The sequence below is a fragment of the Vigna unguiculata genome, chromosome 4 (genome assembly GCF_037176805.1).
Source record: "Vigna unguiculata cultivar grain cowpea cultivar isolate G323 ecotype 2 chromosome 4, ASM3717680v1, whole genome shotgun sequence".
NCBI lineage: Eukaryota > Viridiplantae > Streptophyta > Magnoliopsida > Fabales > Fabaceae > Vigna > Vigna unguiculata.
The window spans coordinates 42,006,864-42,078,952 of record NC_140795.1 but is presented as its reverse complement, the minus strand read 5'-3'; the positions used below and the strand labels follow the sequence as shown (position 1 = coordinate 42,078,952).

The window sequence follows — 72,089 nt, the reverse complement described above, 5'->3', positions numbered from 1 at the left end:
TAACCCACGTTACGATTAAGTTATATATTTGAATCATATATTTAGGTTCAAATTTAAAAATGCACTCAAATATTTTTTCTGACTTTTTATATACATATGTATTTTTTTCATCCAAAATTCTCTTTCTTCTTCACACGTGTTCATCTTTTTTATTTATATTCATTTTTTTCATCCACACACATTTATTTCATTTACATTTTTTCATCCCATTACTCTCTTCATCTCTTTCGTTCATTTTCATTTCATTTAATTTTTTAATTTGTATTATTAGAACATGAAATTACTATATAATTGTTTTTAAATTATTACTTTTAGTATCAATTCAGTCAGTACAAATTAAACTAATACTAAAGATATATTTTATTTGGTGTTAGTGAAATACCAACACTAAACTAAATAAAATTTAAAAACATTAACCAAGTCAAGTCAATGGTAAATTGTTTTAATTGGAAAATTAGTTGATGTTAGTTAAATTTGATTTTCAAATGTTCATCATTAGTGTCACATACACATTTTATGCGAAGTTAACATTCATAATAATTTAACATTGACATTTTTTCTCGAAACTAAATATATATATTTTTAGTAGTGATTTAAAGGATTTTTTTTGAAACTTTTTCTAGTTAAAAAGACTTATATTTTTAATAAAAATTTCTTAAAACATTTATATCTCGAATACACTTTTCTATCCTAAAAAATTTATAGGTCATCCATCCCCTTCTATTTCGTAACTTCTATAGAAAAATTAACCTTATCTCTGTGTCTTGCAAAAATATTTCTTATCTGTTTAGGTGTTAATTGAGCTCCTAACACATTATGTCTTTAAATAACACGTACATGAATGCCCCATCTTAGCCATAATTAAATATATAAATACATTTTTTTAATAAAAATGCATCTCTTTAAATGGTTTTGAATCGAATTATATTTTATAGAGTATTTTTTAGATTAAAGTAATCGTTCAAAATGAACTCCTTTTTTTTCTTATAATTTGATTTTTACTTTTTTTTTTCTAAAGAATATTTAGTTTAGTACTCTACTTTTTCTAATAAGTTTAATTTTATCCTTTGATGCAAGTTGAGACAAACACGTTTATAAGATTAGGAAACTTGTCTATTTTACACTCTATCAATGGTGCTGATAAAAAAAAAAAAATCAAAACTCTATCAATGGTTTAAAACTTCCAAAAAGGTGGATGCAAGGACAAATTAGGGTTGATGTATTAAAATTTATAAAATATGATGATTAGTTTGAAATGGTATAAAGAAAGATGAAAAAGTGCAAAATTGACACGTTGAATCTGGTTTATAATGCTGTTTGTTTCAATTTGGACAAAAAGGATTGCGTGATCCAAATTTTAAAATTACAGGAATTAAATTGAAAATTTATTTTATTACACTATTCAATTTGTTGAATTATATATATCTTGAAAAGTAAAGGTATTTAATTAAAAATAAATCAAATAAGCAATTATTCTTTCTCTTTCAACTTTTTGAATTAGAATATCTAGAGTTTTAAGAAAAACAAAATTATTATTTTATTTCATTTCACAAGTAAATGTAATTAAAATAAATTTAAATTTAAAATATAAACATACCTTTGTATCAGTATTTTCAAAATAAACTCGTGTCTAGCATGGGTTGACATCTACTTGTTTTTATAGTTGAAACAAGAACATAAAATATTAGGGAATTGATGTATTTGATGTGAATTATTTGTTCATTTGTTTTGTTTTCGTGTTTGACTTTGATTTTCTAAGATTTATCATCACCTTAATTAGCTCATATATAAAACTACATAATCTACTGTTAATAAACTAATTATGTTCCACTAACTGGGAGTGATGATCTCATTTAGAATATTTACAAGACGATTTAAAGCCTTTTTTTTATTTGTAAACATACTATAGATTAATTATGGTAATTAATGTTTTTTAATCACATTTTTATTACATATAAAGACTCAAATCTATTATTTAAGAAAATTATTAAATAATAAATAATTTTAGAGACAAAAGTAATTAGTCACTTTAGTGACTAATTTAGATATAAATTTATAAACTAAAAATAATTTATATTTAAAATAGTCTATATTATAAATAAAAAATTATAATTAGTTTCTAATTCAAAAATTAATTTAAACAGAAATTTTTTAGTAGCTAAAATTTTAGTGACTAATAGTAATATTCAATTTAGACTCTAATTCACAAACAACTATAAATCTTTTATTCATAAAAAAATATTTTAAATATCAATACTTTTAAATTTATATATTAATATTTAAATTAATCATTATAGAGACTAATTATTTTTTTTCTCTAACATTGTTCATTGTAATTAGATGTGTACAAACATTTTGTAAATAATGTGCATACCAACATCTTTCTCATTGCTCACAAAAAAAAAAAAAAAACTTAAAAGGATTGTTTTATTAAAAATGAAGTCCTTGCATTTAGAATATTATAAATAATTTAAATATCATGTATTTGAGTTTGTTGCAATTAAAAAACCTCTTATCTAGGTTAAAACTTGAAGTCCCTTTCCCAAATTCACCGAATATGAAAGTTGAAGCTGATAATGCCTTTGATTATGGCTGCTGGTGCTTCCTTCAATCTAACTCAATCTAACTCTTACCATAACATCTACAATATTTTCTTTACTTAAAGACGTATAATAATATATCTGGTGTTGTTGATGGTATACAACTATTTTTATGCTTTAATCCTTATCTTTCTTATATTCATGCATCTTCTGAAATTATTCTCTAAAATAAAAAGTGGCAATAAAAGTAACCCCTGTGCAGAAACATCATCATAAAATTTCCATTCCTTAACTTTAGACCTCATTTCTTGTTCATTTGTTTTGGTTTGAGAGGAGAATATGAATCACCCCTGCAAATATTGTAAATATAGTGGAGGAAGTTCCAGAAAATATCCCTTTTGGAAAATTTTCCCAACATGATTAATTTTTTTTATCAAGAATTACTTCGATACAAAAAATACATTCTAGAATTTACAATTCAGAATGCAAAATTTAAATAAATTCAAGATTATTTTGGGCCGGGAAGTACATCCCGAAATATACCCGGACCGGACTACCAAATCTGAAAAGCATACCTACAAAATCAAAAGGCCTATCTCTGCACGTCTAACCACTTTTCGTGTACATAAAAAATTTTAAAATTTTTAGTTTATTTTTCAGTTTAAAAGTAACTACACTTTTACTCTATATAATTCACATACTCTCAAATTTTTTTTAATGGATATCTAATACTTTATTTTATTTTACGGATTTCGACATTCTGAATTATACTTATTTTTAATTTTTTTTATTACGGACGTTGATATGTAATTTTATTTTTTTTCGTTTACCGACGTCGACATCTAATCAACATATATTTAAAAAATTTTATATACCGGATGTCAATATATGATACATACAAACATACAAATTTTGTTTTCTTTTTTAATTTACTTTTATGTTTTGTTATAAAATATATAAATATTTTATTTTATTTTAAAAATATTATTAATAAATTAAAAACTTAATTATATATATATATATACTTTTATATATATATATATATATATATATATATATATTATTTTTGTTCTAAAATCAATTTTTTAATTTAATTTTTTTTAAATATTATTTATGTTTCATATATTATATAAAAATAAATTAAACATATATAAATATAAATATAAATATATATTAATATTTTATTTTTAAAATATCTAATACTATATACAATTGGGAACTAACAAAAGGCAAGTTTTTCAATTGAATAATATATTTGACCTACTTCTCAATTCAAATTTTTATCTACAAAAGGTAAAAACGCTGATGTGTCAATCTCTCAGCATTTTGAAGTATGAAAAAAAAATGGAAAAGAAATTGAAAACCGAAAATTTTAATTAAAACTTCTTTCTCTCTCTTCCTCAATCTTCTCACCTTTCTCTTTCTCAATTCTTTATCTCTCTTTCTCATTCTCTCTGCGACCGCCTTCTTTCTTCTTTCTCTCTCTTTCTCATTCTCTCTGGCATCGCCTTCTCACTTCTTTCTCTCTCTTTCTCTGTCTTTGTTTCTCCGCGTTCATCATGGTTTCTCTGCCTTTCTTAGCTTCTTCTCTAACATCTTCTTCTGTTCATCTTCTTCTTTTCATCGAGTTGTTTTTAAATTGCAAAAAAACAACTATGGAGATGGTTTATATTTTCTTCTTATATTTTGTGAGATCTAACTTTTTCATGCGTTTTTTAACAGGTTTTAACCCAGAAGTTGAATTTATTTTGAGTTTTCTCAACCGAACAACTCATCTTCTTCTTATATTTTCTGATATCTAACTTTTTGATGCGTTTTTTTACAAGTTTAAAACCAGAAGTCGATTTTATTTAGAATTTTCTCAACCGAACAACTCATTTCTTCTTATTTTTTGTCAGATCTATCTTTTTCATTCGTTTTTTCAGAGGTTTAAACCCAGAAGTTGTATTTATTTTGATTTTTCTCAAGCAAGCATCTCATTTTCTTCTTATATTTTGTCAGATCTAACTTTTTCATGCGTTTTTTTATAGGTAAGAACCCAGAAGTCGATTTTATTTTGAGTTTCTCAAGCAAACAACTCATTTTCTTCTTATATTTTGTCAGATCTAACTTCTTCATGCGCTTTTTTTACAGGTAAGAACACAGAAGTCGATTTTATTTTGAGTTTTCTAAAGCGAACAACTTATTTTCTTCTTATTTTTTGTCAGATCTATCTTTTTCATGCGTTTTTTTACATGTTTAAACCCAAAAGTCGTTTTTATTTTGAGTTTTCTCAAGCGAACATCTATTTTTCTTCTTATATTTTGTCAAATCTAACTTTTTCATGCGTTTTTTTTACAGGTTTAAACCCAGAAGTCGATTTTATTTTGAGTTTTCTCAACCGAACAACTCATTTTCTTCTTATATTTTGTCAGATCCAACTATTTGTTTCGTTTTTGTACAGGACTAATATGGTTCACTGCGACATATGGTTTTATTACGCAGATTTTGTTTTCATTTTGACCTTTCTCAAGCGAACAACTCATATTCTTCTTTTATTTTCTCAGATCTAACTATTTTTTTCCGATGATGGTATTTTCTAGGGTTGCTACATGTCTAATATGGTTCACTGCGACAGATTTAACATCAGGTTTATAAAAACTTTTTATCTAACTATTTTTGGCGTTTATGTACTTTGATCTAACTATTTCTTATATTTTTCTTCTGTTTACAGGCTTCAAATCAAGATTTAAAACTAATTCAAGAGTCTTTTTCGCTGTACAACTTAACTGGTAAGTAATTTGTATCAAAATCTACCTTTTTATTTACCAATTTATCTGTATTTTTCCACCTTTTACAAGCAACACGTTCATCTTCTTCATTTTTCTACCTTCAACTCTCTTGGTGTCATTTTTTTTTTCGTTCATGGTATTTTTTTAATAATGCATTCTATCAGCATATCTCTTTATTGTTACCCGATTTACGTTTTTATTTGGACATTTTTCAAAGAGTTCATCATACACTATATTTTTTCAAAGTTCTACACCAAAAAGAGTTAATCTAACTATTTTTTCCGTTTATCTACCTTGATCTAACTGTTTTTCTTGTGGATACAGGCTTCAAATCAAGATTTCAAAGTCATGCACGAGTCTTTTTCGCTGTACAACTTAACTGGTAAGTAATTTGTATCAAAATACCTTTTTCTTTACCAATTTATCTTTATTTTTCCACCTTTTACAAGCAAACCCTTCATCTTCTTCATTTTTCTACCTTAAACTCTGTTTGTGTCATTTTTTTTCGTTAATGGTATTTTTTTAATAATGCACTGTATCACCAAATCTCTTTATTTTTACCCAATTTTTATTTTTATTCGGATATTTTTCAAAGAGTTCTTCACATTTTTCCAATCACTGTTTACTCCATCAAAACCATTTCGTTTACAAAACGTTTTGTATTCCAACCCCTTCAAATACTGCTTCGAATTTTTTTCCAAATCAATCTGTCAATCAGTATTCAAACGCATTAAATTTCGCACTGCTCGAGATAATGATGAATAAACTGCTCCATCATTTGCCACTGCTCCATCATCTGCCACACGTTATAATTATTAAACTTTATTCTATTCCAATATTAAATACCCCTTCCTGAAAAAAATCAACATTAGTAAATTACATTAAATAATTCTTCTTATACTTTTACGATGCTTCATAATTATTTTTTTTAACGTATTATCTTTTAATTCGTATTTATTAACCTGTACTTTTACCAGTTCAGACCGTCCAGTATGTACGGATACTTCCAACAGCTATGACTTCTCCTATTCTTTATATATATATATATATATATATATATATATATATATATATATATATATATATATATATATATATATATATATATATATATATATATATATATATATATATATATATATATATATATATATATTCCCTATGTTTACCAATTCAAAGTCAGACATCTGATTTTTCTACTGTTACCCATTTTCTTCTCTTACAATTTTACTTTATCACCAACCTATTCTCCTGCAATGGAATCCATGCCCACACCACAATCCATACTTTCTTCAGAAATGGTTGGCAGATTCATTTCTATGTTTTTGAAGGACCAGGTATATTTTTTGATTCAAACTCATTTATTTTTGTTATTTATATTTATTTATTTCTTTATTCTTAACTTGCTAATATTTTAAGGACTTTGGACACGTCGACCGAGTGTTCATAATACGCTATTGGAAGGACCTTGTTGCTAAATGGATTGTTGTTGATTACCAAAGTAATGTTCACCATGTTACTTACAACATGGATATTCACACTCCAATGATTACCCAAGGCTATAACCAACTAAGATCTTTCTATGGAGATCATCAACTCTTTGCAGAGGATCACCCTGAATTGTTTTCTAAAGTTGAAAGTGAAAGAACAAGCAGAGATATCAAAGTTCTTTATCTATTTTTTTGGTATTAAAGTTGAAAATTTTGTATGTAATTTTGTTTGAACTTCTTTTATATATATATATATATATATATATATATATATATATATATATATATATATATATATATATATATATATATATAAAAGAAGATTTCAATTGGACTCTTATTTTGTATGCAATTATTATATATCTCAATATAAAAGTTATATTTTATTCTCTTTTATTATATGTATTTTCCTTTTTTGTATTAGATTTTGTTCGACTTCATTTTAGTCAATATAAATTATTTTTAATTAGAAATTGAATTAATTAACATTAATTACCATTCCATATAAATTGCAAATTTAAACGTCAGTGAAATACAATAACTATTACTTATTAATTATTATTATTAAAATAATATAAGTTATAAAATAATTAAAATATTTTTCACCATTTTCATACTCAGAAGAATTTAAGATCAATTTTTATGGAAAAATAAATTTAAAATGACCGTTTAAAACACTTTTTGTATTCCAACGCCTTCAAAAAGTGGTTTGAATTATCTCCAAATCAATGTGTCAATCAGTATTCAAATGCATTAAATTTCGCATTGCTCGAGATAATGATAACGTGTCAATCAGTATTCAAATGCATTAAATTTCGCACTGCTCGAGATAATGATGACTAAACTGCTATATCATCTGCTACACGTTTTAATTATTAAATGTTTTCATATTCCAATATTAAATACTAAATCGCCAACCAAGGAGCGTTTCATTTTTTTAAATTTCTCTTCATTATGGTTTTCACTTCTCAAGATAAAATTAATTGCACTGTCTAGAGTTATCAACACCTCTCAAGACGATAATCATGATTGCTCTACGTAATATTATTATCACTAACATGCTTTGATTACCGGTACCTCTCTTCACACTCAAAGAACGCTGCTGCTACGTCTACAATTTACAACTTATCTTCTTTCAAATATACTCATATGGGTTCATATGTGTAGATCAGATTTCCAGACATGTATTGAAATATACAACATTCATTTATTATAGTAAGAGAGTGTCATGTCCCAAAAAAACATAATTGGTGGTCTTCATAATTAATGTTTTGGAGCAGTAAGTATCATAAGATGACATTTTAGGAACCTTTACAAAGTTTTTTAGAGAAAGTAACTATTGTTTTTAAAATAAATTAAACTAAAAATGGTAATACAATAAATTAATTAGGATTTGGTCTGGAATTTACAAAATATTACACGATATTTACTGAAATGTTTCGTAGTTTTGAGAGTGAATACTTTCAAATATAATTTTCATGTTATTTGATACAATAATATTTACTGTATAAGAATTATAATAGTGAAGTAAATGGAAATCATAAGTTACAATTTATTTTTAAAATAAATGCAAATCGAGGTAAAATCTAAATTTTCTAAATTTTTCAACAAATAAAATTGAAATATAGTTCATGCTTCAATAAATATTTATTAAAGTTTAATAAGTTAAATCCATGAATGAAATATATTTGTTTGCTTTCTCATTCCAGTCCCACGTCTTAAAAATTTCAGAGTACAAAAAATATTTATAATTTAAAATTAAAAGAATACATAATGATAACTACCAAATATTTTTATATAAATATTAATAGTTTCTCCTTTTTATAGACAAAATTAGTTATTTTTTTAATTTTTGTTTTAAAAATAATATTACATATTACACTTTTTTGAATCTGATTAATTAATAATTTCTTATTAATAAAAAATGCAAATAAAATTATTTACTTTAAATACATTTATTTACCAAATTAAAAATTAAAACTTTTTTTTACTTGGCTTGCTAGATATGCTTTTAATACTTTTCAAAAAATACTTTTCATCTTCCAGAAATTAAAAGATGTTTAGGAGAATAAAAACAACTTTTCAGTTTCTTTCAACACTACTTTCAAGATAAAAATTTGTCTCTTCCAACACATTTTTATAATCAATTAGCATTAATTATGAAGAAACCAACAACTTTTTTAGTGTCTCAATACAATGTTATATTTGAATTTATTGTATTATAATTTTAAATGGAAAATATTTTAGAAAATCTACATACCTTCTTGAAAAACTTTTATACGGGGTCCAAAAATTTTCTCACATTCCCATAGAGTAAAAGTCATTTTGAATGACCAAAATCTCTAATAGTATATAATCTAATATATAATTATATACAATTGCAAAGCTAACAATATTGTTTTGAGTTCTAATGTGCATTGTCCCAAAATATACATCATTGGTTGTCTTCATAATTAATATTTTGAAGTAAATATGATAAAATAACAACTTTAGAAACTTTTACAAAGTTTCTTGGAGAAGGTAGCTAATTTTTATAAAATAAATCTAATTAAAGAACTTAATATAATAAATTAATTAGGATTTTGTGTGGAATTTACGGATATTATAAGACTGAAATGTTTTGTAGAACTGAGAGTGAATACTTTAAAATATAATATTAAATCTTATTTGATAAGATAATATTTACTATTTCAAAATTTTTAGTAAAGTAAATGCAAATCATAAACTACATTTTATTTTTATAATAAATACAAATTATAAAGGTATAATCCAAGTTTTTAAATTTTTGAACAAACAAAATTAAAATAAAGTTCTGACTCCATGAATTTGTCTCATTAATGATAACATAGACTTTTAAAAAGTTCAAAGTAGAAGAAAGATTTATAACTAACAAATATTTTTTATATAAGTATTAATATTTTCTCCTCTTCTACAGAAAAATTATGTATTTTATTAATTTATTTTAAAAATAGTCATTACATATTACACTTTTCTTAAAATCTGATCAGTTAATAGTTTCTTAAAATTACTTACCTTAAATATATTTAATTACCAAATTAAAAATTAAGACTTTGTTTTTTTACCTAGCTTACTGAAAAATATATTTATATTTTTCAAAATCTACTTTTCATCTTCCAAAAATATAATAGTTTCTTAAAATTACTTACCTTAAATATATTTAATTACCAAATTAAAAATTAAGACTTTGTTTTTTTTACCTAGCTTACTGAAAAATATATTTATATTTTTCAAAATCTACTTTTCATCTTCCAAAAATATAAAGATGTTAAGAATTAAAACAATTTTCTAGTTTTTTCCAACACTACTTCCAAGCTATATTTTTTCAACCTCTTAAAGAACTTTTCAGTTTCTTCCAACCTAATTCCAAGATATATTTTTACGGCTTCTCAAAGATGAATGTCTTTGTCATTAAATAACACTAAATATTAGAAACCAACAACTTTTTGTATTTCTCATTGCAATTTTATATATGAATTTATTGTATTAAAATTTTAAATGGAAAATATTTTAAAAATCTACCTACCTTTTTAAGAGAGCTTTATACAGTTTTCAAAAATCTTCTTAAATTTGAACTAGCTTATTGAATAAACTTTATAAATCAACACTTACGTCTTTCAATATAAATGTCAAAAATATACAGAATAAATGGAAAACTTTTCGTCTTCCAAGAATTTTTCATTTTGAATTATGACTATTTATTATGAACAACAACAATCATGATTTGTGGGACTCAATGAATCATGGAGTATCAATCAAACACATAATTAGAGTTTAAGACATTCACGAAAAATATTATTTATCAATTTTAAGTATATAAAAAATATAAAAATTTTATATCATCATGTTGTTTTTTGAGATGTTATATGCTTCTTTATTTATCGCTAATGATTAATACAAAATGCAAAATCTTCTTCTATTAATGTGCTTGAAAACCGATTGATCTAATATTACTTATTATGGTTGTATTCTTAACTTTATATCAATTATAGTTTTAAAATATTGCATTGGAAACCAAAATCTTCTTCTATTAACGTGTTTGAAAACTGATTGACCTAATAATACTGATTATGGTTGTATTTTTAACTTTATATCAATTTATGATTAAATTTAAATATTAATTTAAGAATAAATTTATATTTATGTAGGATTAATTTAATATTATAATTTTATTTTTTTATATAATATTACATTACATTGAATTTACATTGGAAACTATTTTTTTTCATTTAATGTCCTTCGAAACTGAACTTTTCTTATATTTGATTTTTGTAAACATCAAGCAGTAGATAATATTAGGTAATATATTCCTTCCGTGTGTTTTTAGAATAAATTTCAAAATTAATTCATTGAAAATAATATCGTTTTTAAGTTGTGAAAAATTAATCATAATACATATAATAATATTAATAAATTTTGGATTCAAATTTGAAATCGTAACGGACAGTAAAAGAAATAGAATGTGATAAAAAAAATTAAATTTAACATTTAAAATGAAAAATATATACAAAAAGTTAATTTTTGTAATAAATACTTTAATATTTCTGATAAAAATATATAAATTCAAAAATTCAAAAAATTTGATGACCCATAATGATATAATAATATTATAAAATATAATAATATGTAACAATGTAAATATAAAATATAATAATATTAATATAATTAAAATATAAGGTAAAAATTAAAAATTAAATTTTTTTTAAACTTTTAAAGATATGGAAATAATTAACTATTTCAATTTCAATATTATTGCAAGATTAAAATTCATATATTGTGAAAATTGGAATTCGAAGTATATACAGTAACATTTTCTCTAAAAGCAATTACCAAACTGAAACTTTAGAATGAAAATGGTACTATTTGACTAATTAAACAAAAAATATACCAATAAAATTTAAATTTTAACATTAAAAAAAATTGTAAAATAGTGTAGGTTTTTCAATAGATTCTTATAATGTCTCTAAACAACTTTCAAATATTTTTAACTTATAAGAAAGGTTCGTATTTTATATATTATCAAAATCTGAAAAATGATAAATTAAAAAAATTTAATGGAAATACATTAATATTCACAATTAAAAACAATAAAAGTTAAAAATATGATATAGAAAATAAACAAGTAATATAATATTTAGGAACAAAAGATCTATGGTTCTTAATAGTATAATAATATATTAACATATTAGTCCTAATATAATAATAATAGTAAAAATAATTAAAATATAGTGTAAAATAATAAATAAATAATTGTAAAATTTAAATATGAATTTTTAAATATTTTTAAATATTTTTCACATATTTTTTGACATTTTACACAAACTTAAACAATAATTTAAAAAATAATTTTTATAACATAGACATTAGTATATCATTACAAGTTAAAATTATACATTCTTAAAATTTTTAAAGATATAAAAATCACTAATAATGTCGATTTCAATATTTTTTTTCTAAATTAGGATATATATTGTCAAATTTGAAATTCAAAATATATAGTAATAAAGTTTGAATTTAAATTCTAAATTTTAAAAGCTATGAAATATGGGAGCAAAGTTAAAATTTGAAATTCAAAATCCAAAAAAATTGTAAAAAAAGGACTCCAATAGAAGAGTCTATCAACGTCTAACCTTTGTATTTTTGCATAGTGTACTATTTATATTTGTCTACATAGTCTACATTTTGTAAGTTTTGATTGTTTACTATTTATATTTTGTTTGCAGTCTAACATTTGTATCTTTAAAGAATCTACTATTTATATTTAGGTGTAGTTAGTCGGATAATACTCACTTTTGTTTGGATATGTCAGTTTCATACCCACTTTTACAAAGGTGTCAATTGGGTCCTAACTTTGGAAAATATGTCTCAATCAGGTCCCTTTGAGAAAAAAATATTAACGCCATTAATGATATCGATATTTAAAATGACTTACAAGAGTGGAAGGAACCTAACTGAGACATTTTTTCAAAAGTTGGGATTCGATTGACACATTTTTAAAAGTGAGTATCAAACTGACACATCTCAAGAGAGTGAGTACTATCTGACTAATTAAACATTACATTTATATGCACGATCTATCATTTGTAGCTTTATATCGCTTACTCTTCACATTTTTTGTATCGTCTAATGTTTGTATCTTTATTAAGTCTACTCAACAATTTCTATATTGTACATCATTTTTATTATTAGAGAAACAACTATTATATTTTTCTACATTTTTTACTCAATATTTCACTCAAAATTAAATTTGATTTCTTAATTTTAATCATCTAAATCTTAATATATTATTTAAAATAATTATATATAATACATTTTATTAAAAATATATATAAATAACTTAAATACATTTTTATTATAAAATCAATTAAAATATTATTATTGAATTTTATAAAATAAAATTTATATTAAATTTAATTATATTTTTATAATTTCAAATTAATTTAATAAATATACTGTAATTTTTAATTTTAAAATTCGATATCCGGTGCGTTGCACGGGTAAAAATACTAGTAAATTAAATAAATTAAAAAATTAAAATAAAAGTCAATTTTAAAAAGATTAACCGTAAAAAAAAGTAAATAAAAGAAATGAATTAGAAAATGAAATAATAAAATTAGGGTTAAAATACTTTGTTGGTCCTTGTTTTGGTTCACAAATCTCAAATTGGTCTTCGTATTTTTATTGCTCTCAATTTTGTCCTCTCTTTTGTAAATCTGAATTAAATAAGGTAATTTCTTTTATTGGCAAACGGTGTTTATATGTGATAATGTGACTGTAATGTGTATTATTATGTGTCATTCACTTGTGAAAATGACCGGAAAAAGTCGTTCTTGGTTTCCCTTTTAAGAAAAGGTATAACATTTGGATGTAAGGGTTTGAAAGAAGTGGAAGTTGTCTTCTCCATTGTGATTTGTTGAGGTTTGGTAATGTCTCCTTCTCATTTTTGCTCGTCCTGCACTTGTAATGGTTGAGGGATGAAAAATCCTAGCGTTTCTTCTCATGGGGGTGGGGTGGGGTGAGGAGGTTGGATGTAACACCCGTTTGCTATTGCGGTGAGAAAGCAATCACAAGAACTGCCAAGAACAAGGGATGTCGATATTTGGTAAAAAAAAATGAAAGTCCGAATGTTGACATCCTAGATAAAAAAAATTTATAACACTAGATGTCAACATCCGTAACGGGTAAAAACTGGAAAAGAATAAAGTACCGGATATTAACATTTGTAGAACAAATAAGGTATCAGATGTCGATATCCGTTGGAAAAAAAAAATTTGGGAATGGATCAATGAGAAAGAGAAAAAATAGTTACTTTTACAGAGGGATAAAGTGAAAATTTTTAAAAAAAATTGAGAATGCAGAAGAAATGTTTGAAGGTGTAGGAAAAAACCCCAAATCAAAAGCATAAACTTTTCAAAAACCCATCTCTCCAAGCAGTGTAGCGAAGACAATGACACTCTAAAGAAATAAACCAAAATGGAGAGCAAGGGGTGTACACAAGTTATGGGCGGGGCTGAGAACACAGCTAGTGCTATGTGAGAGGAAGGAGAATGTGATTACTCCTATGAAAGATGAATGGGGAAAAGAACGAAAAATAAGATTTGTTTTTTTTTTAAATAAAGGCAAAAATGTCTTTTTACAACACGTATGGGGTGTAGGAAAAAACTATTGGAGTGCAGGAAGCAACAAGCCCCTCCTGAAAGAGCTGCATCCTGTGTTGTGGGCTTTTCCTTCGGTACCCCCAAAATGTATTTCTTATTTTGAAAATGTTACTTCCCTTTTTTGTTTTTTTTTTTTTTTTACTTTTACCTTGCTTAATATTACCTCCCTCTCTTTATAAATTAAGGACAATGATACTTTAACCCACTTTTTTTGACCCACTTTTAACCCACCACTTCAATCACCATTAGATCATACATCACATCACTAAAAAGAATAAAAAAAGATGATCTAATGGTGATTAAAGTAATGAGTTAAAAGTGGGTCAAAAAAAGTGGGTTAAAATATCAGTTTTCATAAATTAACTCATCAGCCCAACTCACCTCACTTTAATCCAGTCACACATCACTTCACTTTCTTCTCTCCAAAATCCCTCACACCCTCACTCCCTCACCCCAATCTTCTTCTCGTAAGTCAAAGCCACCACTCACATTCAAAAAATATGAAAACCAAAGAATTTAAAGAAATAACTTAAAAATAAATATAAAAAATATAAAATTCAAATTATAAATAAAAGTAAATTAAAACTACTTAACCGAATTTCAACGTACAGTGAAATACTTACCGGGTTTTGAATACTAAAAATACAAATTTTGAAATCAATTAAGGAAATTAAGGAAATTACGGGATTTCGAAATTCAAGTAGGTATTAGATTTCAAAATCTTGTTGAGAAATTATTGGATTTCAGAATCTGATTAGAGAAATTTGATAACGTTCATTTTTATTTATTTTTTTATGTTTATCATCATGAATAAATCAGTTTTTTTAATTTTTATCTTGTTATATTCATAAGTTATGTTTTGTATTGTTTTTGTGTTTTAATTGTTTTATACTTCTTTTGCTTCTAATTTCTCTTTTAAGTATGTTAAATAAGTGAATAAGGAACAATCCTAATAGAGGAAAACAAGCAAAAAACTTAAAGGAGCATGTTTTGAACAACAAAAGATTGATTTTGAGACAAATATCCACGTTGAATGCTACAAAAATTGTGCCCAACACTACAAAGACACTAAGCAAATTTAGCTACAGAGAACAATATTTATTACTTGCTACTTGCAACTGATGTACTTTCTATTTTTCGCTTACAGAACTAACCAGATTTCGAAATCGAATTTAGATATTAAACAGATTTCGAAAGACATATATATATATATATATATATATATATATATATTAATTTTTGTTTTTATTTTTTAATACATTATTATTTCGTGAGTTTTTTTAACTTTTTTTATATTTTAAATTTTCCTAATTTTATACAAAAATAAAATACATATATATATATAATTTTTAATTTTATTTTTACTTTGTTTCCAATTTTTTTGTTTTTTAATACATTATCATTTTTTTTAAATTTTATTTATTTTTAAAATTTTTTTGAAATCTCATATAAAAATAAAACTAAATATTTTATTTTTTTACATTGGCTTTTGGAAAAAAAGTTTTGAAAAGTGATTTTGATGGTGCATCTATGAAACTCGAAGTTGTGTTTGACATTCTCCATCAGACACTACTATTAAGAAAATCGCTTGACAATACGTTTGTCAATTATAAACTTTGGATTTTACAAAGCTTTATGAAAGGATTTAAAAGAAAATCACCTGAAAATGTGTTTGTCAATTTTTGTCGGTACCACAACACAATTGTTATATAGAGAGGTTATGGGGATGAGTTTTGTTTATTTTTTTTAAAGGCAACCTATTTGTCATTAATTAAATTTATTTTTGTTGATAATATTATTTTATGATATGTTGGAATATACAATCGATGAACTTTGAAATATTATTTTATGATATGTTGGAATATACAATCGATGAACTTTGAAATGTTAGTCCAACTAAAATAATCGATGAATTTTGAAATGTTAGTCTAACTAAAATAATCGATGAACTTGGAGATGTTAGCTTAACTAAAATATAAAATTCATAATATTTTCTAACGTCAAAACAAAGCTAAAAAGTATTAGCTTGAACTCTAATAGTAAGAGGATTATTTCCGTAAGAATCTTCAACTCTCATTCTCGCATAGGCCAATTCCAAGCTTCACTCCTTCTAAGTGCTTCTTTGTTGGTATCAACGTTACTTCACGGTGTGAGTGTTACTTTCATGGTGTGACTTTAGCTTCGTGGTCGGGTATGTGTATCGTTTTAGATTCTAAGTGCTTGATTGATGTTTATTTTGGGACTTTTTCGTATTTTTGGGTTCCTTTAAAGTAAAAATTGTAAAAATAAGTTTGTTGAAATTTCTTTTTTTAAAATAGGAACAAGTCGTTATGGTAGAGGACGACATCACAAGGAAAGTCGTCATCTGTTCTATCATTTTTTTTTAGAAAAGCAAAATTGTTATGATGGATGACGGTTTCGATATATATAAAAATGTGAAGTCGTCATGTACCCTGATAACTTCACTTTTCGCTTTATTTTCCTAAAAATTGCAATAAATGTTGCAACTTCACAGTTTTATTAAGAAGCGGCCGGCCAATTTGCTCTTTTCGAGAACCAATACAACTTTTTGAGAGACCCAATGAATGTTTGAAAGTGTAAATGTTAACAAATGCATTTAAGTTGGCCACTGTAGATCCATGTCATTGGAATTGAAAACGAGAGATGTTTTTTATTATCTGAAGTGAAGTCGTTATAGGGAACCACGACTTCACTTTATACATTACTAAAACCGTCTTGATAAAGGACGATTTTACTTTTAAAAAATAAAAAAATAAAAATCGGCAAAATACATGATGACTTCTTTTGTAATGTCGTTATGCATCTTATCGACTTGTCCCTGTTTTACAAATAAAAATTAAATGGACCCATTTTTACAATTTTAAGGTCAAATTGACCCAAAAATAAAAAAAGCCTTATTTTGAATTCAGTTGGGATATTTATTTTTTGACTTTGGTAGAAATACATTAGAGATCTTGAGTATTTCGAATTGAAAGCAGCATGAGATAAAATAAGGCTCAACAATAAAACTACTGCAAGTATTCATTTACAGTTATTTTTAAAAACGTAATTATATCTTATAGCTATTGCTATATCAACATGAACACCAGTTATAATAATTATAAACTTCTACAAAACTCACAATGTATTTTGTGTGCTTAACCGCCCATAATTCTTATAAGACTATCTTCTTCATATATATAAAGTTATTTAGTCAACTTTTATCAGCAAACATATGGAACACACACTCATGGTTATCTTCATCAACCTTTAACAATGTCTGTTGTACGAGGATTATATTGGACAATCTTAAACTATCATATCGTGTAATAATGAACAAACAATGTAGATAGAGTGAATTCCAATTCCCCAATGCGAGGAAGCCTAAGATTCAGACACGTAAAAATGATAAACCCTAGCATTAATGTCGTCACATACTTGGACGATCAAGCTTAATGAAATTGAAGATTCATCGCCAAAAACTGGAATCAGAAGAGAAGGGTCCATAATTGTACGATCAATGTGCCACCAGAAAGAAAAAAGTATCATTGTCATGTTAGGTCCGTATCATTGGAAAAGTTAATTCATGTTCATCACGTCAACGTGTCAACAATTTTATCATGAAAATAAACATGGTACTGGTACATCATAGTGATGAAACCCGACCTTGATATTTAAAGTCACGCGTCTGAACTTTTTATTGACCTAAACATCGTAGTTTGCTTTATAGTTTCAACGTTTTCTTCTTGATCCTGTCGAATATCCCACTGATGTCAGCTTAAAGGACTATGAAATGGCAACCACAGGCAAAAAGGAAAGGCTTCCAAATCAAAAATTGACTCTGTTCACCAAAGGGGTGGCAAGTTGATTCCTAGTTCCTGCACACCTTCCAGACAATAACAAAGTCGAAGAACTAGGGTTAAGAACTTTCGTTGTTCATTTCAATTTCATTTTCTTCAAAAATTACGATTTTAGGTACACATTGTTCAAATGCAAAAAACGTGGTTGGTGATTTCCCTATACATGATCTTAAACTCACTGTTTGAGCTTTCTGAGATGTTAAGCCGAAACTGTAAAAATGGGTTTCAATCACGTGTCATGGTTTTGCAGCATATTGAAGTGCTGTTTTGGATGTGAGTTCTATAGTATGCTTGTTATCTTTTGTAATTTCATTCTGTGTATGCATGTCTTATTACAATAAGCATCTTGGTTAATAGATTCTTGAAATTTATAGTAGTTTTAACTCAGTTTCTTAATAAAATTGATTGATAAGAAGAGAATGTTCCACAACTCTATTCGCTACTGTATGAATTAGTTCAAGATCCAATAATAAACAATGTACATGACAAATAGATCGAACGATGACATGAAGAATAGAAGAACGATGAGGTGACTAATAGAGGGAGCTACAACGAGTATTGGAAAAAAAGAAGAAACCCTAATCTGCAAGCATTAGAGGAGGAGCATAAGGAATCATAATTTCAATAACTTTTGTTTATTTTCGCACACCAAATGACAATAATGGTATCTTTGAACTCAACAACGCAATTATGAACTTACGAGTTTATCCGAGCTTACATATTTTAAATTGAGTTTACTTCCAAATCAATTCGAACATTTGATGTAGAAACGTAAACTCAAACGATTTTGTGAGTTAAAACTCAATATTGATAACATGAATCAGATGAGGTAATTTAGAGGGGTGATTAATTTATTTGAAGAATTTAAAATTTTTAACACAAAAATTGACTTGTTTGGATAAAAAAATTAGAAAGAATTCAAATTTAAGAAATTTAGGAAAGTATTTCAAATGAATAAAACAGAAGAATTTAAAATACACTCAAAAATATAAAAAATTTGAAATCCACTCATTCTCACTCCAATATAACTTAACTCATGAAGGTTAAGCCGAGTCAAACTAGGATGACGTTTGAGCTAAGTCGGCTCGGGCCAATGGCCGAGTCTGAGTCGACCCAGGTCGTTGGTCGATTTGATTCGACTAGTGCTGAAGGTCAATCTGAGTCAACTCGGGTCGAAGGTCATGCTGAGCCAGCCCAGGTTGAAGGTCAAGTCAAGCCAACCCAAGTCGATGGTGAAGCCAAGTTGACTTGGCCGATGGTCGACCTCAGTCGGCTTGGACCGATAGTCAAGCTGAATCAGCTTACATAGAAGGTCAAGTTGAGTCGACCTAGGTCGAGTGTCAAGCTGAGTCGGCCAGACCAAAGGTTTGAGCCAAGTCAGCTCGTGTGAAGGTCGAGCCGAATTGGCTCACGCTAAAGATCGAGTCGAGTCGGCCTGAAATCAATTGACCTTAGTTGAAGATTGAAATTAATCGACCTTAGTTGAAGGTTGAGATGAGTCAACCCTGACTAAAGGTTGGGCCTAGTCGACCCAAGTTAAATCTTCAGGAGTTAACCTAGACCAAAAGTTGACTAGAATTAAATTGCTTTATCTAAACAAGAAAATTAATATCTAAGACAATTCAATTACTCAATCCAAACAAACTATTTAAGAAATGAAAGAAAATTAATTGTAAGTAATTCAAATACAATGTATTTGAATTTCTTGAAATATTTGAAATCCCTCATCCAAACACAAAGTTAATCTCTTTTTTTATGAACAAGTATATATATATATATATATATATATATATATATATATATATATATATATATATATATATATATATGTGTGTGTGTGTGTGTGTGTGTGTGTGTGTGTGTGTGTATGTATATTTTGGAGCACTAGGGGTGCTCCAACCCGTATACAAATATAAAAAGTTTTCATAATATAATGTACCTACAATACAAAATGATCGGTGCATTTATAAGTCAAAAAATCCTAACTTATATTCATCCATCAGAACAGTCCAATTGTAAATTTAAACACCATATATAGCAAGGTTGAGTCTAATTGTAGTATGGCTGATGTAATGTATCATGTCTTGACAGCAATCCCCCACAAAATAATCTTTCTAATTATGCTTTGCTCGTGTTCTGTCAATGAGTGTCTGCAAATATGTTTTAGTTCTCGTAGGTGTCTATGTATGCATTGGTCTATCAACATTCCTCTTTAGATAATGTCCACCACAGCCAATTACCAATGTCTTTAATTTGTATTTTCTTATATGCTCATCGCACTGCTCAACCATCAGTTTTATCTCGAAGGAAAACACAAAATTATAGTAAAAAAGTCGTAGTAAGCAAAAGTTTTGACATTGATAGGTAGAGTGGAAACATAGAACCATGCATATATTATACCTAAGAATCTAATAATACTTTTCATGCCTACAGTCGCGATAATCCCATACTACCTTATAGATTTTAGGCATGAAAAAGGATTAAAACACCAATCAGAGTAAGAAAATTGTGCTTTTGAAAATTTAGTAGTTATCTATCCCCATGTTTTCAATTGTGCAACAGTGAACATTTCTATAACGTCGACCGTTCCACCACTAAAAATAATGTTATTTCTTTGTTTCCAGATAACCCAAACTACTGCCATCCACAATAATTTTCATGCATTATTTTGTTTACCATCTAGACCAAAAAGATAAAAATGATTAAAGTGTTGTCTTGGCATGAAATGATTGACATTGCTAACACCCATTCATTTGTTGCACATGTTCCACACCCCAATGGCCACATCACAAGTAAAAAATAAATGAGTGTTGGATTCATCAACTAAACTACACATATTGTATAAACTATCAGTTATATTTATTCCCCTTCTACCCAACTTATCTTTTATAGCAGCTTTGTTCAAAAAAACTTTCCAGATAAAATGTTGAGCAGAAGGGCCCTTGACTTTCCAAAGAAGAAGAAGAACCAAGATTTGAATAATCAATGTTTATATTTGGTCTAAAGTGGAAGAAGAACTTAAATCTTAGTAGTGTAATTGCAACACAAACTTTGTCAACTCAGAATAGATTTTGCAGTGCAGAGTTGTGAATGTAGAAATTAGAGACTTTATAAACACAATCGGAGTCAATTTTTGATAGAAGAATAATATCATTTACAATCTTAACAAAAATAATGAATTGGTAATTAGGTGGCTAGATGGAAAGATGAAAGATAAAGGTCGTAGATTTGATAGATTTGATCTTCTGCTAACAATTTTGAAAAATAAGATTGATGTTTAAAAAGATTTATAATTAATGACAAAGCTTATAAAAATATCAAAGAAATCAAACACACGACCTTCATGATTGGTCTTCCTCCACGTTTAATAATGTTTGAGATGATTTTGCACGAGGAGTACGTGGTGAGCAATGAACATCTCCAAATGAGTCAGTGTGATTAATAATTTTGAGTCATGTTTTTGCTTTACACATGGCAATCTTGTCGTCACATACTTGTCAAGATTCGAGGAAATTGAAGACTAGTCTCGAGATGAAGGGTCCATACCTCCATGAATGCATGGCTTCATATTCGATCAATGCCAACAAAGTGCAAAGGAGTATCGCTTTCATACAGGCCCATCCGAAGGAAAATGGTTAACTCTTCACGTAACTATGACACTAAAGACTATATCATTTGAAAAATATAAAATTGATTTAAAATTTTGAAAGAAATAAATTATGAGTTCAACTTCTTCCTATAAACTAACCACGACAGATACGGATAATATTCTTTTTTAAGTTATAAGAAAACATATACTTAGGTTTCTAATTACAAAACAACGTAAACACATATCAAACTTGTTTTAAATATAGGATAATCTAGTCCAGTCTTTTCAACGTCGCAATTATTAATTTATAAAAGCTGGTGAAAATCGATGATATATATCGAACACACGCTCATGGTTGTCTTCATCGTCTTTTAACAAAGTTGTACGTGGATTGAGTTAGACAATCTTAAAATATCAGATAGTGGGATAATGAAGGAACTATTAGGATAGAATGAATTCCATATCCCCCATTGGAGGAAGCCTATAGCATTCAGACACATATATAGAAATGATAAATCCAAGTATTATAATGTCGTCACATACTTGTCAAGCTTCATGAAAATGAAGATTCATCCTCAAAACTGGAATCAGAGGAGAAGGGTCCATGATTGTTTGATCAATGTCAGGAGAAAGAAAGAAGCATCAATGTCATGTTAGGCCCATATATCAATGGAAAAAGGTTAATGTTCACGTCAAGATGTCAACAATTTTGCCATGATAGTTATGAAACCAGATCCTGATATTTACGGTCACGTGTCTGAACTTTTTATTGACCTAAACATCCTATGCTGCTTTATAGTTTCAACGTTTTCTTCTTGATCCTATCCAACAACCAACTCATGTTAGCCAAAATCACGCAAAAAAGAAAGGCTTCCAAATCAAAAAGAAGGAATGTGTTTACCAAAGCGGTGGCAAATTGATTCCAAGTTCATGCGCACTCCCATGCAATAGCAAAGTCGAAGGACTAGGGTTATGAACTTTTTGTCGTCATTTTCTTTCCTATTTCTCCACAAATTACGATTATATACGAAACCGTACAAATTGCTGTAATGAAAAAAACGTGGTTGATTAAATGGAGAAGCAAGTTGCATGTGAGACTGGTCTATTCAGAAGCTCACTGAGCCAAAACTGTAAAACTTGGTTTCACTCATTTGTCATGCTGTTGCAGCAGCGTATTGAAATGCGGCTAATTTGCCACTTTCTATTTTTCTATTAACATTTGTAATTAAGTGAATTCAAATTTATATATGTTTATATTTTCTATATATTTCCCTTGGTTTTTATCAGTTATGAATGTCTTGAATCAGCACTTTTTTTCTTCTTCTTAATATTGTTGTCAATCTAAATACTAAGGCTAGATATAGTATCATTATTCAAACATTTTTGTTTAATTTTACAAAATAACTAAGTAGGAACATTTTTTGTGAAATTATGAATTACAATTCTTACTCTAGTTCCCTTATCAGTTCGACCCTTATCAGTTCGACCCTTATCAGTAACCATCGACATACAATATTCATTGATATAGTTTAACATAAAATCCGTCCAATTTTACATGTGTTGCTTTAAAATTGGCCACAACTCAAGTTATACAGAATTCACAAGATTAGCTTTGATTTTTAGTTTTTCCGTGAACTCTATCTCATTTAAAATTGGTCTTCTTCTTTGCCTTCAAAGAGGAGAATATCTACTACTTTACTGCATGCTTCGAAATAATTTTTGTCAAATAATTTACGTTCCCTTAACAAATATTGCAGTTGTTTTTTTATTTTTTTTTATTTTGAAGTGTTGAAGTTATAATTATGGCTTTTACTTTATTTGTATCAGCTTCAATCCCTTTTATATGAACAATCTCTAAGAATTCACTCACCCGAATGTAGGAGAGAATGAGTTTGATACAAAGAAGACAGACTTTTTGTGTCGTATTTAAAGTCGTAATAACAAAAATAACTACCATATAAATAAATTTATTTTCTCTTATTTTGAACTAAATTTTTGCTTATAAACACGTTTTTTGAGTTTATATCTTTTTACGAATTTATATCATATAAATGTCTTTTCTTTCAAAGTCGTGAGTAATAAAATGAACCTGTTTAGTCCATTTTGACCCATCTTGCCTTTGATTCGTAAAATATGGACTGAAGTACGCTAGTCGGTCACTAAAAACGGACCAGAAATTTTAACATATTTCATCTAAGGATGATAATGAGTCGAGTATGGATAGTGCTGTTATCTGACCTGCAAAAAAAAAAATCACGTATTACTTGTCTGTTTATTTGTCGGATACCCGTTTAAAATGTATCTGCAAATTTTTTTTTAAACTTGCGGTATCCATGGATACTCGTGTACCCGCAAATATTTAAAAAATATATATATTGTATAAAATTTTTAAATAAAATTATAAAAAATAAACAATATAAATTAAATTTTAATTTTAATTAAATTTAACCTAATAAATATATTAATAGGAGCCAAATGCTTTTTTTTTATCGACAATAACAAATATATTAATAGGGGCAATAAGACCAAAATACAAAAAAAAAAAAAATAAAGTAGGAAGAAAAAAAAGAAAAAAACAACAAGAACAAATCTAAACCATACATCTTTCTCTCCTATAAATGTTACCCACCAAATTACAAGAAAAAAGTATAATGAGAAAGGAGACTAGAACATGATGCCAGTATGGATCTGCATAAAATCATAAGCACAACACCACACACCAATATAGATTCCACTACCAGAAAAAAAAAAAAAGTCATGTCAATATAATTATTCTTGTTATCTTGATAGGTCCTTACCATGCAAAAACCAAACAGGACTTAAGCAACACAACATCATACATAGATAGAATTTCATTCTGAACCTATTGTAAAAAAAAAAATTACCTTCACGTCCCCACCCATCAAATAATATAACAGTCTGCTAATCCATGGATAAGAAATGAGTCCACCACCAACATAAACAGAAGAGCCTAATATCTGTTAAAAATGTGATGCCATTACATATATATGTATAACAAAAATGTATACTGAACTTTAATGATGGATTACTATAAACATTTAATTACCAACAACAAATGTTACTTATAGATTTAACCATGAAATGGTCAAAATCCAAAATAAATAACAACAAATATAGTGACCATATAATCCACGAATACTACAAAATTTCAATTACTGAATGTTATCAACAAAAAATCATACACATAAATTAGCTATCCAACTACTACCTAAACAAAGTTAAATAAGTTTCATAATTATTACTAAGAAATGCTCCTATCTTTTGTATTTTTCAAACTGCCCACCATTTAAATTTACCCAGCAAAATTATCTTATCCTGTCTCAATTATTTGGGCTATCAAACAAACTCTTAGTGTCCTAAATCTTAATAGCATCAACAGTATTTTTTTTTCAAATAGAGATAATAATATTAATTGGTCGAAGAAGTACCACAGTTCAAGAAAACATAGTAGGTGGCAATTTTTTTGATTAAGTGACACACTACTGCATTATATGGCCACACAAACAAGAAAAGCCAAAGAAAAAGAACTCAGAATTTTGCTGCATAATCCAACTGCTACTAACATCCAGCAGTGTTACTCTGCACATTTGGCTATCATCTCATGATCCATTATTCACTGGTTTTACCACAAGATTGAACATATATATATATGCCTTCAAGTTGATTTCAAATTCATACACAACATTCCAAACAATGTAGGTAAACTCGAAGGACGAGGTTGTGGTGAAGCTTTTGTGTTTAGTTCATTTGCTTTCGATAGTTTTGCCAATTATGATAATACAAAACCATGCAAACTGTTCATATGCAAAAAGCTCGTGGCTGTCCATGAAGCTGACCATACATTTAGTTAAAAGTAATGATACTCGTTCAACCTAAAATGGAATGAATAGAGGTGAAAAGAAAAGAGATAAGGAAGAGGAAGTAAAAAAGAAGAAAGAAAGTGACAGATCTAAAATATATGTGACGTGATAAAAAGAAAAAGAAAGATAACAAATATCAGAGTGAAAGTGAGATTGCACATAAATTTATTACTCCGAGAATTCATATATATTTTCACGGCATTCTTCACATAAAAGCCTTATGAATCTGAGGATGTTCGAGTGGCCCAGATGCATTTTAATAAAGTGCTCTTGCACTCAACTTGACATATATATCACGGATCATTTTAATACGGTTGAAAATTTTATATTCATAATAAAATTTCATTTTATAAATCGTTGATTTTGTAAATTTATTAAATTTAACATATATTTTTTAAAATGGTATTAAAATTATTTAAGAAATCTAATATTTCTTGTTTGTTAGGTCTTGTATCACCCACCGTCGAATTACTCCTAAATATTTAATAAATTTATAATATAATTATAAGCCTTTTCGATTAGGCAAATCACGTTTTTATATATAGTTCAACATTCCTATCTTCCTTTTCTTATTTAATGAGTTTCAGACTCACAACTCACATATACCACATTAATTATTTATCGCTTTATATATTGGTGATACTAAAACATTGCATACACAACAATAGGTGTACAATTTGTTAGGTTTTCCTTATCCATTTTTGTCTAGTTTCAATGAAAAACGTTGTTTAGCTATTAGACAAAACCGAATCTTAGAAAAAAAAAGACACATAAAATACAACATTTACTTTGGAGGGAAGGGGCAGCAATTAACCATCATAAGATATATATCTGATATTATGTTCAGTAGCATATGCCACAAGAAACGTAGTCTGTCAGCATCAATCTGAAGTTGTGTCGGCTCCATGTCTCAAAGTTGGGTTTGAGTTCATTATTACATAATTTTACCAAGTAATCATTATACCTAAACAATGAAAAAGGTTCCTTATCTACATTCTTTTAGACTTAGGTTTATGTTCTTACAATGTCGGTGCTGTTACAAACATTGCGAGAGCTATTTTAGCTCAGTAACCTATATTCATATTTCTTTTATCCCTATATATGGTTGTGTTCAAAATTGAGCCCTATGTCTCTCACTTTCTTTGGACATTCATCATTGAAGGTCATGTGAAAACCATTACCTAATTCAAGGTTTCTAGGTTATTATTATAACCTTGGTGCTTGACGTACAGATCAAAGGTCTGTGATAAAAAGTGAAACAAAAGAGTTATTTTCTACTAATTAATTAATATCTTTTGGTTAATTATTGAACTTTTGGTCACCCCTTCTGCCGCAAAAGTAGGGCAAAAGGAAAAAACATGCATTTTATCCTTTCATTTCCCACCTCATAATAAGCCATTCATAGAAGAAAGAGAAAGCAAGGTAAAGGAGAAGAAGAGTGCATTGTAAGAGATCAAACATGTACACTTATAATTCATGTCTCAGTTTAGTTTACTCTTTGGTTAACCTCAGTATAAGCTTTCGATATTTTTTTTTTTCTTTTTTTATCATGTCTAACGATACTACGTCGTCTAGAAATCGAGGTTTAAAATAATTTAAATAATCTTTCTTTTTCTTAAAACGTCTTTTAAAGATAAAAGTGTGATTGATAAGATAAATACTTGTTGTGTTAATGAAATACTAAGAGATGACGTAGTTATGATTTTGTATAATTTTGCTAAGAGCCATAAATAGGGGAAGGATGAGTGTGATGAACATGCATCATGTGTAAGTTCTGGTCCCCCACAACCTAAGCTGATGTAGAAACAAGAGAGAAGCAAAGTGATAATGGCAGTGTTGTGCTTTTCTCACCGCAAAGTATAAAATCCAACGAGGAAGACAAAAAGAAGTAGAAAGAAACAGAGAAAGTAGAGTTATCAGACATTGGCATTTCTCCTAGCACATCTTGTCCATGTCCCCTTCTCACTCCTGTTGGCATGTGATGAACTTGTAGCTCTTAGCCAAATCCCTTACCACTATCAATGGCTAACATTGGCCCAGCAAAAACTTTGGGTTAGATTCCATATGCCAATGACTCACTCACTCACACCTCACCCTCCAAGACCCATCACATGTTGGGCCCATTACTTTTGGGACCATTTTGTGTTTTTATCATGTCTTTTCACCACCACCACCACCACAACAATGAAGTTAAACCAAAAGTGGTGCCTACAACTTAGACCTTTCCAATGAGATCAGCTTGTAGAACAAGAACACTAAACAGGAATAGCATGCATGATGCTATTGATTTTCATTCATTCATTCATTCAAATATACTACACTACTTCTATCTCAGTCACCAACAATGATTATTCTTTTTTATGCTTTTAACAGTTTGAGTTTAGCTTTGGAAGAGGCACATCTACCTTTTGTGCAGACAGGTTTAAGTTGGACACTGACATGTTGATGTGGCTGTGGAAGTTGCCTGTCTTTTAGGGTTCCCTAGCATTTTCCATTATCATTGTCATTTCTAATAATGACTCTCATTGTTACAACTTACAACCATAATTGCTGGTTACATCTCAGCATGCATTAGGTTGTAACTAATACTTGTATATGGTGTTCCCAACACACAACAATGCCTTGTGCTTCATCTCTATGGCACTATGCTACCTTCTAACTTTCTAAGCACACACTATTGTACTAACTGCTTTCCAACCTCCACTAATCACTCTCATCATACAAAACATCTTCCAACTAATCTTCTCATCTCTTTAATTATATGCTAAATATTGACTCTATTTATATTATCCATACATTTACCCTTTTTAGATACTTTCTTTATAAACTAAGAAAAATATTTATCATAAGATATATTGCGTTTGGAGTGTTTATCACACACATTTGACGAGTAATTGCATGCCAAAAGTTTAAAATATTGAAGTATAAATATGAAAAACATATAGAAATGAGTAAAATTTATATATATAACATAAGATTACTTCAAATTTTCTTTTCTTTTATATAAAATGTTAAATAAAAACTAATTTAGAATCGAAAATTAATTAGTTATTATATTAATTAAATTTGACATTATTTCATAAATTAAAAATTATTAATATCTAAAACCGGCTATATTATTTAATAAAAAAATAAAATTGATACGTTAATTAGAATTTAAATCGGTCTCTAACTAGATACAAAAATTTTAACTTGGTAATTTTTCTTGGAGACTAATTTAAGCTCTTATTTACAAATTAATTATAAATTTTTATTAACAATAGACACCATTTTAGATATTAATGATTTTTAGTTTATAAAATAATGTCTATCTTACTCAATATAATGACTAATTATTTTTTGTATCTAAATTAATTGTTATAATTAATTTTTTGTAGTGATATATTAGTTCAGAATTTTCTTTTAAATTAACTATTTCTCATCAAATATTTAAATCTATAAATAATATATAAATATTACGAAATATCTTTTTCTCTCATAAATATAGAACTAAATATATAGTTTTCTAAATTAAAATTTCAATAATATCATTCCCTCTTTTTACATTAACTATTCAAAGATGATTTAAGAAATACTCAAATGTAATACGTTCTAACTAAATGAAGAATTCATTTTTGAGTATAAACTAGTTGTAAAGAACTAATATTCGGAAACTAAGATAGTAAATAATAAGTCTGAAACACAAGAGATTGAATTGGATGTATTATGAAAATGGGTGGTGTAGTTTGTTGGATGGACATGTCTCTATTGACAGCATTACTCAAACTGACAGAGAAACTGTAAATAATTAAGGCACAAGAAACTGATACTTTGTCATTCACAAACCTCAGTGTTGTAAGAGACGATGATGATAAGATAAATGCATGAAGTGGGGGCTACCATATGGTCCAACAATTAAAGAATCACTCAAAATGAGGCATAACAACATCATAAGAGGTGGCCCTCAACATGTTCAAAACTTAGCTCCAAACAACACTACATGCTTTATCTTTCAAACAACTCACTTTTTTTATGCCTTTTATTTTTCTGACTACAACTTAGTTGGTGCAAGTTTCATGCACCAAACCATCTTAATACATTTGGAATCAAACGTTGCCTTTTCTCAGAAAAGCTTTGTCTTCAACCTTCGTTCCATGCTTTATGTTTTCCTATTCTAGCTACCTTTTTTTCAATTTCAAAAACCACAATTCAAAAACAATATCAACTGGTGCGCGCCCAAACACTGATACATCAAAAGAGGAACATTTCCATATTAGGGTTTACATTCATCATGTACTACTTCAATTCATTTTGTATGATCCAACCATTTCTATCTACTCAATTTTACAAATTCTTGCAAACTGCAATTTGCTTTCATGAAACCTTTTTATGATTTTCCATTTACATATACACGAAAATGTCAACTTATTAATTAATTACCAAGCCAAGGCAATATAAGTTTAGGAACTCAGACCAAGCCAAGCCAAGACAACTTAATATTTGTAGAAATTCATTTAAATTTCTAGTGAAGTTTGGAAATAGAAATTGGATTGATATAATAATGAAGTTTTTATGAGAGTAAAATATAAGAGTAATTTTCAGTAACCTTCTAAAAATTCAAATGATTTTATATTCAAAAAATTAAGAATAAATGTTCTTATTGTATGATATGTTGGAGAATAAAAGAAAATCCGTAAAACAAACTCTATATTTTATATATAAAAAAAAAATAGATTATAACTTACCACCTAAAAAAACAAAAAACCTCCTCCATTTTGTGTAGAAGAATTTATAACGTTAAGTTTTGTTTCAGTCTTATGAGCAATTCTTCATTTGCTATATATTTTTTTTAATTATTTTATAAATTCGTTAGTAATTCCCCCACATTTTAGGAAAAATTCTAAATTCAACATGGAATATATTGTAAACATAATAAGTAATTGATGAATGTTTGCCTCTCCATCCACTCATACAGGCCTATAGGACATAAATAATATTGTTATTCTAGGTCATGAATATTGTGACTATGCATCGTCTCATAGTGAAGGTTAAATAAGTAAATTACTTCCAAAATAATGTTTGAATGGTTACATTAAATAGAAAGAGTTAAAGTTTACGATACATGAATAAAATAAAATAATAAGATCATATAATATATTTCTTTTATATATATATATATATATATATATATATATATATATATATATATATATATATATATATAAAATCAATTTTTTAATGGAGTAATTAATTTTAAAATTTAATTTATGTGTTTTATTTTTGATACATACTATTCAACTTTTTTTTTTTAATTTAATATGGGATTCTCAACTCATATTTAAATTCTAACAAACATTATTTGTAGATTTCATGCAAGTAGTCAACTAATTGGGAGCAACATACAACTGAGGAAGCTTCCCCTAACCAAACTTTGCAATAAAAACAACCCTTTCAATTATAAGATTTGGCACTAATTATAATTGGCTCACTCTAACTGTAGACAATCTCTATCAACTAATCAATATAAAGAAAAATGCAACAAATTCGTCTACCTTAATAGAAAAATTATTGTAGTTTTAGTTTTTAAGCTGACCAATATTTTCACTTTTCAATTTTCAATGAAGTGTTAATTTTATTATTTCTAATTTGATCCCAAATAAATTGCATGGATATGCTCATAATTGGAGTATAGAGAAGTATATAACTTGCATTTAGTGAAAGAGTAAAGTTATTTCACAACAATTATTTTAGTAAGTGATACTTTTAGTGTTATTTAATGTGTACAAGCAAAAACATAAAGATATGTAAGTTAGAGAGTATAAGGAAAAGGATAAAATAGAAAGAAAAATGAGAAAATAAAAAAAAGGAACAATATTAACCATTCATTTAAAAATAATCCATGTATTTAAACTAATAGTTATAAGTGGTCGCTTTCTTTATAGTTTTCAACATTATTTTTTTCAAAAAACAAGATAATCTTATTTGAACTAGGAATTAAATATTGTCCCAGATCTCATGAGGGAATTTAGGCCCACAATAAAGAATAAAGTTAACACTCCCCCAGTAAGCTTAAGGATTGGTTTGTAAAGTCAACTCAATATTGAGGCCATAAATCTTTTTGACCCTACATTCAATTTCTTCTACTTAAAAAACATCTATGTTTAGAGGGATTCTCTTGTCAAAAATTATATTACTTCAAATTTTAAGTCTTATATTAAATAAAAATGAAAAAGTTTAAAAATATATAAAAACTTACCAATTCATTATTTTTGTTAAGATTGTAAATGATATTACTTACTCTTCTATAAAAATTTGACTCTGATTGTGTTTATAAAGTCCCTAATTTCTACATTCACAACTCTGCACTGCAAATTCTATTCTGAGTTGACAAAGTTTGTGTTGCAATTACACTACTAAGATTTAAGTTCTTCTTCCACTTTAGACCAAATATAAACATTGATTATTCAAATCTTGGTTATGCATGTCTGTAATATAACCCACCTAGTTTCTGTTGCATCATTTTGTCAGAAACAACAACACCAGACTTCTCAAAATAACAGAAATGGTAATAATTGGGGGGATACATACAAAATGAAATTTAAAAGAAAAAAAAAAAAAGACTCATTATTTCTCCATCATTAGATTTATTATGAATTTGTGCTAAAAGTGTCCACATACAATTCAATGGCTCCGCACATTTGTCGTCAGATTTTGTCTCCTTAAGTGTCGTTTCTTCATCATTGCCTTGAAATTTGCATAACTGACAAGTCTGTCAAGTTTTGCAGAGAAATTTTCAAACTTCTCACTTTCTTAAATCCCTTATCACAAAACTTTTCCATCTTCCAAGTTTCTTACTTCCACATCCACAAGACAACAACAAGAGAGAGACAGAGAGGGAGAAAGATAAAATCAAAAACCCTCTTTCAAGGCATGTCATAGATCATGTTTATGGAACAGGGAGGCAACAACATAAGAGATAAGATATATACCAAGTTATCAGAATCTTATATACATAATTCATCTGTAACACACATTTCTGATTCAAAAAATCAGTTCAAGAATAACTTTACTCAAACAGGACCCAGATTCTCATCATCTTTAGTAAAACTGTTCATTCTCATAATAAATTAGATGAACATACAAAATTGTACTATATTTCTTCTTCTTTCTTTTTCCCAGAACTTCATCACAGTGCTTGAATAATGCTTGACCAACCACATCTTTATTTCCTATTGACATTTTAAAATCTTTCAAGCAGAGGATTATGTATCAGAGCAGTGGCTGATCATGGTTTAGCCTTGTGATCAAATCTCTCTTTTCTCTTTCATTTTTAATCTCCAAATGCAACACTTTTGCAGCATCCTTAATTCATTCTCTCTGCAATGAACAAAGTGTAAAAATGTTTGTTAGATCCACACAAAATCAACAGAATGTTATCAAGTAAATGAAGAAATAAGCTTTAAAACTGCAAATTTTGACAAATCACAACCCCATTTCTCTGCAATTTCTTGCAGTGTCAAATACTGCAAAGAGATATCATAATTTAAAAACCTTGAACACAACACATGGTTAATGATAAACTCAAGGAACTTGAACATACCAATGGATCTTTTGCAATGGAGAACTGCTTCATAAATTGAGCTTTCGGAATCACAGGACTTGCGCCAGTCATCAGCAGAATAAGCTACACTAATCCGTGGGGATGTTTCAGAGTAGCATCCTCTATTCTTCGCAGACTCGGTTCTTTTAATAACAGATTCAGGTTTTGAACCTGATTTTCCACTCCTCAATCTTCTACACAAGGGCCTCAAGAAGTTGAGGTACTTCTGAAATATTCTCCTTGACAATGTTCTGCATCCTTTCAATGAAGGGCATCTAGAATGAGCATTAGGAACCACAATTTTTGGCACGTGTGATGAGGAAGGTAGACTTGGATTGGCATCTGAAGCCTCATATGCTTCCATTTTCAAAGACTCAACAAAAAGGGGCATGAGGTAGCCATTGGAGAAGAGCTCATCAGCATCAACAAGAGTGAGAGGGGACTGTGAAGTGGGGAAGTCAAATTTGAAATCTTGGGAGTTTCTGAAGAATCTTTTTGAAGGTGGCATTCTTGGATCCATTTCAATGAAGGAAGAAGCTTCATCAGAAGCATCAAGAGAAGCTCTGAGGGAACCTTCAAGGCTTTCTATGGATGGCTTCAGATTCACCAACCAACTGTAAGAGAAACTTTCAATAGAAAGAGGATGAGAAGTTTCCATGGCTTCTTCTACTTTGAATGTGTTCTTCAAACAATTCACAATTTGGACAGTGCAAAGAAAACCCTCTTACTTAATCTTATGCAGCATATCTTTTAACTTCTTTGATATATTTATATATATATGTAGCTCAAGATATCATCTCTCTCCAACAATTGAGAAAATGGCTGTCTGGCAAGAGACAATGAAATTTAATAATTGGGATTGAAAAAAGAAAAGAAAAACACAAAAGTGAGGCCCACCAGACCCATGATGTCTTGTTGCATCAGTAGTTAACCTCACCCTTACTTTTTAATCATTTGCTGCTTTAAAAATTTTACAAAGGGTTTTTGTTTCTAGAACTTGGGTCTGGTTTATCATACCAAATTATATTTAATGAAAAGCATGAAGAGGTTCATGAATCATGCATGTTATTCAGAAGTGGCACATTAAGAAGAAGAACAGAACTTGTGCTTTAGAATAGAATGTGTAGCCCCCAGAGCTTTTTGGTGAGTAAAATCAAAAAGCGAGCAAAGGGAATCTTTGTAACCAGACACAGTTGAATAAGGAAAAGAATAGTTAGCTGAAATCCTTGGGAAGTTATGTCAGAAACCAAATTCATGAAACAAGAGGGACCATGTTGTTGATTTTGCATTGTCTCATTGTGATGTGTTCATTTATAGATGGATGGATATGAACATGTTTTGATGATGATGATGATGATGATGATGATCACATCCCAACTGCTGCAACATGAGGTTGAAGAGAAGTGATAAAATATATCCGATGGTGGCATATTGATTACGTGCATGAAACCTAAAGGACATTGATATGCATATATTGTATTGGAGCATTATTACATGGATGAGATATTGTAGACAAAATAATTGTTCCATGGAAGAAGCAAGAAAAAAGAGGTGTTCCATGTGTGTGTACGAGAGTGGTGCCATTTTTTTTTATGGGTCAGATTAGAGTCTTAATCAAGACACGACACTTAAAATATGAAGAATTTATGCCATAAGTAAGCTCCGTCGTGAAAATATTCCGTAGGCAAATCTATGGGTAGTGGGGCAAAATGTCTCCAAACTATAAAGCAAAGGGTTCAAAGAAAAGTTTTCATTATTAAGCCTCCGTTTGTGTCACAATACCAAACGTGGTTTGGTGGACGTTAAATTTGCCGTTAAATGTGTCTTGCAAATTGTGTCGCCGCTCAATATCGTACTTATTTCGTTTTCAAGTACGAATTCTTTTTAGGGGTTTTAACAAAATTGGACATTTTAAAAAATTTAAAATGTATAACTGAAAAAGAAAGTACATTTAAAAAAAATTAAGTTGTGCTTTAAATATTATGTTTTGAAATGGGAATTTATAATTTTTTAAAAAAAATTTAAATGCAAAAAAAAAAATTAAGAGAATCGTGTTTTTAATCATGAATTTTCTGTACTATTTTATCTTAATTCATGTTTGTAAACATAATTTCCTAATTTTTATTTTGCTAAAGTAGGAGTTTATAAGTACGGATTTTTTTTTTTTTAACAAGTTGTGTTTTATAAACTCAAATTCCATGTATAAATAAATAAAAAAAGTAAAAGTGACGTTTTCATTTACAATTTCAATAAGTTAACAATATATTGTGAAATGGGACTTTTTCCTTTGAAGTTGCACCTTTCTATGTTAATATTTTGAATAATATGTTTGACATTTTTTCTACAACTTAGTGTAAAGTTTATACGTTAGCAAAGAGTGAAAATATAATAGTATAATGCCCAGAAGTAGGGATGTCAACGAGACGGATAGGGTATGAGTCCCCGTACCCTACCCGTTAGATAAATATCTGTTTCGTATCCGTACCCATATCCATTAGATATTCGTTATGCAGGTATCTACATAATTTTTTAATATCTACGGATATTCACAAGTACACACAGGTATTTACAAAAAAAAATAAAAATAAATATTTAACAACATATTTTAAATTAGAGTAGGTATCCACAAATACGGATACTATGATACCCGTACCCGTGAATATCCATTTACAATTCCTACCTGTTGTGATTTTATCTGCAAATATCCACAGTTACAAATTTTTTTGACATTCCTATTTGGAAGAGAGTCTAAGAAAATTTTTAAAAGATTGATATTAAAGAAAAAAAAGGTAAGCATTTATTGATAAAAGATAGTTATGTTTTCTTAAAAAAGAAAATATACATATTCCTTCAATTAAAACTGCAATATTAGAGGGAAAAAAAGTATTTTATTGATCGAATGAAAATTAATTTGGTCCCTAAAGTTGAATTTAATGTCACACATGGATAATAAAGTGCCATATATTCGATCCTCTGAAAACAAAAGAGGTGGGCATTCATTAGTCACAGAATGTGATATTAATTCAGCCTAACACTTGAAAACTACTTGGCACACTGTACACTTGGGACTATTTTATTTTAGTAAAAATTCATAAATACTCTTGTTCTCGATATTTGATAAATATAAAATTTATTTTCAACACATGAAAAATAATTATATATATATATATATATATATATATATATTAAAAATTGATGAGACTTTCAAAAAGATTCAATAAAAACTCATCAACAATGAGACCTCAACTCAATTCATATAAGAGATCGATAACAATTACAACTCAGATTTCTCATCTTTATTCAATATAAAACTTAAACTTATATTTAAATTTTTGATAAAAAATATACTTTTTCTAACTAAAAGCACAGAAATATGAATTAGAAACCAACTTGCAAAATTGTATAGTACTTACAATTTACAGCAAAAAAACAAATGTAAAAAAGGACAATGGGTGTGTGCAGATCTCATCCTGAAGGCACGCGCACAAATGGATAAATTACATGATACCATTACCACTAGACTCCTTCAGACACACGTAGCTGTATTCTTGTCCTTCAATCACTTCAGCACAACTCTCAAATATTAACTAAATAAATATCATGATTTTCATGGCAAGGAAATTTCAGGCTTTATCATCCACTATAACCCATGTGTGGTGTTGCATATAAATCTTCTCTAGCATAAAACATTCATCATCAAAACTCTGTCCTTTTCATCAAGAAATTAACTAATAACACACCACAAGCAATTAAGTAAAAATATTAATGTAATGTCAAATATTTTAGGTAATTATGTTTCTTAAACATGTAGTCAGATATTCCATACTAGATTCTGCATATCTAGCAGAAGAAAAATCAATATTCCAAACAGATACTAATACTTCAAAAGATTAGTCTGCAATTCTAAAACAGATGATACTTGAATTATGAGAGTTGTATGTATAAGTAATATTTGTTAAAAGATATCAATCTTTCAAACATGTTAGTTTTCAGATAGATTAACATGTTAAACTTAAAGTAAGTGACATCCCAATTCAGAAAAATGTGTAATTTACAGAAAGAAAATGCATAACAGATAGTTAGGAATTTGATTGAGTGTGTATATAAAGAACTTGTTAAGAGGTATTAGTATTAATCTTTAAAACAAAACAGTTTATCAAGAAATTAGCACTAAGCTTTAAAGTAGGTGACACTCCAATTAGAAAAAAAAAAAAGTAATTTATTGAAGAATTGAATATAGGAGGAGACAAGGGTCCCAAGGGATGTCGGATAAAGAGGTAGACATCAACAAAGGTTTTTGGGACAAAAGCCACTAAGGAAGGATTACAGAGTGACTTGAAACCAATTGGTCCCCTTCCCCTGTCCCCATTTAGGACAATGAGTATTGGCTGCTAAATCCATCACTCATTAATGCAGTCTAATTCTGAAAAGACGTTACACCATTCATGCAAGTACAAAGGAACCTAAGTACGACAGAAAATTTTACTGCAAGAATATAGTTAGGGATAAACTTCAAATGGAGAAGAGAATCAAGCCAGCTAGCAGACATTGAACTATTTGTCAACAAGTCTTTCCTCTATGGGGCCAGAGCAATGACATTCCCTATATTATATGGTTTTGTACTGCATAAATGAAGCCACAACTTTTAGTTTCAGAAATATCCTTAACCGTTTAGAGTATGCCACTTCTTTTTTCTTTTCTTTTTCAGAATTATGTGAACCACAGGAGTTTAAATTTCCAACCAAACCAGCTTCAGTGAGAGTTGCTAGGAAATTTCATGTGACATTCTCTACGTAGTACAAATTATGAATGCTGTTTTGGTGTTGTACCATTCCTGCTAACATTTTTGGAAATATTACCCTGATGCCAGAAATAGTTATACTGACAAAAGTTATGCAACCAAATCTTTTTGCCTTCCTTTTATTGTTTGGTCAAGTAGTGGGGAATGGAAATTCTTTAACTTTCTTGGTAAATATGTAAGCTTTTACTAATTATGGTCAAAGCAGTCTGAAAAGCAGAGATGATGCCAGCATGAAAAGAAAGTATTCAAGTATCATTGCATGAGATCTAGGGAAACAAAAACAAAAGCATTTAACATGTATGCAACAACATTGGCAATAGGTTCTTATTAACATCTAACCAACAAAAATGAGGTAACCCAGAGGAGCAGAACCTACAGATATAAACTTAATTTGTAATTGTAGATATGAGGCAATCCATATTGCTATACAAAGATCAAACAACAGGATGAAATGACAATAATTCAAATTACAAAAATGTAAAACCATGCTCTAGTTTCTTAATAGGCTAAATCAACAACTTTATCTGTATCCTATCATTAGCACTATCTGTAACTCCGTTCACGATCATTTTTGTACTATACTGCTACTCCATTGATACCTGACTTTCATCAACTTCAACATGTCTCTAATTTTTTCTACACTCAGCAACCTGTCCAAAACTCGATCCTAATTGTTAAAGATAAACTTAGAGACCCTTTTTAGTTAATACCCAAAGACAAAATTCAACATTTTGTTGTTTGGAGCACTAAAAAGTGGACCTTTTATTAGCACTTGGGAAATACAACATTTAGATGAAATAAATTTTTCCCAATCTTAGAAGCGTGAAAAAGTACCTGATAATATCCAAATTGAATTTCAAAGCTGGGAATAACCAGGGAAACTTACATATAAACTATCTTGTATACTATAACATGATATTTTATTACCTTCACTATAGGATTTTTATCTTGCATCACTTTGGAGAATTCAATTAGGTTTTGAATTTTGAATTTCTTACACATCTGGTATTTCTACTGAGATTGAGAGGGTGGGAGATTCAATACTGTTATCCTTAAGCATTATTTTCTTCATCAGCAACAGATAAGTTGCAGATACCTGTTAATCAATTCAGGAAAAATAAGAATAGGAAGAAAATACTCTGTTACAGAATGTGTACACCCCATTTAGCTCGGTCTGTTTTCAACTTGCACGAACTAACATTTAAAAGATATCAATCTATATAGTAGAGAGGTATTTTCTAAGGTTCTAGAGTCTGCAATTATATATTATCTTTAATTACTCAAGCCCTGCTACAGTGATGCTAGAAGAAAGAAATTAATAGAACTAAAAAGATAGCGCTTCTCAAGGCTATTGCAGAATGACGCAAGGGATGGGGACACTAGGGAGAATGTGGACGGTTAGGCAAATGAGCCTCCAAACTACTAAAGATCAAGAATATAGATCCTTCAAGTGACAGCACTGAGGCATGATTGTATGGTACTATCAAACAATGACAGCTTACATAAAATTGATGAGTAAATAATGAGTTCCAAGAGTTTAGAATGAACAAAGATATATATATTTATAAATCACATTTCATAATAAATAGGAGATCATGCAGGATTCTTATTAATATGCATTGTCATACATCATGTTAACTTTAGCCTATATTACTAAGTTTCTGCGATTTTTAATCTTCTATTCTTTGGTCCTATTATACTTTATGTCAAGAGGGAGATTGTGTTCCTTGAGGTACAGTGTTGCCTACAATATAGCAGATTAAGCTCTAGAGATAGTTTCCTCTCTCGATCTTTGTGTGTGATGAGAAAACTATTTTCAGATGACAATTTGGGTTCTCAATGTACTAGTCTAACTCATCGTATCATGAACAATGTGCATGATTTCTGAAAATTTAAAACCAGTTCTACAGTGAAATGTCACAACTAACCAAAGTTCATTAAATGCATGAAACAGAGTACTCCAAAATCTAAGCATCTATCCATGCATAACTGTGTCTGATTCTAAATGCTAAAAGGGACATACATTACCTTAACAATTATCTCTGTTATCCAAAGTTCTACACGCAGAAATGTATCAGTAATCTGGACCATAAATAAGTAAATATCATGTCACTACCCATGAGGCTCCTATATATTCAACATAACATAATTCAAAGACAAATACCAAATGATTCAATTTATGATACACTTGTATTGGAGCTATTTTTATTCCCGAAAACAAAACCTATCCACATCGCTGAAAGTCCACAACATGGTCGTACTGATTTTTACCAACTACTCATTAAGCAAGGAAAAAGCTAAGCTACCTACCAAATGCTAATAGCTTATCATGTTTACTGATGAGGCGCAGAACCTAAGGTGTGAGATTGATGCTTTCACTGAAATTCAAATTTCATTATAGTCACTAATTCTTAAACATCATGTATCTTAGAATTTGAGTTTAAAATCTAGCTTAAACCTAAAAAAACTAGCTTAGAAGATGAGGACTATCTTCTAAGTCTTGTAAGCCCTCTAAGGCCATATAACAGCATTCGCCACCAACTGAAAAAAATGATTGATTTAAAGACTTAAAAACTGTGAGCCAATAATAGACAGAAATTAAGGATCATTGTGCCTTGGATTGCTATTTGAGAAAAGGATTAGAATCCAAAATTTAGGACAAAACAACAGGGAAAATAACGTTTCCTGCTAAATCACTTTTTCACATGACAGAATCATGGAATGGAATGAGAACAAAAAGCAAGCTTATGTTTGAAAAAAAATCATATGAAAACAACTGCAAAATAACTTAACATTGAAATATCATCTAAATCTTCAACGAATCAAATCAAAAACCATTTCTTTATATTTAACTTTAATTTTTTCATCTGGTGATTATATTCTTTTTATATAGTTAAATACTAAAATCAGATGATCATTAATTTAAAACAGATTCCTGACATCATGATAAAGAATCATAAAGAAATTTTTAAAATAGTCCCAGTACAGTGAGCAGCAATTCATCACCAAGCATAACACAAGAGACTGAAACTAAAGTTCCTTGAATAATCACCAACATCATAAAAAACAGAGATTTTGAAATGGCTCCAATTAGTTAAGCAGAAAAAAAATCAAGGAAAACATACCAGCTTCACATCAAGACATCTTGGATTATGGTAGCAAAATGTTCTGGTATTTTAAATCTTCTATAAAAAAGAAGAAGAAAGATCACGAAATAAACAGAAAATTTGAGTCGACCATAAGAAATAAAGCATTTCAAATAATCATGTCAGTTTCATAGCCATTTGTTATTCGAAACACAGACAGTTACCAGTGACTCCAACAATCCCTCAAAGTAATGAATCAAACCTAAAGTACACTCAGGAAAAAAAGAATATTTATGTAGTCACCAATATAAAAAAAAATCTTAAAATATATATGCCTTTTAATGGAAACCAGTGTGATAGTAAGCCATCAAATATTTACACAGTCCATTTTCTCTATGATGTTTAAAAAACAAATGAAATAAATATTAGCAGGTTGTGTTGTCATCAAAAACTAAATAACTTTGTGTGTAACATGAATGCCATTCTCATTTTTTTCAAGGAGCGCATGGATAATAATATCAAAAGTTGCAGCATTAGAACCATGGTCTTTGTCTTTCATTTCTAGATTTAAAGATCAATGCTTCGCCAAACAATCCCCCTATATATAAAGCTCATGAATCATAATATTATGCATGAAGACACTTTTTTTCTTTTTTTATCGAAAATGTTGGTTGCTAGTATTAGTTGTTAGTATTTGTTAGTGGGAAATGTTGAACTCACAACATCTCCCTTCCAAACTCACTAAACCAATTTTATATCTCCAAATTGTCAATAGAGGAGTTGAACCCACAACCTTCTCCCACCCCCCCTTCCACCTTCACCACTAAGTCATCCTTATATCCCCTCCTAATGTCCGCAGCTATCATATTTGAGCCATAGTGTTGATACAAACTTTTCACAGTTCACATCATTAACAAACCAATAACCATCCACTAAAAAACTGTAAGTAACAATGTCTGGTTCCACACCTTTTTCATCATGGTACCCAACACACTTTTAGCTTCTTTCACCCTTGCTTTCATACATAATGCAATCAACCAATGTATTGAAGGTATGATTATCAGGCTTGATGTTTTCCTCTACCATTTAATTAATAAACCAATTGCTTCCTCTAACCCACAATGCAAAAGCTATCAACTAGTGCATCGTAAGTGACGACATCACAAAAAATATTCCATTGAAAACCATTTCAGAATTAAATTTACTTGCATATGTCTCAATTTTATACTTGCAAAGCCTATCAAGGTTTTGTTGCACATTAGCACATCAAATTTAACCAATGCCCCCCCTTCAAACTTTCGCACAAACTGCACGACAGCTCGCTTTTCTCCCATTTTACACACCCCATTCACATCAAGATCACATAACTAGCGTTGCTCATCTGAAATCCTCGAGCTATCACCCTGTCATATGAAAGTGCTGCGCTTTTTTAACCTCTCCATTAGTGAGACCCCACATAATTGTAATCAAGAATATGGTATTTGGCTGATAACCCATCTTGAGAATCTTGCCATACACAGAAAAGGCAGGACTCATTCCTCTTAGATGGAAAATACAGTGGTGAAGATGTTCAAAGTAACAAGGGTTGGCATGATTCCTGTGAGCTCCAATTGTTTAGAAAGAGAAATAGCAGTGGGGGTAGTGCTTCTTCAACTTCACATGGGATCCTAAAATCTATTTAAATTCGATAATGAGTGGGGCAATATGCATATGGAGGGAGCGGTTAAATAAAGCAACACCATCATCAGCAATGTGAATGAACAAGGGCTGGGACTAAGGATTAACAAAAAAGAAAAAAACTTTGGCAAGTAAACAGAGGTAGAGATACAAACCTTAACCTTGCAAATGAGAAAGACATTGTGGGTTTGCTCAGGTACGAGATGAGGTGTGTCCCCAATGATGCTTCATGTCTGCGGCTTCTCAGAGTTCTTCCAATTGGACAAAAACACCGACGATAAAGTGATTGTGGAATCAACAAATTCAGCCGTTGGATATAATAAAATTATATTGGAAGGAGATTCACGGACACTTAATTAAATGTTTTCATCACTTATGTTTCACAATGTTTTTCGTATTTTATCAATTTTAATTTGGTAAATTGTATGGTTAATGTCACGTATAAGCTTTTATTTATGACCTACACAAAGATATTATCAAAAAAAAATAATTCAAAACAATATGAAAAGTAGATATTGATAGAGCACAACAATTGTTTTATAACATGATATTTTAAATAAGAAATTATCTTGTGTTTTTTCGATTAGAAAATTAATAACTTTTCATTTTATACATAGTCTTTATATATATATATATATATATATATATATATATATATATATATATATATGAAACTATTTCAAAATATTTTATTGTTTCTAAGACACATTAATTTTTTTAATATTTTTATTTATTTTGTATTTTTATCATATAGAATATTATTTTGATATATTTTATATAATTATTTTTTATTTTTTAACTCATTATCATATACTATTTTTTTCATTGTAATTGTGTAAAAAAAATCATTAACTATAATATAATAATTGAATGTGATTGTCATTAATTTTATTTATCAGGGTTAAATATGTTTTTTATGCTTTAACTATTAGTGAAAATTAATAACATTGAACCAATTTAGTCTCTCAACTTTGTAAATGTGTAGATTTAGTCTTTTTAAGTACATTTTATTAAGTTTAGTTGACGTTTCAAACACAACTCATTATAGTATTTTAGTTTGTTTACATTGTTTGACATATTTTCGCTTTGATGTTAGTTGTTAGTTGACAAACGCGTTTGAAACATTACATAAACTTAACAAAATTTTGGTTTAAAGGACTAAATTCACACATTTCTAAAGATGAGGGACTAAATTGGTTCAAGGTTTCCAAGAGGGACTAATTCTGATTTTCACTAAAAGTTGAACGATCAAAAACATATTTAACCCAACCATCGAACATATATTTCAAATTGTAAAAGATTTATGCTAAATTTTAATTATTATTAATTTAATCTTTGTTCTTTATAAAGTGGTGTATTATAATTTTTATTAGTGAATGAGAAAAGAGATTTCATTAAAATTTAAAGAATGAAAGTAAAGAAACATTTAAAAAAAAAAATTAATTTGAATATTTGACTTCTTTTTATAATTTTTGAAAAATATTTCTTAATTTTATCAACGTTGTTTCCTTAGTGTTTGCAAAATTTTTAAAAGTTTTGGTTCTCATGACCTTTTTTAGTTAGTACTCTAATTTGAAATGTGTACCATTATAATTTCTTTTTAAATATTTTATATTAAACAAACTAGAATACATATTTTTATATTAAATATTTGATAATATTATAAGTTTCTTTATTGCTATTTTTTTTTTTATAAAAGTTAACTATTTAAGGGAGATGAGAGGACATCTTTAACTATTAACAAATATTGAATTGACCTTTGAATAAAAAGTTTATTTCTTTTTCATTTAAAGATAAATATGTTTGCTTTAATAACTCCAATACAATGAATGTTACTGGTGTATCTTTCCACAAGGGAGTTTATTGAGGAGACAAAGCTCCAACGAGACTTTTGTCCAATTATTTACATAAGAATTTATACTGGTCTCAACAAAAAATCTTAAAATAATTAATTTATGAGTTTTTTATTCATATATAACACTCAGTATTTTTATTTTTATTTAATGTGAGACTTAAATTTACACTTAAATTTTCAACAAAAACAAAGTTCAATTGATAAAGATTCATCATGTTAATAATCGATTTAGTACCATGTAAGGATTTAATTCTCGTAAAATTCAACATGCATAATATTCAACACAAATTCTCTTTAATATTTACAATTTGAAATTAAAAATGAAAAATTCCATGAAAACAAGGTCGCTCACTATCCTATGCCTTTCACAAACACAGTGTCATAGAAGGGAGTGAAAGTAATAATGAGATACAAACGCAAACAATAACAATTTTGTATTACATTCATAAGTGATGTTTGATGAAGAAGATGAAGAAGCTCATTCTTTAAATAAATGTCTGATGAAGTTTTCCTTAAGCATATAAAAACTGTCACCCAGTTTCTTTGAGCCATGTGAGACTTTCTCCAAAACGGCAAGAATCAACCAACGATGATGAAAGATCATCTCATTGTTGGTCGTTCCTACAAAAAAGCCAATATCCACCAAAATCTTAGGTTTCACATCTTTTATTTTACAACAATATCATCATTAACATACATTGTTTCTGAAAAACCAAACCATAATACAGTATTCAATATATATGTATCACAAAAAACTGCAGTTTTCTGTACACGAAAATGTTTTTGAGTTTAATAACCGAATATAAACTAAATAAAAAGATGAAGAAAATGAATATATGTAAAAACTAACAAATGCTATGAATCCAATTAATCAAGAGACTATATAATACCTTTGGTACTTCCCTAATTTGATTTTGAGATCCTATTTGAATAGTTCATGTTTGCATTTTCGTCGTCTTCATCTTTACTTATATTGTTGGCCATTTGCCCAAACTCTAAATATTCAGATATACCTAGAAATATTTCTTTTGTGGTTGGTGAAATTTTGATCACTTGGTTGAGAAAACTCTCTGAATATCCGCTTTATATAGATGGAGAAGAAGAGATGAGTAGCTTTGTGAGAAGGATTAACATTAATTATTTTTTTAGTACTTTTATTTGTTCCTTTTTTATTATTTAAGGATTAAATTGTCTTTAGTTTTGATTTTTAATATGAAATTCGAATTAGTCTTTATTTAAAATTTTGTTCTTAAATTTTAAAAATGAATGTATATGATTCTTTTAATCCAATTAAGTTAAATTTTTTGGAGTTATAATATGACTTGGTGGTAAAATTGGAAGGGAGGCCGTGAGAGATTGTGGTTTAACTCTTTCACTAACAATTGAAAGTTATAAGGTTGGCTAGAACGGTTAGGGAGGTTTTGGATTCAATTTCACCCACTTACAAAATACTAACAACTAATATTTGTATGTTAAAATAACATTAAATTGTAATTGAGTTAAGAAGATTATATTTATTCATTTTTAAAGATAACCAAAATGTATCAAAGATTTGGACAAAGAAAAATTCTAATTTCACATTGAAATTCATGAACTAAAAACATATTTAACATGTTATTTAAATATATCTAAATATGAAAATTAATTAATGTTTGTATTTAACTATTAAATAATGTCATTTATGGAATATATTAATGTATTTATTATATAATTAATACACACATTAATATCTTAATTTAACATAAATAACCATAATATATGTATTTAATTATTTCTGTAATATATGAATTTATGCATTAATTTAAGACAATATAATTAATATAATTAATGTTACAAAACTTTACTTCTTAAAATACTCTTTCAGTTCTCTTTTCTTATATTATTTTAGTGCACACTAAATATCTAATATGAAAATAATCACATCTTTATTGTGAAATGTAAGGGTGTTCATGGAATCGAGTTAGGTTATGCGTAAGGTTAATATAATTGGCTATACTATTTATAGAGTTGTAAAAATAGGCCACTTGGACTGATCAACAACGGTTCAACATAATTGTGATTAAAATCTAAATAAACTTTAATACAATCCAAAATAATATTAGGTTTGTATTTGTCAATCCAATATGTTGGCTAAGAAAAAATAGTCAAACCCAACCCAAATACAAAAATATTGAGTGACCCTTTATCTGCAGGTGGATTGGTGAGCCAACCTGACTCACTAGGGGTTCAACCTAGGTGAGCTGGGTTCTTGGTGGGCCAGATTAAAAATTAACTCGTAATACAATTTGTAAAAAAAATTCAACCCAACCACCCGTGGCGGACCGAGTTGGCCCATGGGTTTTGACCCACTTTGATAGCTCTAATTAGTTTGTAACATTAAAACTCTTTTAAAAAGGAAGTTCCCTATAACTAATTTTTAGGGATGACAATGTGGGGCAAACCATGCATGCTAGCTAGGGATATCAAAAAAATTTCGTACCCGCGGGTATCCGTGGATAAAATCCATAAATGGTAGGAAGTGGATATTGAAAATGGATACCCGCGACTAACAAGTACGAGTATTTTTATATCTGTATGTTAATGGGGCGGGTATGGGTATCATAGTATCCATACTCGTGGATACCCGTACCCTCTATACTTTAATTTAAATTAAAAAGAATTAAAATATGATTAAAATATTAACACATTTATTTTGAATGAGTTATTTTTTATCAATTGGTTTTAAAAGATCTTCATTTATTTGTAAACTATCATTCAATACTATTTAAATGATTTATTTGCACTTTATTTGAAATTTATAAATGTTATGCATTGTATTTTTATTTGAATTCATAGTTAAAATTTGTTGTTAAATATTAAAATTTTCCTTTTATAAATACCTTACCCGTGGATATCCATAGATGTTAAAAGAATATGCGGGTACCTATATAACGGATACCTACATGGATATGGGTACGGGTACGGGACAAATATTTATCCAACGGGTAGGATACGAGGGAGCTATTACCCATCCCCTACCCGCCCCGTTATCCCTAATGCTGGCCCACAATACAAAGTGCATGGCGAGCTAAGTATTTTAGCTTGCTGGCCCACTTAAGCTCATCCCGCATAATTCGTAGCCTACACATGGGTTGACCCATAGTTGGTCTGCAGAGTCCACATTGACTTAAATTCTGAAAATTCAGCACACATTGTGTGTGTTTCTTCTAATCAACTTGTTCATTCATATTTCTTCTTTAATCCATCCAAAAATAAATTACTTATTAACATCCAATTCATCCAAAAATAGCTCCCTCAATCACGATTCTTCCCTTGTTTTAGTCAAATCCAGAGCCACTTTTATTTTCAACTATGTCTTAAAATTAGAAATTAAATATTACTTTTTTTAAAAAAATAAACCTATATAATTTATTAGTTCTACTAATATAATTAAATAAAAATAAAAGTTATTAAAATCTTGCACCTTAATATTTTATTGAAGAAAAAATTACAAAACGAATAATTTCTTATACAAATCATGGGCGTATCCACAAACCCACAAGAAATATGTTACGCGGGACATGATAGAGCAATTCGCTTGCATTTCTTATGGGGCCAGCCCCACTTTTTGTTGGCTAGATGCGGGTGATACAATTCTTTGTTCTTTTTATTGTAATGATTTGAGTGTGTAATTTTTGTGGACTAATATGGTTGGTGTGAAAAATAAGTAATTGAGTGTTTATATTACCTTTTAAATCTTCATAAAACTTCTTAAAGGAGTATTAAGAAGTGTTTATTATAGTTAGACATTTTCAAGATTAACTAGATGTAGATTTGGAAAAAAATAAATCAGTGTAAAAATCTTTGTTTCTTATATTTTATTTTAGCTTATTATCTTATTTTTGTTGTTTTCGATAATTATTGACCACTTCATTACTTATGTTAATAACAACTGTAAGTAAATTTGAATTTTTTAAAAAACACTATTCAATCAATTCCCTTCCTTTTTATTGTGTTTTTCTCTTTATTTTTACACTTTTTATAATTTTAAACCTTCTTAAATAAAAATAAAATAATATATTATATTAACATTTTTAATTTGATGATAAATTTTGTGAAAATATCAAATTGCAAGAAAAAAATTTAAGCAAAATGAGCATAGAAATATAATTTGTAAAAATTTTCAACCGTTAATTTTCTAAAATATCATTTATAACGATTTTTAATTATTAAAATTTACCATTTTAACTATTATAACGATTTTATTTTTTCTATAATGAGTATTTTGAGATGTTACCAATAAAGTTTTATTATATTAATTATATAACACATTAAATTAATGCATAATTAATATATTTCAAAAATAATAAATACACGAGTTATGGTATTATTACATTAATATATTAATGTATGCAGGTAAAATTTTATAATATTAATTATGTAATGCATTCAATTAATGTATATATTAATATATCAAACAAATAATTAAATACATAAATTATGGTTATTTATGTTTCATTAATATATTAATGTAATGTATTAATTTCTTGCAATATATTTAATATATAACATAAATAATATAATGTGTATAGCATGAATGACAGTATTTAATTGTTAAATTAACGCTTTAATTAATTTTCTTATCTTAAATATATTTAAATACTCAATTAAAAAAGAAAACGTTTAAAAAATTAATTAATGTTAATCGTTTTTCATTTACCATTCATTTCCTCTTTCCCAACTATATAAGAAGGATATTCATAGTGTTTTCTCATAAGTCATCCAAATTTCAACAACACATTTCTATATATCTCTGAATATTTAGTTACGACAAATGGCCAGCAACATGGGCAATGATGAAGACGAGGAAAACACGGACATATATTTTTCTAACAATATGATGAGATTGATCTCAAAATCAAATCAAGGAAATAGCAAAGGTATTATGGCTTTTTATTAATTAGATCCATATTTTGGTAATTCTTATACATATATTTTTTTTTCATTTTTTGTTTAATAGTTTGTATTTGGTTATTAAACTAAAAACAAAAAAATTCGTTTACAGGAAGCTCGTGCATGAATTATGAAAATGGAACGCACGTTGTCGGTGTTTGTTTCAATCCCTTCAAAAAAAGGGTTTGATTTAGAACTACAACATCTTCTTAACTCATGCCATTTGTTTCGTTGGTGATATCGGTGGTGTGGTGATGACATCATTGTTTGCGTTTCCTTCACAACGGTCTAAGTATATCCGTCAAAGGGAATCAAGATATCGCACTTGGATCTTTTCGAGGGAAGATTATTTAAGTAGAGAATAAAAAAAATGTAAACTAAGTCCAACTTATATAAGGAATTAACATCATTCTCAACTCAAAATCAAAAGATAATGAATTTATAAATATTTTTTCTTATATAGTACTTAATTTTCTTATTTTTACTCAATGTAAAACTTAGTCTTACACTTGATATTCTTATCAATAATATGATTTTGTTTCTGGAATGATAATGATATTTCCATTAATGTATTCTCTAATGAATAATACAAAATGTGTTGTTATTATTATTTAAATTTTAGATGCATTATCTATGTCTACGTTATAACTTTTCATGTTAGTCATTCTTGTTTGGGATCGCAAACACACACAAACATGAGCAATTACAATACAAAAGCAAAATAACAAGAACCATTTTTGCAAAAAATACTTTTTATAACGACTTTTTATACCGATTATAATCCACCATATATAAAAAGTGATGTGGTGGCATAACTATAAATAAGATAACACATTTTACACTGGTTTTAGTTATAACAAGTATAAAAGTGGAAGTAGGTGACATTTTTGTAAGAAGAAAACTTTCTACACCAATTCTAGTTAAAATCGATATAGAAAGCGGGTGCGATGACATTTTTGTAATAGTTACAATCGACATAGGAAATATTTTCTTATATTTTGTTTAATTTGTAAACACAAACCTACACTCAAACCCATAAATTTCAAAATCCTTGTGGCAGAGGCTCAATTAGCGCGAGTTCTTATTCTTCTTCTAACATTGAGGCTCAACCAGTGGTGGTGTCAACCATCGAGGCTTCGTTTTTGACATTGCGAGCTTTGCACCTTAAGACTTTATTAATCTATCTCAATGTCAGCCACTACAACCTCAAGCGTCCACCGCCAACCTTACCAAACTACGGTTCCATCAATAAGAACCATCCCGAGTCTGCCACTTGTCATTTCTCCTTAACACTTGTTATCGTAAGCGCATCTGGGTCTCCTTTTCTTGCACCTCAACTCCCTTGACCATTGACAGGGCATAGGGTCGCCGATACTTCTAGATCTATTAAGTTTCATTATAGGGTTGTTAGATCTACTTTGTGTGCCGCTGGAACTGCTCTACCTACCTGAATATGTTAAGCTTTTTGTCGGTAATACTTTGTTCACTAAATTCGAATATTTGGCTTCAAGAGCACTAAATTTGGTGGAGAAATCCTGGCTTTATATGTTAATGTTGTTTAGGGATGTTTGGTCTTGATTTAGTGGGCTTGAATTTGAAACCTGAAATTATGATCTAGATCTATAGCTGTATTTGGATTTCATAGTCTTCATTGTAGTGGTATAAGAATCGCGGGCCATGTGAGCATATAAGAGTTCTAAAAAACTATGTTATTGTGTATCCTAAAAGACTCTTCAACTTCATAATTTTTTCCCTTTGTCATCACAATTAGAACTCGAGGATGTTGTAGAAAAGGGGAACATTATAGTCTATTTAGGAAGATGATTAACGTGGGTACAAATGGGTGAAGACAAACAATTTGGACAAACTCCAAAGCAGATCTAGTGATGAAAATTGCACTTTCTATATCGGTTGTGCCTTTAATCGTAAAAGTGATATTTTTTATACTGGTTTTGGAATCGGCATAAAAATTCAATGCTTTCTATACCTTTGCTTCTATACTAGTTCCATAACTGGTATAAAAAGGCCTTTTTAGCAGGTATAAAAAGACTTTTATGCACTAGAGAACACAAATGATTCATGTGGTTCAATTTAAAATGACCTACATTCACAATTGCACTAGATGGTATTTTAGATTGATTAACTAGGTTTACAATTACATGAGTATTTATAAAATAGAAGAAGTAAATAGGACAGGCCCAATAAACCCTTCAGACTCCACATGCTGAGCAATATCTCATTTGGAGGCTAAACGCATCAACTACACTCAAAAGTAAATATAGTAAGCCACAAAACTTATAATAACAAACTAATGTGAAGCCTTCTCAACAATTAACCATGAAGACTAGTTGAAGCTACGCAAAGCTTCAACTTTTCAATAGTAACAACCTTGGTTAACATATCTGTAGAATTCTCTATCCCAGGGATCTTCTCCAAGACCAAAGTACCATCACTAATTAACCCTTTATTGAAGTGGTATCTCAACTGGACATGCTTTGCGTTTGCATGGAACATAGGATTTTAACAAGATGAACGATAATCTAACTACCAGAATAGAGAGCAATGTGACATTTCTTCTTGCCCAACTCCTCATGAAATTCTTCAACCAAATCATTTCCATACATGCTTCCGAAATAGCCATGTACTTTGTTGTTGTGGTTGAAAGTGCAATGCTTTCACTACAAAAAAATTGGATTTATCAACAACCAAAATTTGTAACTAATGAAAAAATCCGTGGGTAAAAATTACCCACAGACTACCCACATAACAAAATTCGTATGTTAATAAGCTCGTAGGTAATTACTTCGGACTTTTGGTCTATGAGAAACATATTTCCTCGCCCTATTGTCTAAAGATCTTATTGCCTCCAGCAAGGGGAGGGGACACTATTTTATAGCCTGGTACGGGCGATGCTCAACCAGTTTTCCTAAGCTCAACCACATACGCTTCATGTGTTGAATCTTTTCTGTTTGTGCTCAGCCCAAAATCTGGCTCAATGTTGAGATACTTCTGTTATTGAATTCATTGATTTCTTCCCATCACTAGTCCACTCTCAAGTGTGTGGCATAGCAGCATTAGTTTAGCTCAACAAAAGAACTTTTGACAATGTCCTATTTTTTCAATTGTTGTGGCTGAGTTGAGTTGGCGTGGCTTAGTAAGATGATCCCTTTTTTCTATGTTTTCTTGCAAAAGAGTGACATGTTATTAAGATTCCTAATCTATCAGTCCAAAAAGTTGGAAGCATGATATTTTGATAAAAGAAGGCATGTTTCTTTGAGAAAACAACTTTTTAACCTAAGATAAGTGTATAATTTGTTATGCAATTTGATGTCATGGAGACACTTATCAATACATAAAATCATGGATTAATATGACACAAAATACAACTTAATATTTGGATGCATAAATCACGAATACATATTCCTTTTGAGTTGGGTATCATGTTTGGTTCTACATTTTGCATTTTAAATAAAATTTTGTCGATAAATAGTTTACAAAAATGTAATATCTTGTGTATATTGTTTAAACATGTTAATATGATATGATTTTGATTTCATAAGATGAATGATAATCTTAACTTGACAGTAGTTTGCATGGAGTTTGACATATATGATGTGATTTAGACAAGTCTTGGAATGGCCGAATAAAGAAAACCAACTCATTGGCTTTTTGGGACAAGTACTATAATAGTTCAAGAATACTTGAGGAAAGGGTTTTAGTCGAAGCATATGACAAATAACTCAAAACGCTTGCAAGATAGTCCAACCATTCAGATGAAGTTGAATAAGAAGAATATTTAACACTTGCAATACCTCATTATCGGATCATCAAAAGGAAATCAAACATGAAGGTTGGTCATTCAGGCCAAATACATGTAGAAAAACTTCTCAAGGTATCCCTCTTTACCATGACACACATTATCAACCAGACCCACTCGGTCTAATGACACAATGTCATCAAGGGTATCCCCATCTGGGACATGATAAGCTTCGATGAAATTACGAATTAAGGACAAGCACTTATACCTAAAAAAGTACTCTCTTACATTAACATCAACCCAATCGTAATACCCTGATAACTTTAATGCCTACCTTTTATGTGTGTTAAATTTTGTGAATAAAATCAAGTCTTCCTTGACTTTTAACTTGTTTAATCTCCATGTTTATCTTGTTTGTTATGTTTTAGTTATTTTGTGCTTCTTTTACCTCTAATATCCTTTTGAGTGTCTGAAATAAATATATAGGAATCAATTATATGGTGGAGGAAAATAAGCTAAACTTCAAGGAAGCATGATTGGGTAAGAAAAGATTGATTCTGAGAAAAATACTTGTGTCGAGCGCCACCAGAATCGCACCCAGCGGTGCAAAGTTAGAGAATAAAATCAATTGTTGGGCTGTCTAACACTAGGCGACACACCTAGGGCACTAGGCACTGGATGACCAAACTTGGTGTTGAGCACACTTGCTTTTGAAAAGCCATCGCTAAACGTCACCTAGTGTTGGAGAATTGGTGTTGGGCGATGCTAAGCTGGTGTTGGGCACATGTTTGACATATAGCCCCTCTTTCACATTTTATCTAATGGCACCCAACGATACCAAAATGGGGTCGCTAGCATGTCAATATAGGGTATTAATCATGTTTGATTCATTCCTCATTTTTTGCGAGATAGACTTCACCTAGGGTGTTTGGAGAAGCCTTTGGAGGCTATTAGGGTGCTAGGATGTCTCCTTCTCCTCTTTGGATCTCCTTTTTCATCCATGGTGGTTTCACTATTTAGGGCTAAAGAGGAAGATGAGTTGTGCTTAAGAGATGAAGACGCGAATGAGAGGCCTAATTGGAGCGTGGAGCAGCTACTAAGAACCTTGGGAAAAAGCTTGCATCTTCTCTCTAGTTGCCATTTTTCCATATCTCTTCCTTTTCTAAGCCTTAGATTCTACACCATGGAGAGCTAACATATTTATTGAGATTAAATTTAATAAACAAATTTCTTGTGTATTTTTTATGTTAATACATATACTTTTTCATTTCTTTGTTAGTATTTGATTTATGTGCTTAATACTTGTTGTGGCTTGATCACCCATTCTTGATCGTTGATTCTTGAGGTGTTGGAAAATGTCATTTGAACCTAAAACTTGAGTTAAATACCTAAAGGAGATTATAACTAGATATAGAACTTGATTCATTAGTAATCTTAAGACTCTTGAACTTAATGCATGATCTCACTTCTTTTTTATCCAAGGGATTAGACTTTGATGAGTTATCATAGGCTCAAAGTCATTAGGAATAAGATTTGTGTAAACTTGTGAGTTGATTTTGACATGAAATTGGAATTGAGATATTTGTAAATGAATGAGAATGAAGTGGGTGAAATCTAATCCTTAAAATTGTAAATACTATATGTTAATTTCTTGTTGCACATAAACTGTTTGATAAAAATACAAAAAAAGTTACTTTGTGTTTTTTGTGAACTTCATTGTCTATTTGATTTATGGATTGCAAGAGTTGTCGTGTTTTGCATAAATCCCTTGGGAGAGAACAATATTTATCACTTGCAATTGATGCACTTGCCGTTTCTTGCTAACATACCCTCACGGAGAGGAAGGTCCACTGTTGTTGCTCTAATGCAATCAATTTACTAGCAAAAAGATACTTGGTAGATGTAGTCCAACAAGTATCGTATACACAGGGATTTGGAATAATACACAATGTTTATAATGTGTTTGATTTTAAATAGAACAATGTTTGGTTGGTGTAAAATAAAGTAAAGCAAATTCCAAATAAAAGAATTGATTATAATACAATAAAGACGCGTCGATATCAAATTTCACCCTTTAACCCTCTCTTGTACTAATCCAATTTTTACTTATTTAGATGCAATTATTCATGTCTTGGGAGGGCTTTTTAAATGTAACTCTAGATCCATTCCTATCATCTAAAGCCTAAGATCATCAAACTCTCGCATGATTCTTAGTGATTGTTTGAATGAATCACTTGCTTTAAGTGCATGACTGTATAACTAGATAGAGCCTTATATCTATTCCTAGCATCTAACAACAAGAGGAGAATTAGTTGGACTATAAGTTGAAGCCATTTTCAATCCGAAGCTTGTGAAATAAGATGAATGATCAGTTTATTCAACAAAAAGCACAAACTAATTCACAAACATGTAAATAAAAGCATAGTTGAATAAATAAAATAGTACTAGTACAAGAGACTCCAAAAGGATTACATCAGATCTCAACACAAGAGAGTTTAGCTCTTCATGATGGTTATGAACAATACAAAACTTGGACTAGCCATAACTTTCTTATGCTCTCTATTGATATACAATAAGCATTGAGATGAAGCTTTATAAAACTCATGGACTAGCCTACGATTCTCTCGAAAAAGTGTGCCAAAAGGCTCTAACAAAAGATCTCTTAAAACATTTCTAAAGCAGACGTGCAACTTTGTTTTTATAAATTGTCCAAGGTGGTGCTCTGTTGCACAGTTGTGGCTTAGTAGCAGAGGTTTTCGTTCCATGTGGGTTTGCTTTGTGGCTTAGGCTCAACTATGATGCCCAAATTCTGAGGTAACTTCTTTAGGAATGAGTCTTCATGGCTCAGCTACAAGTTTGGTGCTTGAAGTTTCCATTTCATAAGGGTTTGCTTTTTGTGGCTCAGCACCGTTTCTGCCACTTTGTCACGTCGACACAAATTAGCCCAATTTTTACATTGTTTTCTTTCAATTCTTCTTATTTTTTTTCCAATTCTCTTTGTGTGGTGCTCTGATTTGCAAAACAAGCTAATTAAGGGTATTTGACATAAAAATACCAATAATCAAAACTAGATAAGTGCTAAAAATCATATAAATTTTCACTCAAATTAGGCACTTATCATCCACCTTAGTCTCCTCGTCCAACGAAGCTTTGTCACCACTATATAACTCAGTCGAAGGCAACCTAATTACTTTAAAAGAGCTCTATAGGCCAAAACACTAGAATCAGAATATGACATGGCGATACTTGAAATAGAAACAGAAGCAAGCAAGGACTCTTTTACTTTTAGAATAAGTATTGTGGTCTCCCCACAAATAGAACAAACATATTTATTTATAGAACCTTGGGGGATACTTAACAGCAACCCATGCCCCCTGTAATCAAATCCATTCAATTCTAACTACTATTCTCCAAGGACCTCTTGCACTTCCCAATAAAGTAAGTTAGTCACATCAATTACAACCTATGCTTATTGTTTACCATGTTGTCACACCTTTAGTCTTTTCATCCTTTTTGAGTCCTTGAGTCGGGCGAGGGTGAGTGGGTGGGGGAGGGGGGGTATACCTTCATGACCCAATAAGGTCCAACATACCAATATAACTACTTTTTTCTTTCATCATAAGCTCTCAATTAGAAGACATCGAGCCCCTGGGAGGGCTAATGTACGGGAGGCCAAGGACAAGATAACCTTGGCCAATATACTAAGCAACATTGAAAACTTCACTAGGTTTGGGTTTCACGATTCCATTCAAAGTAAAAACAACAAACAATATATTTCTATTTCCATCTTTAACACTTACATCTTTTGTAGTTCACGTCGATTTTGTCACAGACAAGCTTAAACTTGAATAATAAAAACTCTATGTCTTGCAAACTGATTTCGCATTAATGACCAATATGTTGATGTTAAGAATGACCAATGACCACATCTATGTCTAGCATGTGAAATCAATAACTATTTTATCATACTCAGGTTTTCGAAATTATCTTTTGGATCAGGTGGTACTCCTACATATGCACCATATCTAGAATATACAGTTAAAGATCATAATCTGGGTTCCAAACTACCTTTTGGACCAGTATGTGCAAAATTCATAGACTATGCAATTAAAACAAGAATAAAACATAAGAGATTAATTATGGAAAAAAAAAATATATTGAATGAAGAATTCACAGATAATTAAGAACACATTATTCCCAACTCTCGTGAATGAGGGAGTTAGCTACTCCTAAACATACAAAACACTAGACTAATGATGGAATTGAATGCCTCTAGCCTTCAGAATGTCCTTCTACCTTCAACTATATAGAAATCAAAATTCTTTCTCTCCAAGTCTATTTTGACCTTAGTTAGGCCCTCAATTTATAGATTTTCTGAAACACATAGCTCGCTGGGTGAACTAACTGGCTGGGCGAATTAGGCATGATTCACTAGGTGAATGACATGAAACTGAATTGGGCCTTCAACATTGTACTTGATTTTGTACTGAAATTTCATCTTGGATTTATCTTTTTATTCTTTGGGAACTCCATATTCACAAGTTATCTTTCAATTATGCTGAGTTGTAATTGAGTAACCAAAATAGTGGATAATTGATATTGTTGCTAATTTTTTTATTAGTCAATATTCCACTCATTATGTTCATAATCTTCCACTACAAGAATGCACGGTTTTAGCGTCGAAATTATGGCGTCGGATCAGTGTAGGACGCAAAATACGACGGCCAGACCCACGCAAAATCGACGGTAACCAAAAAGTTATTTAGAAACAAAAATTATCTCTTCGTAGAAATGAAAAAAATATTAATTTTAGATTTTCGTCGGTTTGGCCGACGTAAATCAACCAATAAGTTGCGTCAGATGGCCCAAGCATAACAAATTAAATTGTTTGCATCAGCTGGCCCACACATATACTACTGAGATAAAAAAAAATTAAACTTTAGGTTAAAGTATATGGGGAAAACATCAGATTTCACTTTTCCCCCTTCCGCTTTCCCCTTCCCTCGAGTTAGCCTCGACATTTCCCTCCTTCTCTGTGGCGTGTGTTTTCTTCCATGAGTGACGAAACTCCATCGAGGCAAGTGGGCGACAAGAACAATACTCCAATGAGGCTAACTTCTTCAAAGACGCCGCCTGCTGCGAGGAGGCGAGGTTCTATTATGATGCGAGCTGCTCTCACAAGACGAATGTTGTGACGAACGTGGAGGTTTGGCCGAGAAAGGGTGCGCCGACGAGCTTCGTCGCAGATTTAGGGATTTTCATAAGCGCGGTTTACGGATTTTTGTTCGAACCTAACAGATTTTTGAAGCATCCAGGTTAGTGATTGTATTCTTGTTGATTGAACTTCACTACATTGTTGATTGAATCCCTATTGATTGAGTAATTTTTTGGTTATGAGATCCAAATTAGGTTTTTAGAATAAGCTTTTTAGGTGGACTTGTCTTCTATGGATTTTAGACTTGTAGATTTTTGTGCGACTGTAATTTGATCTAATTAAAGTCACAATTTACTTAATTTTGTGTTTGCAATTTCGCTTCTAAATGATTCAAATGATATCTTAAATTATTGTTTGAAATGTGTCTGGATGCAGGTTTTGGTATTGTTGGATGCAGATTTTGCGATGTGCTTGGAAATAAACATTTGCGTGGGCTAAGCCCACGTCCACAATTATAAGGGAAATTGTTTGGGTCGGCTAAACCCACGCAAAGCCCTCTATTTTAGATATTTTATTTCAATCATTCGTGGGCTTGGCCTACGCATAGGGAATCATTCGTGGGCTTAGCCCATGCAAAATTTTGAAAAAATTTCAGGTGTTCGTGGGCTTGACCCACGCATACGAACTTATTATTTTATTTTTTATGTGTTTTCGTCGGTTGAGCCGACGATAAACAAGCAGCAAATGTTCGTCCCCATTTGGCCGACGCAAACGAGTTTTGCATCCAGGAGATGAGCGTGGTCCATGTTGCCGTCGCTGGACCGACGAGATCATGCTCTTTTCGTCGGTTTTGCACTAGTAACGTCCGATTTTGGCCGACGAAAAAAGCCTACATTCTTGTAGTGTTCTCAAATATATGAGATTTCCACTTATTTGCAAAATATAAATCAAACAATTTATCTTTTTCACTTTTATTGAATAAAACTTGAAATATAAAATAAAATCCAAAAATAAAATAACAATTAAACATAAAAATAAACTAAAATAAAAGCATGATAATGTCAATTATTTATATAATGCACTAAACTAATCCATAAATTAATATATTTGCACAACATAATAAATTTTATTTATGTTACATTAATATATAAATTAATTTGCTGCATTATATTTAATGGTTAAATATATTTCTAGTCCTTGAACATTGATGTAAAATTGAAATTTGTCCATTTCCGAACCTTTGGTACATTTTGGTCCCTAAACTTAAAAAATGAAATAAATATAATCATTTAAACTCAATTATGGTAAATTTTTTTGACATGTTAAACACATTTTCCAACTGTTAATGAAGCAGAAACGTGTCAAATAGTGTAAACAATTCAAATTCTAACATGAAAAATTTTAACATGTTAAAAGAATTTAACGTAATTGGGTTAAAATAAATAAATCCATTCATTTTCAAAGTTTAGAGACTAAAATATATCAAAATTTCATACATATACAGATTCAATTTCATGTAAAAAGAACATATTTAATTTTACATTTAATGATATTACATAACTAATATAACGTATGCATTAATTTATTACATTAATGACATTATTTATTAATTAATTCAATACATTAATTATTTTTCTTATTTTAAATGCTTTTACGAAAATTACTATAAAAATTAATATTAATCCTCTTCCAATAACCTATTCATCTTCTATTTTTTTTCATCTATATAAAGCGGAGATTTATAGAGTTTGTCATCAAAGTTATCGAATTTGAATCAATAACAAAAGAATAGTTTTAGTGTTATCTGAATATTTAGAGATTAAAGAAATGGCGACCAGCATGCACAATGATGAAGACGAGGAAGACAAAGATATAAACTTTAGAAAGAGAGATGAGATTTTCTCATAATCAAATCAAAGAAGTATACCAAAGGTAGTGTTTATATATGCATATTTGATTAATTAATTTTTATTGCTATGTTTTATTTAGTTATATTCATATTAAAAAAAAACTGTTTGCATTTTTTTGTGATACATATATTTTACAATTTTTTATCTCAAAAAAAAAAATCATATAAATGGAGATTATCTTCTTAAAACATATGAAACTTAACATATATGAATTACTGATGGATAATCTTTGCCTTCAAATTAATTCCTTTTTCTAACAGAAAGCTTTTTTTTTTTTTTTTTGTGAATGACAGCATCACGATGTGGGACATTAGTTAAGAAAGGGAAGAATTTTGCTGACAAAGTTGGCAGTGTGACATTTTTCCTTTTCTTTGACTGATTTCTCCAATATTTGGAGCTCTCCAACTTCAGATGGAAATTTAGAAAGAGAACGATGACATGAGCATGTTAAGTGTCAGAGTGCAGAAAAGAATTGTTGATTTATGAATATCTGGAGTTGGAAAAGCTCCATGGGGACTCACAACGCATATATTTTTGTTTAAAGGATATATGTTGAGAATATTATAGAATCAACATTTTTATCTTTAGGGTGAAATGTTAATTCAAAAAATTTCTGATAGATGTATGATGGAAAGGATTAAAGGAGAATAAGAGAAACATTTATTGATGGTTTGTAAATAGACGTGTGATCTTAACCTCTTAATGTAATGCTACATTTCATATGATGTAAGAAGAAGAAAAAGTCTGAAAGTGTGATCTCAGTTATGAATGTAATATTAATTTGATCTTCAAATAATACTCCAACAAATTTGATGAATTAACGTAGTTTATACTCAATGTTTATGTTAAGTACGTAAGAGTATTTATTATATTTTGTGAGCTTATATATCCTCGTTCATTATTTTTCTCATGTTCTTGGAGAATAACACGTAATCATTTAAAGGTACAAACTTATGAAACGAAGATTATTGAAGATCTTGAGTTTGTTTTTCGTGAATGATCAAATTATCTTGAGCGGGAATATTTCATCTTGTGATATTATATTCTTTTTATATAGTTAAATACTAAAATCAGATGATCATTAATTTGAAGCAGATTCCTGACATCATGATAAAGAATGATAAATTATGCATGTCTGCGGTTTGCTGAGGTACGAGGTGAGGTGCGTCTCCAATGATACTTCTTCATGTCTGGGGCTTCTCTGAGCTCTTCCAATTGGACAATAACACCAACGATAAAGTGATTGTGGAATCAACAAATTCAGCCGTTGGATATAATAAAATTATATTGGAAGGAGATTCACGGACACTTAATTAAATGTTTTCATCACTTATGTTTCACAATGTTTTTCGTATTTTATCAATTTTAATTTGGTAAATTGTATGGTTAATGTCATGTAGAAGATTTTATTTATCACCATACTTGTCTACACAAAGATATTATCAAAGAAAATAATTTAAAACAATATGAAAAGTAAATATTGGTAGAGCATAACAATTCTTTTATGACATGATATTTTAAATAAGAAATTATCTTATGTTGTTTCGGTTACAAAATTAATAACTTTCATTTTATACAAAGTCTTAATATATATATATATATATATATATATATATATATATATATATATATATATATATATATATATATAAATTAATATATTTAAAAAACTTAGTGCATTTTCATACACTAATTTTCTCAAATTATATACAAATTTTCATTAACTATAATATAATAATTTAATGTGATTGTCATTAATCTTATTTATCACCATCCAACATATATTTAAGTTCAAAATATGAAAGATTTTTGTTAAATTTTAATTATTATTAGTTTAATCTTTATTCTTTGTAATGTGGTGTATTATAATTTTTATTAAAGAATGAGAAAAGATATTTCATTAAAATTTAAAGAATGAAAATAAAAAAATATTTAAAATATTTTTTAATTTGAATATTTGATTTCTTTTTATAATTTCTTAAAAAATATTTCTAAATTTCTAAATTCTATTTTTTTTTCTAAATATTTTATATTAAACAAGCGATAATAATTTTTTTATATTAAATATTTGATAATATTATATATTTTCTTTATTTAAATTTTTTATTTTAGAAAAATTAACTATTTGACGTTAAAACATTTAAAAAAAAGTGGTACAAACAAAGGTGTTGTCCCATCCAACCCATTGTCAATCCTAAATATTAAGGTATTTGCTTTAATATCTTCAATACAATGAATGATTACATAGATATTTTCATAAGGAAGTTTATTAAGGAGACACAACACTAATAAAACTTCCTTCAAACCTAAATAAAGGATTTATACTATTTTCAACCTAAAATTTTAATTCAATAAATTTATGATTTTTTCATTCAGATAAGATACTCAATATTTTTTAATTTTATTTAATGTAAAACTTAAATTTACAAAATTTTCAGCAAAAACAAATTTTAATCGATAAAAATTCACCATGTTAATAATCAATTTAGTACCATGTAAGGATTTAATTATCGTAAAATTGAACATGCATAATATTCAACACAAGTTCTCTTTGATATACACAATTTGAAATCAAAAATGGAAAAATCCATGAAAACGAGCTCGCTCAATTCTACAACTTTTACAAACACACTATCATCAAAGGAAGTGAAAGTAATGGGATACAAACGCAAACAATAACAAATTTGTAGTACATTCATAACTGATGTCTGATGAAGAAGATGAAGAAGCTCATTCTTTAAATAGATGTCTCAAGAAGTTTTCTTGAAGCATATAGAAACTGTCACCCAGTTTCTTTGAGCCATGTGAGACTTTCTCCAAAAGAGCGAGAACCAACCAACCACGATGAAAAATCATCTCATTCTTGGTCGTTCCTGCAAACAAAGCCAATATCCACTATAATCTTAGGTTTCGCATCTTTTATTACAACAATCATCATTAACATACATTGTTTCTGAAAAACCAAACCATAAAATAGTATTCAATATATATGTATAAAAAAAAAAAACTGTAGTTTTCTAAACATGAAAATGTTTTTCAGTTCAATAATCGAATATAAACTAAATAAAAAGATGAAGAAAATGAATATATGTAAAAACTAGCAAAAGCTATGAATCCAATTAATCAAAAGACTATATAATACCTTTGGTACTTCCCTAATTTGATTTTGAGATCCTATTTGAAAAGTTCATGTCTGCGTTTTCGTTGTCTTCATCTTTACCTATATTGTTGGCCATTTGCCCAAACTCTAAATATTCAGATATACCTAGAAATATTTCTTTTGTGGTTGGTGAAATTTTGATCACTTGGTTGAGAAAACTCCTCTGAATATTAGGTTTATATAGATGCAGAAGAGATGAGTAGCTTTGTGAGAAGGATTCACATTAATTATTTTTGTAGTACTTTTATTTGTTCCTTTTTTATTTTAAGGATTAAATATGTTTTTAGTCCTGATATTTAATATGAAATTGGAATTAGTCTTTATTTAAAACTTTATTCATAAAATTTAAACATGAATGTATATGATTCTTTTAACTAAATTGAGTTATATTTTTGGAGTTATAATGTGACTTGGTGGTACAATTGAAAGGGAGAGTGGGAGAGGTTGTGGTTTAACTCTTTCACTAACGATTGAAAGTTATAAGGTTGACTAGAAGGTTTAGGGAGGTTGTGGATTCAATTTCACCCGCTTACAAAATATTAACAACTAATATTTGTATATTAAAAAAACATTAAATTTATAATTGAGTTAGAAAGATTATTTTTATTCATTTTTAAAGATGATCAAAATGTATCAAAGATTTGGACAAAGAAAAATTCTAATTTGACATTGAAGTTCATGAACTAAAAACATATTTAACATGTTATTTAAATAGATCTAAAATAAGAAAATTACTTGATGTATGTATTTAACTATTAAATAATATCATTTATGCAATATATTAATGTATGTATTATATTATTTATGTGATATCATTAATACACACATTAACATTTTAATTTAACATAAATAACAATAATATATGTATTTAATTATTTCTGTAATATATTAATTTATGCATTAATTTAAGATAATATAATTAATGTTATAAAACTTTACTTCTTAAAATACTCTTTCGGTTCTCTTTTCTTATATTATTTAACTCCACACTAAATATATCTAATATGAAAATAATCACATCTTTATTGTGAGATGTAAGGATTTTGAATCGAGTTTATCACGATTTAGATTAGGCAGAAGGGAGGTATTAGCAAAGTTAATATAATCGGCTATATTAGTTATAGAGTTGTCAAAATGGATCATCTGGACCGGTCAACCACGATCCAACATAATTGCGATTAAAATCTAAATAAACTTCAATATAATCCAAAATAATATTAGATTTACATTTGCCAATCCAATATGTTGGATAAGAAAAAAATAGTTCAACCCAACCCTAATACAAAAAAAAAAAAATTGAGTGACCCTTTATCTGTAGGTGGATTGGTGAGTCAACCTGACTCACCACGGGTTCAACCCAGGTGAGCCGAGTTCTTGGTGGACCAGATTAAAAATTAACTCGTACTAAAATTTGTAAAAAAAATTCAACCCAACCACCCATGGTGGACCGAGTTGGCCCATGGGTTTTGACCCACTTTGATAGCTCTAATTAGTTTGTAACATTAAAACTCTTTTTAGGGATGACATGTGGGACAGACTATGCATGCTGGCTAGGGATGTTAGAAAAATATGTACTCGCGGGTATTTGCGGATAAAATCCACAACGGGTAAGAATGAATATTGAAAATGGATACCCGCAAATAACAGGTACGAATATTTTTTATACTCGCATGTTAACGGGACGGGTACGAGTATCATAGTATCTGTACCCGTGAATACCCGTATCCGCTATACTCTAATTTAAATTAAAAAAACAAATAATGATTAAAATATTAACACATTTATTTCGAATGAGTTATTTTTTAGCAACTAGTTTTAAAAGATCTCCACTTATTTGTAAACTATCATTCAACACAATTTAAATGAGTTATTTACACTTTGTTTGAAATTTATAAATGTTATGAATTGTGTTTTTATTTGAATTCATAGTTAAAATTTGTTGTTAAATATTGAATTTTTCCTTTTATAAATACCTGCGGGTACCCGTGGATATCCATAGATATTAAAAAAATATACGACCACATAACAAATATCCGCATAGATATGAGTATGGGTATGGGGCAAATATTTATCCAATAGGTAGGGTACGGGGAGCTACTATCCATACCATACCCGTCCCGTTGACATCCCTAATGCTGACCCACAATACAAAGTGCAGGGCGAGCTAAGTATTTTAGCATGTTGGCCCACTTAAGCTCATTCCGCATAACCCGTAGCCTACACATGGGTTGTCCCACAGTTGGCCTGCATAGCCCACAATGACTTAATATTTGAAAATTCAGCACACATTGTGTGTGTTTCTTCTAATCAACTTGCTCATTCACATTTCTTCTTTAATCCATCCAAAAGTAGATTACTTATTCACGTCCAATTCATTCAAAAACAGCTCTCTCATTCACGATTCTTCCCTTATTTTAGTCAAATTCAAAGCCATTTTTATTTTCAACTATGTTTTAAAAATTAGAAATTAAATATTACTTCTTTTAAGAAATAAACTTATATAATTTATTAGTTCTACTAATATAATTAAATAAAAATAAAGCTTATTAAAATCTTGCACCTTAAAATCTTAAGGGGGCAGCCCCACTTTTTGTTGGCTAGATGCGGGTGAGATAATTCTTTGTTGTTTTTCTTGTAATAATTTGAATATGTAATTTTTGTGGACTAATGTTTGGTGTGAAAAATAAGTAATTGAGTGTTTATATTACCTTTTAAATCTTCTTAAAACTTCTTAAAGGAGTATTAAGAAATAGTTATTGTTATTTGGTCTTGAATAAGTGTTTATTATAGTCAGACATTTTCAAGATTAACTAGATGTATATTTAGAAAAAAATTAAATCACTATAAAAATCTTTGTTTCTTATATTTTATTTTAGCTTATTATCTTCATTTTTGTTGTTTTTGGTAATTATCGACCACAATATTACTTATGTTAATAACAACTTTAAGTAAATTTAAATCTTTTAAAAAACACTCTTCAATCAATTCCCTTCCTTTTTATTGTGTTTTTATCATATTTTTATACTTTTTATAAATTTAAACCTTCTTAAATAAAAATAAAATATATATTATATTAATATTTTTAATTTGATGATAAATTTATAAAAATATCAAATTGCAAGAAAAATATTTAAGCAAAATGAGCATAGAAATATAATTTGTAAAAATTTTCAACCGTTAATATTTAAAACTTTTTAATTTTTCAGAATGGATTTTCTTTTACATATATAAGACTGTTATTATTTTAATTTTCTAAAATATCATTTATAACGATTTTTAATTATTAAAATTTACCATTTTAACTATTATAACGATTTTATTTTTTCTATAATGAGTATTTTGAGATGTTACCAATAAAGTTTTATTATATTGATTATATAACACATTAAATTAATGCATATATTAATATATTTCACAAATAATAAATACATGAGTTATGGTATTATTACATTAATATATTAATGTCTGTATTAGTTTCGTAAGGGTAAAGTTTTATAATATTAATTATATAATGCATTCAATTAATGTATATATTAATATATCAAAAAAATAATTAAATACATAAATTATGGTTATTTATGTTTCATTAATATTTTAATGATATATAACATAAATAATATAATGCACACATAACATGAATGACATTATTTAATTGTTAAATTAACGCTTTAATTAATTTTCTTATCTTAAATATATTTAAATACTCAATTAAAAACGAAAACTTTTAAAAAATTAATTAATGCTAATCCTTTTTCATTTACCATTCATTTCCTCTTTCCCAACTATATAAGAAGGATATTCATACTGTTTTTTCAACCTAAGTCATCCAAATTTGAACGACACATTTCTATATATCTCTGAATATTTAGTTACGGCAAATGGCCAGCAACATGGGCAATGATGAAGACGAGGAAAACACAGACATATATTTTTCTAACAATACCATGAGATTGCTCTCAAAATCAAATCAAGGAAATACCAAAGGTATTATGGCTTTTTATTAATTAGATTCATATTTTGATAATTCTTATACATATATGTTTTTTCATTTTTTTTTAATAGTTTGTATTTGGTTATTAAACTAAAAAAAACATTTCGTTTACAGGTAGCTCGTGCATGAATTATGAAAATGGAACGCACGTTCTCGGTGTTTGTTTCGATCCCTTCAAAAAAAAAAGGGTTTGATTTAGAACTACCACATCTTCTTAACTCATGCCACTTGTTCCAGTGGGGATGTTGCTCGTATGGTGATGACATCATCATTGTTTTCGTTTCCTTCGTCTAAGTATATAGTCAAAACAAATCAAATTATGATATCGCACTCGCGTCTTTTGGAGGGAAGGGGAAGATTAATTAGCTAGAGAATACACAAATATGAACCGAGTCTAACTTATACATGGAATTGATATCATTCTCAATCCAAAATCAAAAGATAACGAATTTATAAATATTTTTTGTTATATAGTATTCAAGTTTCTTATTTCTACTCAATGTAAAACATAGATTTACACTTGATATTCTTATCAATAATATGATTTTGTTTCTGGAATGATAATGATATTTCCATCAATGGATCCTCTAATGAATAATACGCAATGTGTTGTTATTATTATTTAAATTTTAGATGCATGATCCATCTCTACATTATAACTTTTCATGTTAGTCATTCCTGTTTGGGATCTCAAACACACACAAACACAATCAATTACAATACAAAAGTATAATAACAAGAATCACTGTTGCAAAAAATGCTTTTTATAACAACTTTTTATACCGGTTATAATCCACCATATATAAAAAGTGACGTGGTGGCATAACTGTAAATAAGATAACACTTTTCATACTGGTTTTAATTATAACAAGTATAGAAAGTGGGAGCAGGTGAAATTTTTGTAAGAAGAAAACTTTCTATAACAGTTCTAGTTAAAACTTATAAAAAGCGGATGTTGTGACATTTTTGTAGTAGTTATAATCGACATAGGAAATAGTTTCTTATATCTTGGTTTTGTATGTTAATGTTATTTATAGATGTTTGTTCTTCATTTTGTGGGCTTGGATTTGAAACCTGAAGTTCTGATCTAGATCTACAGTTGTATTTGGATTTCGTGGTCTTTATTGTAGTGGTAGAAGAATCGCGGGCCATGTGAGCGTATAAGAGTACTAACAAATTATTTTATTGTGTGGCCTGAAAGACTCTTCAACTTCATAATTTTTTCCCTTTGTCATCACAATTAGAACTCGAGGATGTTAGAGAAAAGGGGAATGTTGTAGTCTGTGTAGGAAGATGATTAACACATGTACAAATGGATGAAGACAACCAACTTAAACAAACTCCAAAGCATATCCAATGATGGGAATTGCACTTTCTATATCGCTTGTGACTTTAACTAGTATAAAAAGTGATATTTTCTATACCGATTTTGGAACTGACATAAAAAGTGAATACTTTCTATACCTTTGCTTCTATATTGGTTCCATAACTAATATATAAAGGCCTTTTTAATAGGCATAAAAAGACTTTTATGCACTAGTGATCACAAAGGATTTACGTGGTTAAATAGAAAATGACCTAATCCACAATTGCACTAGATGGTATTTTAAATTGATTAACTAGGTTTACAATTACATAAGTATTTATAAAATAGAGCAAGTAAATGGGACATGCCTAATAAACCTTTCAGACTCCACATACTCAACAATCTCTCATTTGGAGGTTGATCACATCAACTGCACTCAAAAGTAAATCTAGTAAGCCTTAAAACTTATTATCCCAAACTAATGTGATGCCTTCTCAACAATTAACCATGAAGGCCAGTTGAAGCTATGCAAAGCTTCAACTTTTCAATAGTGACAACCTTGGTTAACATATCTGCAGAATTCTCTAACCTAGGGATCTTCTCCAAGAACAAAGTATCATCACTAATTAACCCTTTACTGAAGTGGTATCTCAACTGGACATGCTTTGTCTTTGCATGGAATATAGGATTTTAGCAAGATGAATGATACTCTAACTACCAGAATAGAGAGTAGTGTGACACTACTTCTTGCCCAACTTCTAAAGAAAATTCGTCAACCAAATCATTTCTTACATGCTTTTGAAATAGCCATATACTTTGCTTCTGTGGTTGAAAGTGCAACGCTTTCACTAAAAAAAATGGATTTATCTAAAACTAAAATTTGTAACTAATGACAAAAATTGGTGGGTAATTGAAAATTACCCACATACTACCCATGTAACAAAAATTTGTATGTTAATAAGATTGTAGGTAATTATTTCAAACTTTTGGTCTATGGGAAACATATTTCCTTGGGTAATACATACATGCATTCATCCGTAGATAAATTTCCCACGATAGCTTATTCGTAGATAATTTCAACAACTCAACTTCCGTGGGTAATTTTCCCACCACTACTTATCTGTAGGTAATTAACAAACACGTAATTTACCTATCACTTGCCACCAGTAGGTAACTCCTACTGCTCAACTTCAGTTGAAAAAATACTAACTAGTTAAATATGTGGGTAGCTATACTTTTCTGTGGGTAAATTACATTCATTCCCAAATCAATTTTCATGGGTAAACCAATCATTAAATAATTCACAAATTTAGTGTACATAATTTATATTTCTTTACACCTATACATAAGGTAATGCATTAGTATCAATAATAATTTCAACATTCAAACATCATTAAATTCAATATTATCAAACAGAAGACATGATTCAAAATTAATTTCAAAGCATATCCAAATCAAACATAATAAAATTCAAATATATCATAATAAAAAACGCAAGTGAAAACTAAAACATAATCCAAATTTCAAATCAAATTCAAAAACAATCCAAGATCTAATACTCAAACAATGATCCAAATGTAAATAAGGTTTAAACATAATCATAATAAACTCAAAGTTTTTTAAATTCCTAATAATTAGCATAATGAGTATTTTCATCTTGATGTTGTTCATGTCCATTATGTTGTTGGTTGAATATTTTTTGTTGCACTTAGCCTTATTCAAGATGTTGTTGTGTTTTTGCTCTTGGCCATGTTCTATATGCAAAGAATAATATAAAACTTAGTTTAAATGATAATTATGTCATGTCTTTATCTTTATGTCCTTAATTTATTATGATTAATAAATATCACTATATAATAAAATAAAATTTATTAATTGAAATGTACTGTGATTGAATAGTACAAAATCAAGTCCAAATTTTAGGCCCAGTCCAATTATGAAAGCCTATAAATTGAGGGTCAGACAAAGGTCAACATCAGTCTTATGATCTGAAAGATATTTTGGAAATCCAATTTATATCTGATTATGATTTGAAAGATAGATATGATGCATGTTCTTTCAATCTCTATTTCGACTTGACCCAAGCTTGTCTAAAAACATAGTTAGTAATAACCACTGCGTTTCACGATTTTTTTCCTTAAAAGGCGCTTTAGAGAATGGAGGGAGAAACGAGTATTTAAACTATGTTTGACCTTTACTCCTAAGCGATATGAAACTTATTAGCTGTACCGGAGCACTCTCATTATTGATATGCTTATGCTAGGTCTCGCTTTACTCAAAGTTGTAGTACTGAGAATAAAAACTCTTTAAGGAAAAGAAGTTTCTCTTACTTGCTAATAGTTTAATAGTTAAAATTCTTTATATTAAGATATGGAATGGTAAAAAGCAAATGGATGTTTCCATTATTATTATAATAGTTCTTTCTCAAAATTCTAATGAAATCTTATTTTTTATATTTTAGTAAAAATTATAATACATCACTTGAACAAAATCACACAAAGGACAAAGACTAAACTAGTAATAAATTAAATTTAGCATAAATATTTCATCTTTTGAATTTTAATCTATGTTAGATGGTAATAAACAAGATTCATGTTAGTGAAATTAAATTATTATATTATAGTAAGTAAAATATCTTTATATAATTGCAGAGATAATTATAGAAATCAAAACAATATTCTACATGATAAAAATAAACATTAAATAAAAATATTAAAAATAAGCAAAAATTATCAAATATATGTCTTAGAAATAATTTGATACACCATTCAACAAAATTGCAAAAAGATAAATAAATATATAATTAAGGACATGATACGATGAAAAGTACCTTGAAAATATAAGAAAAAAACTTTTTATATCAAACTAGTCCAACTTTTGATAGGTAATGAAAATTGGTTTAACAAAACAAAAATTCTTTAAATGAAACAAATATTTAAAGATCAAAGAGAATAAAATAGATAAATTTTTTATATTGCCTACTAAATGAAAGGTTTATACGATTGCGGTCTTGAAATTAAGAGTCAAATATTTTTATATGAAAAAAATAACAAATAAAAATATTAAAAAGGAG

At 28.9% G+C, this 72,089-nt stretch overlaps 1 protein-coding gene and 2 long non-coding RNA genes across 4 annotated transcripts; 1 reads left to right on the top strand and 2 right to left on the bottom strand.

Annotated features, from left to right (window-relative positions):
• The first annotated feature begins 4,882 nt into the window (after window positions 1–4,882).
• On the top strand, window positions 4,883–5,887 carry LOC146887221 (uncharacterized). Its single transcript, XR_014994323.1, has 3 exons — window positions 4,883–5,169; window positions 5,254–5,311; window positions 5,636–5,887. It is a non-coding gene; the product is annotated as an uncharacterized LOC146887221 (long non-coding RNA).
• A 26,803-nt stretch (window positions 5,888–32,690) lies between these two features.
• Window positions 32,691–34,158, bottom strand: LOC114181446 (putative membrane-associated kinase regulator 6). The gene is made up of 2 exons (XM_028067908.2): window positions 33,387–34,158; window positions 32,691–33,163 (listed from the first exon to the last, which is right to left on the bottom strand). Exons 1-2 carry the CDS (start codon window positions 34,042–34,044, stop codon window positions 33,150–33,152), a joined length of 672 nt encoding a protein of 223 aa, XP_027923709.2. The 5' UTR covers window positions 34,045–34,158; the 3' UTR covers window positions 32,691–33,149.
• Window positions 34,159–36,760: 2,602 nt separating this feature from the next.
• LOC114181466 (uncharacterized) lies at window positions 36,761–43,291 on the bottom strand. 2 transcript variants are annotated; one of them, XR_014994277.1, is made up of 3 exons: window positions 43,106–43,291; window positions 41,313–41,372; window positions 36,761–40,269 (listed from the first exon to the last, which is right to left on the bottom strand). It is a non-coding gene; the product is annotated as an uncharacterized LOC114181466 (long non-coding RNA). The 2 variants fall into 2 exon arrangements; XR_003603820.2 differs by lacking the exon at window positions 41,313–41,372 and having other exon boundaries at window positions 36,761–39,283; window positions 40,216–40,269.
• Window positions 43,292–72,089: the final 28,798 nt, after the last annotated feature.

Excerpts from the sequence above, each read along its gene's own strand:
- LOC114181446 (XM_028067908.2), bottom strand. The coding sequence starts at position 34,044 with ATGGAAACTTCTCATCCTCTTTCTATTGAAAGTTTCTCTTACAGTTGG.